At 35.7% G+C, this 72,089-nt stretch overlaps 3 protein-coding genes and 2 pseudogenes across 3 annotated transcripts; 3 read left to right on the plus strand and 2 right to left on the minus strand.

Annotated features, from left to right (window-relative positions):
• Window positions 1-2,235, plus strand: part of LOC130836367 (putative uncharacterized protein MSANTD5) — a 4,117-nt pseudogene extending 1,882 nt beyond the window's left edge.
• A 14,295-nt stretch (window positions 2,236-16,530) lies between these two features.
• On the minus strand, window positions 16,531-17,478 carry LOC130836368 (olfactory receptor 2AJ1-like; annotated as a pseudogene).
• A 9,915-nt stretch (window positions 17,479-27,393) lies between these two features.
• On the minus strand, window positions 27,394-28,365 carry LOC130837152 (olfactory receptor 2T8-like). Its single transcript, XM_057709956.1, has one exon. It carries the CDS (start codon window positions 28,330-28,332, stop codon window positions 27,394-27,396), a length of 939 nt encoding a protein of 312 aa, XP_057565939.1. The 5' UTR covers window positions 28,333-28,365.
• An 18,108-nt stretch (window positions 28,366-46,473) lies between these two features.
• On the plus strand, window positions 46,474-48,044 carry LOC130836369 (olfactory receptor 2T8-like). The gene is made up of 2 exons (XM_057708409.1): window positions 46,474-46,556; window positions 47,039-48,044. The coding sequence occupies exons 1-2, from the start codon at window positions 46,474-46,476 to the stop codon at window positions 48,042-48,044; spliced, it is 1,089 nt and encodes a 362-aa protein (XP_057564392.1).
• A 17,234-nt stretch (window positions 48,045-65,278) lies between these two features.
• Window positions 65,279-66,226, plus strand: LOC130836370 (olfactory receptor 2AJ1-like). The gene has a single exon (XM_057708410.1). The coding sequence runs from the start codon at window positions 65,279-65,281 to the stop codon at window positions 66,224-66,226; it is 948 nt and encodes a 315-aa protein (XP_057564393.1).
• Window positions 66,227-72,089: the final 5,863 nt, after the last annotated feature.

Raw genomic sequence — 72,089 nt, forward strand, 5'->3', positions numbered from 1 at the left:
GGGACCGGAACAGGCTTTGGTCTGGATAATTTGGCTCCACTAGTGAGGCAATACCCTTTCTGAGCAGTTTATTTATGAAAACCTTGAATTAGGGTTTCTGCTTTCACTCTGGCTACTGGGGACAAAGATTCCAATTGGCCTGAATGACCCCAGCAAACTCCCAGCCTGCTCATTTCCAGTGGCTCTTACCCAGTCCAGGCAATTCCAGCCCATTACAGGGCTCATGTGTCATTGGACAGGGGACCTCCCTGTAAATCTTCAGATTTCCTTTCATCTCTCTCTCTCTTCTCTGCCATTTCTTTGTCCTGTACCTATTGTGAGACCTGATATCCAGCAGTGTGCACTCCTCCAAGATCTCAACCTGGACACCCAGGCCCTGTTTGGATCCCTCTCCTTGCTCTAAGATCTGGACACCCTGTGGCACTCTGCATGGTCCTTGTAGATCCCCTTCACTTGTATTTTTCTTTCAAACCACTATTCTGTGTTCCTATTGTCCCTTGTCTGAAAACCTTTGGTTCAGTAGTTCCTCTGGCTTTCTCCTGGCTCAATGCAAGGGTGAATAAAGAGAGCACTCTGGTTTGTATTGAAATAACTCATTGGTTTAACAGTTTGCAGCTGATATTCTGTTATTGCAGCATATGTTTTCTAGATCTGTTCTGATGATTTAAGAGTTTGATTTTTATTTTCATTGCTGTGATTGGCTAATTTAAGCAGTCACAGGTAAGTTGTTAAGAGATTATGTACTGTGTCAATAGTCACCTTTTATTTTTCATTAGAAAGTGACAATTCAGGCTGAAATTACTACACACCTCCAGGAAGCAGAGAAGGTAAAAGAAACCCAGGAAGAAGAAATGCCCTCCGGTAAGATGTTCTCAGTCATGTTTAAGTAGAGAAAACTTTCTATCTCACCTCCTTCATCTTCCCGGTCTGAACTGCTGATCTCAGGCCCCAGGGATGACAGGGCTTCCTCAGAGTCCTGGGAGCTCTCTGTCCCTGCCCCCAGCCCTGGTGACTGGAGGCAGTGAAAGGCCCCATTAGGGGTTGGGAAGTGAGCCCCTCTTCAGGAGAGCCCTCCTAGGCAGTAAATGAACCACCAAAGCCCTGTCAATATTCTCTGACATTAACTTATGCAACTGGAATAACATCAGGCTCTCAAATGCTTCCTGACCTGTTCCAGTGACTGTATGGCTTGGGCATTAGGACTCATGTTGATAATAAATCCCTCAACATCTCAAGTTAGGTTTTGTTACCTCCCACTAACTGGATAAAGTCATGCTTGGACCTATCAGTGTAGAGGGAGGGTCTCTGAGAAACCCTCAGGTGCACATGTGAGCTATGCCAAAGCATATCTACATCCCTCTCTCCTTTCCAGACCAGTGTGTTAAACCTTGGAGCGACCGTGAGATTAGGAGTTTCCTACAAGAATGGGAACTCCTTGAAGGGGAAGAGTTAAAGAAGAATTTTCAGCTAGCATCGAGGATCATTGCCAGGCATCTTCAAGCAAAGGGGCATATATAAGTGCAGGAGAAAATGTCTCCAGATGCTAATAAACTTGCAGGACTTATACTGGACCATCCATAAAGCTAACCAGAGGACAAGGAGTGAACTCTTGCCATGTCCTTATGGAGAGGCCCTTCACAGGATCCTAGGACACAGAGGGGAGGACAAGGACTTCTCAGGTTTGTCTTGTATATTCATCTTTGTGGTTATTTAGTTAGTGGCATCAGCTGGCCCAGACATTGCACTGTCTCCTGAGAAGGGCAGCATGATGGGACTGGTCCCTACTCACAGCACAAAGGACATGATGCTGAGCCTCCTCCTGCCCCTCCTATTTCTCCTCTTTGTCCCCAAGACAATGAGGAACTTTGCTTATGACCTGGTTTAGAATATACATGCCCTCCTGGGCCAAAGTAATAGGCAAAGATTCAGGAAAAGCATGGGTGATGTTCTCATGATGTCTCCCATGTGCATCTCTCTCTTTCAGATCCTCCCTGTGCAGAAGTGGCTGACCTCCCACTACCCCAGTACCAGCCCCCCACCTGTGCAATACCTGATCACTTTGAGAAGATGCTGTGGACTTCCCCACATATGATCTACATAGAGGATCCTCAGTTACCCAGATGGGAGCCCTGGAACATGAACCTTCCACAGTCAAGTCCATGCCTGTTTCCTGTGTTTCTTCCCCCACACCCTGGCCTCCAGCAACAGTGGTCAACTTTCTCTGACACTGAGTGAGGTGGAGGAATTACAATTGGAACCTGGATCCAAATTTGATTCAAAAGACAAAAGTCTAGCACAATTCCATATGCTTATTGCTTTTTTCTTCCTAGACCAATGTAAGGAGAAAAAAAAAATTTGGCAATAAATGATCATGACCCTCATCCCTTTCTACTTTGTGCTGGATACTTGGATGGGACCCAGAAGAGTCCAAGGGGCAGGGAGGGTGTTCACTTTCCAGGTAACTTGGGACCTAGTAATTTCTCTCTCTACTCTCTCCATCATGCTTCCTACATGGAGGATCCTTTAACATCAGGGACAACTTAGACATTCAGAAATAACTGTGCTCAATCCTGCCTTCATCATTTCCTGTGATCACAGAACTTTATTGTTTCTAAGCCTAAAGTTCTTCCCATTAACATGGAACCTGGTGTTTCTTATGTGAAAAGATAATTTTAGGATATAAACACATGGCAAAATCACTTAATCTTTTTTTTTTTTTTAATAACAAACTTTATTTTGAGATCATTGTAGTTTCACATGTTGTCATGACAAATAATACAGAGGGGTCCCAGAGAGATCCCTTGTATCCTTTATTCAGGTTCCCCTCATGGTAACATCTCAGAAAACCAAAGTACAATAACATAACCAGTATATTGACTGGACACAGACAAAATAGTGAAATTCCACCACTGCACGATTCCTTATTTTGTCTTTTATGGCCACACACATGACCTTCCCACACTCACTCCTTCCTTAACTCCTGGCAGCACTAAGAAGTTCTCCATTTCTATCATCTATCTATCTATCATCTATCTATCATCTATCTACCATCTATCTATCATCTATCTATCAATCCATATATATAATTTCAAGAATTTGCATAAGTGAAATCATAGAGTATGTAACCTTTGGGGACTGGCTTTTTTCACTCATGATAATCTCAAGATTCATTGAGATTTTATTGCTGAATAGTGTTCCACGGATGGATGGATTGTACCACAGTTTAACCATTCACCCGTTGAAGGTCATCTAGATTGTTTCTCGTTTGGGACTATTGTAAGTAAAGCTGTTATATACATATAGGTAGACATTTTTGTAACCACAAGTCTGTGTGGGAAAATGGAGTGCAACATCCATGTGTATGATAATTGCATGCTTAATTGTTCAAGGAAACTGCCCATCCAGTTTTCAGATAGCTATATCGTTACATAGTCCTACTAGCAACATATGAATGATTCTGTTTCCTCACCCTCATTTGATGTTGTCACAGTTTATATTTTAGCACTTCTGACAGTCCTCTAGTGAGTGGCATCAGTAGACTCAGCCTATTGTAGTGTGCTCTAAGCAGAGCTTAGAATGATGGGTCTGGCCTCTGCTCATAGGTTTCTTTGCATGTCATCACAACGTGGTGATACTTCATTGTGATCTCAATTTGCAGTCCTTATTGACAAATGACATTGAACATCATTCCATGTGCTTATTTGCTATCAATATATCCTCTTCAGTGATAGGTCTCTTGATGTTTTTGGTCCATTTTCTAATTGGATTGTTTCTACTCTTCTGAATTGAGAATTATTTATTCTAGTCGACTATGAGATGTGCCTTGGGTAAATATTTTCTCCTCTGTGGATTGTTTATTTATTTCTCTGCAAAAACTCATATGAATAGGAGGAAAAGTTTTAAATTTTGATTAGGTCAAATTTCTCAATTTTTCTAATGAGCAATGCTTTTGGTGTCAAACATAGGAACACTTTTCCTAGCCCAAGGATTTTCTCCTATATTTTTCAAGAAGTTTTACAGTTTTACATTTAAGTCCATGATACATTTGGGTTAAGTTTTAATTAAAGTGTGAGGTTAGGTCAAGGTTCATTTTTGTGTATGTGGCTGTGGATGTCAGTTCCTCTAGCACCACTTTTGAAGAGATTGTCATTTTTCTTGCACTTTTGTCAAAAATTAGGTGGGCACATTCCTGTGAGTCAAAGAGTTCTCTACATTGTTCCATTGATCTACATGTCTGTCACTCTGTCAGTACCACACAGTCTTGATTACTTAGCTGTATAATGAGTAATGAAATCCTGTAAAGTGAGTTTTTCCACTTTAATCTTTGATTCTCAAATATTGAACCAGCCTTGCATCACTGAAATACACCACTTATCCTTCATCAAATCTTTTTACATATTGCTGATTTTAATTTAGCAATATTTTGTTAGTGATGTCTGCATTAATATTCAAGAGGGATGCTGTTTTAGAGCTTTTCATTATTGTTGTTGTACTGTCTTTGTCTGGTTTTGGGATCAAGGTATACTAGCTATATAAAATGAATTGGCAAGTGTTCCCACCAGTTTTATTTTCTAGGAGATATTGTGTAGAATTAATGTTAAAAGGCTTTAAATGCTTGATAGAACTCTTCAGTGAAACCACCTGAGCCTGCTTTCTTGCTTGCTTGCTTTCTTCCTTCTTTCCTTCCTACCTTCCTTCCTTCCTACCTTCCTTCCTTCCTTCCTCTTTCTTTCTTTCTTCCGTTCCTTTCTTTCTCTTTTTAAATTTTAAAATATTTTTTTCAGTTTCTTTAATAGTATGAGGGTATTCAAATTATCTATTTTATATGAGGTGATTTGTGATATTGTGTGTTTTTTTAGGAATTGGTTTATTTCCTCTAAATTGTCAAGTTTTATGTGTATACAATCATTCATAGTATTCCCTTGTTTACTTTTTGCTATTTACAGGAACTGTAGTGATGTCTCTTTGTTTCATTCCTGCTATTGATAATTTGTCTTGTCCTTTTTTTCTTAGTTAGTGTTGCTCAAGCTTTGTCTACTTGATCATTTAAAAGAATGTCATTTGTTTCACTGAATTTTCCCTATTCTGTTTGCAATTTTATTTCTGCCCATATCATTATTCTCTTCTTTCTGCTTTCTTTGTATTTAGTTTGCTATTCTTATTCTAGGTTCTTGATGTGCTAGATTAGATTATTGTTCAAAGACTTTTACTTTTTTCTAGTGAATGAACTTAGTACCATGAATTTTATTTTCACCATTGCTTTCACTGTGTCCCATGAATTTTAATATGCTGTATTTTTATTTTATTTTCTTTAAATTTATTTTTTAATTGCTCTTTAGACTTGCTTTTTGACCCATGTGTTATTTAGAACTGGGTTACTGAGTTTCTAAGGGTTGGAGATATTTATGTTGCCATTATGTTATTTTAGTAAATTAACTTTTTTATTTATTGGATTTATTTTTTTATTGGCTATGTTGGGTCTGTTGCTGCACACGGGCTTTCTCTATTTGCTGAGAGTGGGGGCTACTCTTCATTGTGGTGCATGGGCTCCTCATTGTGGTGGCTTCTCTTATGGCAGAGCATGGGCTCTAGGCATGAGGGCTTCAGTAGTTTTGGCACATGGGCTCCATAGTTGTGGCTCACAGGCTCTAGAGCACAGGATCAATAGTTGTGGTGCACAGGCTTAGTTGATCTATGTAATGTGGTATATTCCTGGGGCAGGGTTTGAACTGGTGTCCCCTGCATTGGCAGGCAGATTCTTAACCACCATGCCACCTAGGAAGTCCGACATTACTATTGATTTTCTGGTTTGATTACATTAAGGCCAGAGAACACACCCCATATGATTCAATTTTTAAAATTTGTTGAGACTTTTTTTATGGCTCAGGAGATGTTCTTGTTGCATATTCTGGGGGCACTTGAAAAAAAACTATATCCTAATGTTGAATGAAGTGCTTTATAAATGTTGATAAAGATTCTCTTGTTTGATAGGTTGTTGAGTTCTTCCATTTCCTTGCAGAATTTCTGCCCAGTTATTCTATGTTCTAATATTGAGAGGGGTGCCAAAGTGTTCATTTCCCTTTGTGCATTTGCCTATTTCTCCTTTCAGTTTCTATACGTGTTTTGCTTCCCATATTTTACAGTTGTGTTCCCTGGTAAATACACATTTAGGATTGCTATGCATTCTTGTTGGATTAAGTTTTTTGATTATGTTGATTTCCCTGGGTCTCAAAATATATATTTTTTTCTTAAGCCTACCTTATCTGATTAGTGTCTCCACTCTTGCTTTCTTGGATTAATGTTTGCATCTTTTTCCACCCATGTACTTTCAATCTACCTATATTATTACATTTGAAGTGAGTTTCTGGTAGACTGCATATGTGGATCACATTTTTAAATCCAGTCTGTCAACTGTCTTTAATTGGTTTGTTTAGACCATTTACATTACTAATAAGAAAAATAATATCAAAATGTGCACTTTAAATATATGCAGTTTATTGTATGTTAATTGTATATCAATAAAAGTTGTTAAAAAAACTCAAAATATCTCTACAAATACAGCATAAAGAAGGCTTAGTATTACTTTTTATTTGACAACTCTTCCCATGTAATTAACATATCCAATAAGCATAATTTAATACTGCTTTTTTTATAAGGTAAGAGACAAAATCTTTTGAGATTTTACAGGGGCTTTACAGAAAATTTAAAAATTATTTGAGGTCAAAAAACTTTATTAATATTTGACTTTAGGAATTTTGTTAAAAATAATAAAATGTTTATAACACGTGGTCAAATAGAATTATATAGCACTATGGGAAAATACTTAACTATTTAATCATAATGACATGGGCATTGCAGGCAAATACAGACAAACAGATAGTTGTAAAATAAATAAATTTAATAACTGAGCCCTTTTGATAGAGAAGATTCAGTTTTCTTCACTAATCAAAGACATGATAGAAACAACAAAGGAAGTTATTTTGGTAAGACACAAAATCTTTGCTTTATAGCCAGGTTACTTCAAAAGTAAAGAAAATAAATTATTTGCTTGCAATTTCTTATTAAGAACATGCCACTCATCTAATTAAAATGTCATTTTAACAGAGAGCATAGCAAATTTTAATTTTGTACCAACTTACTTCTGATAGTAAAACTAATTTAAAAAGTTAATTGTATTCATTCTAATCTTGGCCAGGTTAACAACACATAAAATTCCTTTCCAAAGATTCCTTTGTAGAGATCTGTGAGAATTGCCTCTGTTAAAAATTTTCACCCATAATTTGTTTCTTCCAGTTTTCTCAGGAACTTATCTATCAGCTCCAGGTGACCTTTAAGGTGTAGTTCTAATAGCTCTGGTAACTAACAGAAATTGATGAGTTTTTCTACTAATATTAATTTGTGTTTCTGTTGGCTATTTAGGAGAATAACAGGGCAGCTTACCCTAATATCCCTCATAGTCTTATCAACTCTGTGAGGGTCTCACATGGGGCCCTTTTTGAGGGTATACATGGGGTGTCTGTAAGATACTAACTTGGTAGACTTTTGTTGATGGTCTTATCCTAAACATCTTGAAAATTGCTCAGCTATGGTCATGAATTCGATCAATTTCCCTCCCTGTAATACTTATGAATAATTTAGTGTAAAATATTTCCATCTTGCTTTTTAGCAAACTAAGCCCAGGCATATGATGTGGTTCCCCTAAGCCATGGTGTATCAGGTCCAACAATCGATCCTCATCTTCTAATTACCACTGTCATTTACCACCTGAAATGTATAAGAGGTCTGAAATGGGCATCCCTGCTCAATTCGACATTTCTTAAACTATTTCCAACAACAACTGACAAAAACAGCAGATATTACCATCGTTTTCATGATGCCATATCTCTTATACTGATTCATGCTACCTTTCTCAGGGCTGTAGCATGTGAGCTTCATAGGCTCTCACACAGAAATAATCCTTGCTTGGTTTAATGCTCTGTGGTTGCCATGTGAAATTCTTGATTATTCTATATCTGAGTGTGCTTGTGAGCAGAGGAGATATACTGCAGTTTTATTCCAGCAGCAGGACCTGTTTATGTAAGCTCAGGCAGCAGCACATGGAGCAATGGCCTGGCCTCCCCATATGTACATTCCCATCTGTTTTCAGGACTCCACAAGACCCCAAGGGAGGGGCTAGGTTGGAACCTGGACCCAAACTAATGGTGGTGATGAGAAAGCAGCTGCAGATGCAACAACAATGGTTGAAGTAGCCACTGCCTAGGAGAGAGTAGTAGCTTTGCATGGCAGGAAAAAATGACCCATGGTGGATGTGGGAGCCAATTTAACCTTCTATCCCAGAGCCCATTACTGTGATGTGTACAAAATTATACACTATCTCACCTGGGTGCCAAGACAAGAAATGCTAAGGAGCACAGACAGTACTTTTTAAATAAATTATTACAAAATGAGACTGCACAAATTGTCATTGCAATAAAGCATGCCAGGGAATTGTTAGCTTTCCTCAGAGTACAGAATATAGGGTTTTAAAAAGCTGTTTCTACACTGCAAATCAAATATTGATAGGTTTGGAAGCAGAAATACTATTTAAAAATGTTAAACTTAATATGAAGGATCTCTGATGGAAAAGAATACTCCTTTAATGTAAAGTTCCAGAAAGCAATTATTAACAAATTTTATATCAACTTACCTTATAACTAAGTATATGGTAATAAAATGAATGAAAAGGGATTTGAAACATCAAGCTAGTTCTAGTTTCTTATATACTGTTCACAAATTACCAGAAATTTGAGAGAAATAATTGAAATGCCAATGATCAATTTTATATTTAAAATTAAATTCAGATTTACATGAAAATGGTCTGTATGAATTAATGAATTAAAATTGGTTAATAAGGAACTCTTTCTAGAAAAAAAATCTCATTGTGAATCATTAGCTCTACATTGATAAAAAGTTATATATATATATTTTTTAAAATTTATTTATTTATTATTTTTTGAGGGGTACACCAAGTTCAATCAACTGTTTTTATACACACATCCCCATATTCCCTCCCTTCCTTGACTCCCCCCGCCTCGAGTCCCCCCCCACCCTCCCCGCCCCAGTCCTCTAAGGCATCTTCCATCCTCGAGTTGGACTCCCTTTGTTATACAGCAACTTCCCACTGACTATTTTAAAGTTGGTAGTATATATATGTCTGTGCTACTCTCTCACTTTGTCTCAGCTTCCCCTTCACCCCCCGACCCCTCCCAAACCATGAGATCTCCAGTCCATTCTCTGTATCTGTGTCCTTGTTCTTGTCACTGAGTCCATCAGTACCATTTTTAGGTTCCGTATATGTGAGTTAGCACACAATATTTGTCTTTTTCTTTCTGACTTACTTCACTCTATATGACAGACTCTAGGTCTATCCACCTCATGACATATAGCTCCATCTCATCCCTTTTTATAGCTGAGTAATATTCCATTGTACATATATGCCACATCTTCGTTATCCATTCATTTGTCGATGGGCATTTCGGTTGCTTCCATGTCCTGGCTATTGTAAAGAGTGCTGCAATAAACATTATGGTACACATTTCTTTTGGGATTATGGTTTTCTTTGGGTATATGCCCAGTAGTGGGATTACTGGATCATATGGTAGTTCTATTTGCAGTTTTCTAAGGAACCTCCAAATTGTTTTCCACAGTGGCTATACCAACTCACAGTCCCACCAACAGTGCAGGAGAGTTCCCTTTTCTCCACACCCTCTCCAACATTTGTGGTTTCCAGATTTTGTGATGATGGCCATTCTGATCGGTGTGAGGTGATACCTCATTGTGGCTTTCACTTGCATTTCTCTGATGAGTAGTGATGTGGAGCATCTTTTCATGTGTTTGTTGGCCATCTGTATGTCTTCTTTGGAGAAATGTCTATTTAGGTCTTCTGCCCATTTGTGGATTGGGTTATTTGCTTTTTTGGTATTAAGCTTCATGAGCTGTTTGTATATTTTGGAGATTAATCCTTTGTCCGTTGTTTCATTGGCAATTATTTTTTCCCATTCTGAGGGTTGCCTTCTAGTCTTGTTTATGGTTTCTTTCACTGTGCAAAAGCTTTTAAGTTTCATGAGGTCCCATTTGTTTATTCTTGATTTTATTTCCATGATTCTAGGAGGTGGGTCAAAGAGGATCTTGCTTTGATGCATGTCATAGAGTGTTCTGCCTATGTTTTCCTCTAGGAGTTTGATAGTGTCTGGCCTTACATGTAGGTATTTAATCCATTTGGAGTTTATTTTTGTGGATGGTGTTAGGAAGTGTTCTAATTTCATTCTTTTATATGTTGCTGTCCAATTTTCCCAACACCACTTATTGAAGAGGCTGTCTTTTTTCCATTGTATACTCGCACCTCCTTTGTCAAAGATAAGGTGCCCATATGTGTTTGGGCTTACTTCTGAGTTCTCTATTCTATTCCATTGATCTTCCTTTCTATTTTTGTGCCAGTACCATACTGTCTTGATCACTATGGCCTTGTAGTATAGTTTGAAGTCAGGAAGCCTGATTCCTCCAACTCCATTTTTCCTTCTCAAGATTGCTTTGGCTATTTGGGGTCTTTTGCATTTCCATACAAATCATAAGATTTCTTGCTCTAGTTCTGTGAAAAATGCCATTGGTAATTTGTTTGGGATTGCATTGAATCTGTAAATTGCTTTGGGTAGTACAGTCATTTTCACAATGTTGGTTCTTCCAATCCAGGAACATGGTATATCCCTCCAGCTGTTTGTGTCGTCTTTGCTTTTTTTCATCAATGTCTTAAAGCTTTCTGCATACAGATCTTTTGCCTCCTTAGGCAGGTTTCTTCCTAGGTATTTTATTCTTTTGGTTGCAATGGTGAATGGGAGAGTTTCCTTCATTTCTCTTTCTGCTCTTCCGTTGTTAGTGTATAGGAATGCAAGAGATTTCTGTGCATTAATTTTGTATCCTGCTACTTTACTAAACTCATCAATTAGTGCTAGCAGTTTTCTGGTAGAGTCTTTAGGGTTTTCTATATATAATATCATGTCATCTGCAAAGAGTGACAATTTGACTTCTTCCTTTCCAATTTGGATTCCTTTGATTTCTTTTTCTTCTCTGATTGCTGTGGCTAAAACTTCCAAAACTATGTTGAATAATAGTGGTGAGAGTGGACACCCTTGTCTTGTTCCTGTTCTTAGAGGGAATTCTTCCAGTTTTTCCCCATTGAGAACGATGTTGGCTTTTGGTTTGTCATATATGGCTTTTATTATGTTGAGGTAATTTCCTTCTATGCCCATTTTCTGGAGAGCTTTTGTCATAAATGGATATTGAACTTTGTCAAAAGCTTTTTCTGCATCTATTGAGATGATCATATGGTTTTTATCCTTCAAGTTGTTGATATGATGTATCACGTTCATTGATTTGCATATATTGAAGAATCCTTGCATCCCAGGGATAAACCCCACTTGATCATGGTGTATGATTTTTTTAACGTGCTGTTGGAGTCTGTTAGCTAGTATTTTGTTGAGGATTTTTGCATCTATATTCATCAGTGATATTGGTCTGTAGTTTTCTTTTTTTGTGACATCTTTGCCTGGTTTTGGTATCAGGGTGATGGTGGCCTCGTAGAATGAGTTTGGGAGTGTTCCGCCTTCTGCAATATTTTGGAAGCGTTTGAGAAGGATAGGTGTTATCTCTTCTCGAAATGTTTGATAGAATTCACCCGTGAACCCATCTGGTCCTGGGCTTTTGTGTGTTGGGAGATTTTTAATCACTGCCTCAATTTCCATACTTGTGATTGGTCTGTTCATGGTTTCTATTTCTTCCTGGTTCAGTCTTGGAAGATTGTATTTTTCTAAGAATGTATCCATTTCTTCCAGGTTATCCAATTGATTGGCATAGAGTTGCTTGTAGTAGTCTCTCATGATGTTTTGTATTTCTGAGGTATCCGTTGTTACTTCTCCTTTTTCATTTCTAATTCTGTTGACTTTCATCTTCTCCCTTTTTTTCTTGATGAGTCTGGCTAGTGGTTTCTCAATTTTGTTAATCTTCTCAAAGAACCAGCTTTTAGTTTTATTTATTTTTCTTATGGTTTCTTTCCTTTCTTTTTCATTTAAATCTGCTTTGATCTTTATGATTTCTTTCCTTCTGCTCACTTTGGGGTTTCTTTGTTCTTCTTTCTCTAGTTGTTTGAGGTGTAAGGTTAGGTTGTTTATTCGATCATTGTCTTGTTTCTTAAGGTAGGATTGTATTGCTATAAACTTCCCTCTTAGAACTGCTTTTGCTGCGTCCCATAGGTTTTGGGTTGTTGTGTTTTCGTTGTCATTTGTTTCTAGATATTTTTTGATTTCCTCTTTGATTTCTTTAGTTATTCCTTGGTTGTTTAAGAGTGAATTGTTTAGCCTCCATGTGTTTGTATTTTTTGCAGTTTTTTTTCCTGTAATTGATATCTAGTCTCAGGGCATTGTGGTCTGAGAAGATGCTTGATATGATTTCAATTTTCTTGAATTTGCTGAGGTTTGATTTGTGACCCAAGATGTGATCTATCCTGGAAACTGTTCCATGTGCACTTGAGAAGAAAGTGTAGTCTGTCATTTTTGGATGGAATGTCCTATAAATATCCATTAAGTCGAGATGGTCTAATGTGTCATTTAAAGCTTGTGTGTCTTTATTTATTTTCTGTTTGGATGATCTGTCCATTGATGTAAGTGGGGTGTTCAAGTCTCCCACTATTATTGTGTTACTGTCGATGTCCCCTTTTATAGCTGTTAGCATTTGCCTTATGTATTGAGGTGCTCCTATATTGGGGGCATAGATATTTACAATTGTGATATGTTCTTCTTGAATGGATCCCTTGATCGTTATGTAGTGTCCTTCCTTGTCTCTTTTAATAGTCTTTACTTTCAAGTCTAATGTGTCTGATATGAGTATTGCTACTCCAGCTTTCTTTTGACTTCCATTTGCATGGAATATCTTTTTCCATCCCTTTCCTTTCAGTCTATATGTATCCCTTGGTCTGAAGTGTGTTTCTTGTAGGCAGCATATAGAAGGGTCTTGTTTTTGTATCCATTCAGCCAGTCTGTGTCTTTTGGTTGGAGCGTTTAATCCATTTACATTTGAAGTGATTAATGACGTGTGTTCCAATTACCATTTTCTGAATTGTTTTGGGTTTGTATTTGTAGGTGTTTTCCTTTTCTTGTGTTTCCTACTTAGAGAAGTTCCTTTAGCACTTGTTGTAAGGCTGGTTTGGTGGTGCTGAATTCTCTTAACTTTTGCTTGTCTGGAAAGCTTTGGATTTCTCCCTCAAATCTGAATGAGATTCTTGCTGGGTAGAGTATTCTTGGCTGTAGGTTTCTCTCTTTCAGGACTTTCACTATATCCTGCCATTCCCTTGTGGCCTGCAGAATTTCTCTAGAGAGGTCAGCTGTTATCCTTATGGGTTTTCCCTTATATGTTATTTGTTGATTTTCCCTTGCTGCTTTTAATATTTTTTCTTTGTGTTTAATTGTCATTAGTTTGATTAATATGTGTCTTGGTGGATTTCTCCTTGGGTTTATTCTGTATGGGACTCTCTGTGCTTCTTGGACTTGGTTAATTCTTTCCTTTCCCATGTTGGGGAAGTTTTCCACTATAAGTTCTTCAAATATTTTCTCAGACCCTTTCTTGTTTTCTTCTTCTTCTGGGATGCCTATAATTCGAATGTTGGTACATTTAAGGTTATCACTGAGGTCTCTGAGGCTGTCTTCTATTCTTTTTATTCTTTTTTCTTTTTCCTGCTCTGTAGCAGTTATTTCCCCCGTTCTATCTTCCCACTCACTTATTCCTTCTTCTGCCTCAGTCATTCTGCTGGTTATAGCATCTAGGGTATTTTTAATTTCAGTTATTTTGTTCCCCATTGCTGTTTGTTTTTCTGAGTTCTTATGAACTGTTTCTTGTACTTTCTCTATTTTGTTATCGAGATTTTGTATCATTTTGACTATCATTACTCTAAATTCTTTTTCAGGCATTTTTCCTATTTCCTCTTCATTTATTTGGTCTTGTGGGGTTTTTTTCCTACTCCTTTGCCTGCATGGTGTTTCTTTGTTTCCTCATGGTTGTCCAAACTTTTGGGGTTACTTGTCCTGGTGATAGAGGTGTTTATAGAAGACTGTCCAAGCCTCAGACTAATGTCCAAGTATTGGATTAAATGAATATTAAGTCTAGGAAACACATACATATATAAGACACACAATTACTGAATCCATTAGGACATAGGGCTCTAGAAAGACCTGACAGAACCCCAGTGTGCTATCAGATATTCAAAGAGAAACCCAACAGAAATTGAAAACTGAAACAGAACAAACCAGAGACAAAAGCAAAAGCAAACAAACAACAAATAACACCCTACACCTACAAACATCAATCCAGGGAGATTTTGTAAGCTAGGATCCAATATAGAAAAGACCTGGAGTACCACCAGAGAGAATGGAGATTCTCAGAATGTAATTAGACAACTGTACTAAGAACTAAGATAAAGACAAAAGCCTTATATTAAATACCAAGGCAGTGCGTCATCTGGAGAATAGAGCAAGGATTCTGAGCAGACCGATAGTGTTGCTTATAAGTATGTTAAGATAAAATAAACTTAAAAAGGCTGAAAGAAAGGGGAACAGAAGAGCGTAATGTGTTTGGAAATATGCAAATAAAAAGAAAGGAATAGAAATGTATAAAAAATAGAGATGAAAGGAAAGTATGAGAGATATTTTGTCCGTACTACCAAAAACTTAGCTAGGTATAGAATTATATAAAAAGGCAAAAAAATAATAATAATAATAATAAATATCATTAAAAATTTGTGTTATAAAACTTGTAGATCCCTTAGGGCTAAGATTGTATTTAATAAATCAAAAGCAATAAAAATTATCATTAAAAAATTATGTTATAAAACTTGTAGATCCCTTAGGGCGAAGATCATATTTAATAAATCAAAAAAAAAAAAAAAAAGAGAGAGAGAGAAAGAAAAAAAAAAAATCCAGAACTGATCCCAGAATGCACCAGTTCAATAGGAATTGATACTACTATTTCTGTTTCCTTAGCGTCTCAGCTGTAAGTGTCCTTCTCCTTGCCTTGGGTTTTTTTTTTTTTTTTTTTTTTTTGCGTTATTCTGTGACCAGCAGAGGTTCCTTTATTGTTCGTCTGTAAGCGTGGGTGTGTGGGGAGGGAGAGGGTACAATAGTGACTCCTTTTCCTGGGAGTGAGTGAGCAGTGGCGCACTGTTGTTTCAGTCAGGCTTGGAGGTGCCTGTTGCAGAGGGCGCTGGTGGCTCAGGCGTAAACAGAAAGTCTTAGAGTTGGGCCTCTCTCGGGATTTTTTTCTTATTGATGCTGGTTTTTTTTTTTTTTTTTTTCTCTTGGCAGCCTCCCTGCTGCTGGAGTTGCAAGGGGTTTTAATCTAGCCCTGCCCGAGTGCCTGAGGGTGCTTGTTATCCCTGAGCGCCTTAGGTGGCCCGCAGGACGTCTCTCCACTGCCTGTTGCAGAGGCCCGGAAAGAGAGGGAGAGACTATGTGTGCAGCTCCTCCCCCCTGCCCGTGAGCCTGCAGCCTCCAGCCGCCATCATGGCCGGGCAGCTCTCAGGGACGGGCACTCCTCTCCGCGGACCTCCTCCCTCCTGTGCTCTCGGTTGGTCACCCTACTGGCAACAATGTTTCTCACCCTGAACCAGCTCTCTGGTTCCCACGCTCCCGCTCCTGGACCCTCCGTTCAGCCGCAGATCAGTGTCTCAGTCCGGGAATGCTGAGCTGCGTTGCGGACCCTCCGTATGTTTCTCACTCTCTCCTGTCTGCCCAACATTGTAATACATTTAAGAGTAGAACATGATGTTTTGATATATGTATATATTGCAAAAAGATTACCATAATAAGTTTAGTTAAAATCCACCACCAAATTGCAATTGTTTCCTTGTGATGATGATTTTTAAAATCTACTTTTTTAGCAACTTTCAAATATACAATATGTCATTTTTGGTTATAATTACCATGTTGTTCATTACATACCTAGTACTTGTTTATCTCAAAATTGGAAATTTGTAGCGTTCACCAACTTCACTTTATTTTGCCTATGAATTTTTATAAATTTTTCATAACATTGCAATGTTTGAAATATAATTTTATAAAAACTATGTGGATCTCTCTCTCCCTATTTATACGCATATATATTACATATTATGTGACTGTATTATAAAAGATAATTTTTACAAATTCTTGAAGTTTTTACAAATACAATTTTAGTGGGAGAAAACTGGAAGCATTGAGTCATCTTTGTCTTTCTATCAGTGACTTTGGTGATTATAATTGGTACCATAGAGAGAATGGTATACTTTTAGATATAGGTATTTACAAAACAAATACCTGTGATTATTTATTGTTATCAGGGTTTTGGAAAGACACACTTCTTTCCACATTTGAAGAGATAAAGATGTTTAATTTATTTCCAGAGATATGAATAACATATATCCTCTAAATATTATTATGGAAATAGAGAATGCATATTTCAACAAAAGTGTTCCTAGTATTTTTTATGAGGAAAGTTACTTTTGAGCATATTTTTCAGTGCTTCTAGAACATCTTTATTTCTAAAGCTGTAGATAATTGGGTTGAAAGATGGTGTGAGGATGGTATAGAATATTGCCAGAAACTTATCCTGGCCTGGGGTGTGGTACTTTTTAGGTCTCACATATGTGAATATAAATGGCCCATAGTACATTATGACCACAATCATGTGGAAGAAACAGGTAGAAAAGGACTTTTTCCATGCCTCTGATGATTTCATGTGGAGGACAGTAAGGAGAATTTGGACTTAAGATGCAAAGATTAGAGAGAAAGGAATAAGCAGGAAAACGATGCCACTTACATAAACTCCTCGTTCATAGTGTGTTGTGTCCACACAGGACAACATCAACATGGCAGGGATTTCACAGAAAAAGTGGTCAATGGCTCTTGAGCCACAGAAGGGAAAGTGGAGAGTGTAAGCTGTGTGAACTATGGAGTTGACCATCCCAATAAGCCAGGATCCTCCAACCATGAGAATGCTGACATAGTGGTTCATAAGAATGGAATAGTGCAGTGGGTGGCAGATGGCTACATAGCGATCATAGGACATTGCTGCCAGGAGAAGGCACTCACCACCCAAGAGGGTGAGGGATAGAAATATCTGGAAGCCGCAACCTGCAAATGAAATACTTCTGCTACCTGACAGAAAGTCAGAGATCATTTTAGGAACAATGTTGCTAGTATGCAAGATATCCATAAAAGAGAGATGGCTGAGCAGGAAATACATTGGAGTACGGAGTCGTGATTCCCTGTGGATAAGGAGAATCATGACTGTATTTTCTGTTACAGTCATAACAAAAATGATGAATATAAAGGAGAAGAATATCAGACTTGTTTGGGAAGAAGAGAAGAGTCCCAAAAGAATGAAGTCACTGCTGAAAGTGTGATTCTCACTTCCCATCATGAATTTTACCTATAAATAAATAATCAAATAAGAGTTAAACAGAAAAAGAAGAAAAAGTAGTGTAAATCTCATATCCCTTTACACTTAGCTACAAACTAAAATGAGAGTTAGTGATGTATATCTTGCAATAAAGCCAAAGAATTGTCAACCAGCTTTTGAACTAGGTATGTTTTATAACATGGACATTAATCTCTTGAATCAACAATAATTTCCATTATGAAATAAACTCCTTAATTCTATATTTAATTCCCTGAAATGTTAACATCATTTTGCTATGATTTTTAGAATTTTAAAAGATCAGAGTACAAATGAGGTTTGCAGGACATATTCATGTGAATTTTGTCCTGACTGTTTTTACTGACAGGTCCGTAAAATTTGATGTAAACGTAGATTCAGATTTCAGGCAATGGTGCCTCCCATGAACTGGTTGATAATAAAGAAGTCTCTGACATCAATGATTACTGACAACTCAAATTTAATATATCTGTTTACAAATTTGTTGACACTATCTCACTTTCTGGAATAACTTTATCCTTCTGATTTTTCTTTTTCCAATAATGATTTACTTTGCCATAGTCATTCTGATTCAAATCTTAATTCATCATTTTAGTATTAATAAGTATGGACAAAGTCTGTTCACTCTGAGTCTCTGGACCACTGTAGGTTCTCAAATTCTTATTATATAAATTATTGATTTATGTTTTGCCTCTGATATCAAAGGTTTCCAAAAGTACATCAATTATAGTTATATTTTTAGAGAGTGTGTATTTTCTCCACAGGATTGTTTATTATTTTGTCTTCAGATATTAGAAGCACTCCATAATACATTCCCTAATGCCTTCATCACCTTACTTCTAACACATTCTCCCAACCTCCCTGAGGCACCTAAAGTTTTGATAAACCTGTTTTATAACTCTTTGTCTAACCAATCAATCAAGGATTTGGAATATCCTCCCATGATGCTGAAATGATGGACAAAATATCTTGTATGACATCCACAATCTTGAATGAAATCTATTCTTGAATCTAAAGAGGAATGTTCTAGTGGTGAGCTTCCTCACTCTAAGTTCAAAAGTGAAGAAACACACATCACATATCACTTAGCCTCTTCCACATTTATGCAAATCTTACCCAACATGAAATCTCTTTTTTCTACATTGAGCATCAAAATTTCCTTGTTTAATAATGCTAAATATCAGAAAAAAAAAAGATGTAACATGTAGTTTACATCCCTGTATCTTCTGGAGGGAACTTGGAGTCTAATCATAGAAAATGCTATCATTTTTAGGTGTTATTTTTAGTTACAAATTCAGCCCTATCTCAATCCTTCCTCACAGGAAATAAAAAGACCGTTGTATTCTTTACTCAGTGAACATACTACACTCTAATCATTGTCATTTTGCATTTATCAAGATTCTCAAAATGCACTCTATATCCATTAATATTGACTTATCTAGACTCAAAATATTTTTCACTTCTACCAGATCTGTCATTATAAAACTCAGCATGCAGAATATTGTTTTAAATTTAGATTTAACTAGAGGTCAGTTGTTCATTAATCTTGGTAAGACTGCACATTTATAGGTTAAATAAATATTTGTATGCTCCTACATTTTGTTTTTACATTAAAGTTTTCACTGTAAGGCAAGCAAAAGACAAAACACCATATCATTTCTTTCTGAAAAATATGTATGTTGAAAAGTGTTTGATTTGGAAGTCCTGGGCAATATTAAATCTGAGGTGCACATTTATATTTTAAACTATATAATACTGCCATTTTTATATTTTGAACTTTTCTATAACTATGATAAAATAATTATATGCTCTATCATAAAACTTCAAATATCAGACTTGGTTGGTGTGCAACTGACTTGAAATAACTGGTTGTTACTAATAATTCAATAAACTAAATAGCCTTCTACTGAAGAGACAGGAGTCACATATTGAATTGCCTTAAAAATGGATGGAATAAAATCATTACTCATTTTTAAGAAGTTGATGTGGATTACGGGTACAAAATTGTATGATATTACCTAGCCTGGGTGTGAGCATGCTACTGACTCAGATAATTATATTAACAAAGCAGAAATACAAGCTAAAAATGTCCTAATATTTTGAAGAGATGAACAAGAAAATACAAGGCAAATACACATCTTTAAAATATTTCATTTTATGTCTCATTGTTTCATAAAATACCAATAAGACATAAAGTTATAGCTGAAATGAATTTCTACTAAATCAGGATCATAATGCTATCTTTCTTATGGGGTTCTTTTGAAGATTAATTGAGATATGTTAAACAGCATGTTAAATGACACACACGCACACATATACATATACATACATGCACATGCACACAAATGGAAGAAAGGCTGGCACGTGGTAAGTAGTCAAACAAATGGTTATTCTTTTCTATTATTTTTTGTTTCTATAATTAGTCAATTGGTATTTCTATCATTAAGGTATTATTATGTGTTCATATTTAAATACACATTTAAGCTGCTATATACTAAATAGACAGACAGGGATAGAGAGAGAAAGAATCAAGATATGAGAGAATACAACCAAGTAAATAGAAGTAAATTTCAATGAGATGAACCAGAAGTCCAATTTTACTCACTATCTGTTAAGATCAATCCAGGAGGCTCCCTGGGGGAGAAACTAACTCAGCACGTTGAATGAGAATGTTCAGATCAGCTTCCTCACACGTATGCACACATACAGGCCACTGTGAGAGAGTAAAGCAACATTGCTTGTTGCTTCTTATTCTGAAATCAATCAGCTAGCTGCTCAGAAATTGATTTTATCATAGCCAATGATGTTGTCATTACACATTTCTCACTCTTCAGACTTGTCAGGGCCCTGCGTCAGGCCCCAAGGAATTATTGTGAATCTTGTGACTAGTGTCTCACAGTGACATCAAATTCATCATATGCAACACCGAAGCACCCAAGTAAGTCCCCTGAAACACCAGGTGGCATAACCATGTATAACTGCCCCAGCCAGAAATCAGAAAATCATCTGCACTTCTCTTTATGGCTACCCTTTTCCATGTGCAAATCAGCATCTCCTACCTATACTATCTGCATAAATGCCTCTCATGGGTTATTCCTTCTCATGGGCTGCATGCTGTATGTGGCCATGGTGGCTCTAAGGCATTCATTCTACTCTTCTCTTTTAACTAAATAGACCTGTACGGGCTCACCACCACCAACATAATATTGTATGCTTTTCAACTCTCTTTAAAGCTGGTGGAGTGTGGCCAGTCAAGTAAATTTGGACAACAGAAGAGTGTTTGCACTGGAGGCACACACCTTTCTTGTTCTTTCATCCTGCTAATTAGAATTAGATGCTTGGTGCTGCATTCTTCCTGGAAGAATTGTACATGAAACAAAGCCCAGGGATTCAGGAGCAGACAGCTGTGAGCCACCATGCAATTTACTATTGATCATGACAATGTGAGGGTATAGTATGAAATAATTCACCAGATTGTTCAAAAAACTTATTTGGGAAGGAAAGAAGCAGTAGGTTGTTCTGTGGTAACAATTTTTATCTTTTACATTCCTATTGAATCATAAATTTTTGGAGATAACAGATCTAGTATAATTCCAGTATGTTTTATTCAAAATGCTCAATACTTGTCTTGTGATATAGAAACTGAAAGTGTTATAATATTGCAATGATAATTCAAGTAATCTTTTGTCTCCAACTTCTCCCCACATAAATACACTTTTTGCCCTAGTTTAGGTTATTTTTCCTAGAACACGGTTTTAAGAATGTAAATAATCTGCTGGGTTATAGTGTATGTACATAACATTAAATAAATAAATAAATAAATAAATAAATAAATAAATAAATAAATAAATAAATTTCCCTATGTTTAGTTCCCATTTCCTATGAAACTGAAGTATTTACACTTATGTAACATTGTCTTTCTTGCTTTCTTACACCTTTGCTCACACCCTATTCTCTCTTCCACATAAACAATCTTCTCCATCATTTCTAGGAGCTTTGTGGTCTTCCACTTACTAAGATTTTATGTTCAGTCCTCCTTGTTCACAGACATCCTTGCTAACTTTGGCCTGTCTTCCTTCCTTCTCTTTCTTGCTCAGAACTAGACAGCTCTGTCAGGGTATCATATCTGTCCCAGAGCTTCACTGTTTGTGCCTAATTGTACTTTCTGCACATTGAATATGACCTATACATAACTTCTTAACCTGGTCCCTGAAGTTTCCCCAAGGCCCACATCTCACCTCATTCTTCTTTACCAGTTTCCCACTACCTAGGATAGGGCACTCTTGTTGAGTCTTTTCACATCTAGCACAAGAGCCTGACTGGTGCCTCATAGGCTACAAGCATCACTCTCCTCAATGGGCCTTTGCTTACACCATTGAGGTGTCTGCTTCAATATCACTTCTTCCAGAGTGACTGAGAGACATGGGGTGATGCCTCACTCCAGGCATTTGCTTAAATGTTGCTAAGGGTTTACAGGAAGATGGGGGACAAATGGGTTGAGAGGAGCAAGGAGAAACAGAAAGGATACCTACCTCTTGAAGTCCTGCTGTGTATGACTTCTGGGAGAGAAAACAGCCACACTTTGATAAGGTGATATGGGAAACTGTGCACCCATGGGACAGTCAAAGAAACATGGGGGAATAGTTTTTGTGGTGAAAAGTGTGGACACTGAGACAGAGCAGGTTTTCCTCTGGGTGTAGCAGAAGAGTTGGTATATAGGGATAATGGGATAGCCCATTTCAATGTTGCCTGTACAAAGTGGGATAACCATTTGATGAAGGATGGGGGAAACTGCCTTCTCTGACCCTTTTTGCATCACTCCCTCTTTTCTTAGAATATTTTATTTCTACTCTTAAAGCCTTTGGAGTGCACTGTCTGTTAAGGTTTATGTGTGTGGCCTGTCCCTTATACTAGATAGAAGCTCCAGGACAGGCTACTTGGTGGACCTCACTCATTGCTGCATTGAGTCTCTTGGGTGTTTGGGCATCAATAGATGAACCTGATTATTCCAAAGACTGCCTGTTACAGAGAGGCAGATTGAAAAGATAGACTGCTTCACCTAAGTGATTCTGCTCATCTGTCATTTGTTGATAGATTCGAGTCAATTAAATGATCACCAAGTAAACAGAACATATAAGTGAACATAGCAAAAGCATTCAGCTAATACTTCTTTTACATGTAATTATTTTGCCAGTCAAAACCTATTAAGCATTTAAAAATATCAGATGAAATTTTAAGCATCTTGTATTTATTGCATGTTACAATTACTATTTAATCATCAAAGAACTGCATGAATTCTACAAACATTAAGCAACATTTTGAAGGTTATACAGATTATCCAAAGTTTCAAGTCCTGAAGTTCTTGTCTGAGAACTCACATTCTGCAGTAGTGTACCCCCACTCACTTTATTTTACACAACACAGGGACTCCATTTGGCAATATCTTGTTTTTTATAAAGGGTGAGGATGGCTATTTCACACATATGTCTCTGGTCTTATTTGTAAAACTGACCCTTTCTTGACCATAAGTGTTTTTTTTTTTCTTTTTTCTTTTTGTTTGTTTTTGCTTTTAAATCAGACAACTGAGTTCAGATCTGTGTGAAGGTGGAACTTAATTTTTTCCCTAGTTTAAATTTTTCTCCAGTTTTCAAAAACAAGAATTAACATTGAACTTTCCTCATAAGGTTATGATAATAATTAAAATAAGAAAACTAAAGTGAAATGTTAAGCAAAATGCCATGACAAAGTTTTTCATGAATTAAATACACTTTATGTTTTTTTATGTTTATTGTTGTTATTATTGTTATTTTATGATGCTAAATCATGTTAACTCAATCTCAGTGAAGATTTAACTAATCTACTTAATGTACCTTAAGGAACTTAAGGGGACTATGGAAACAAAATATTTAATGAAATCATCCTTTGATCAAAATATAGGCATGTTTAGGGGAACAAACAAGGTTTTAAATACAATAAAATGGTTGAATTTCATTAGAGATTCTGAAATATGGAATTCAGCTTTAAGTTATATTCAGCAACTAGCCTTTCTTCTAAATCTCTAGTAGTCATTTCCAAAACACCCCAGGAACTTGAAAAACATGTTCTGTTCCATGTTCCTTGATATTGTTTTGTTTAGATCATACTTCTCTTTAATTAATGTGAGATAGAGAAAACAATTTGGACAAAAATACTGTTCAACAAAAGAAAAAGAAGTGAAAGTTGGGATTTAGATCAAACAAAAATGGCAAAATAAAAAATTTAAGTTTCTAAATATAATTTCTAAACAAATTATTTTAAAGTATTGTCTTACAGTTGACATTACATTTAATTGCTTTATCTTTGGAGAGTTATGTGTATATATTTGTTATGTAGATGCATAAATAAATATATAATTATAAGTATTTTTTGAAAGACTAATGGCTTCTTTAAATTTGCCAAATTACTTGGTTGAAAATAATTGTAGGTATGTACTGACTTAGTAGGAGAAAGTAAGGAATAAGCTGACAAAATAAGATTCCAATTTTAAGGCAAGATGAATAATTTGAACATAAAAATATTCTCTGCCCATTGATTCTCCTCCCACCACTCCAGTGTGTATTGTAGGTCTGCATTATGTATTTTTTTTAATATTATAATCTTCTGTTTCTTCTTTAAGAACCTTGAGATACAATTGACATACAATAAACTGCATATATTTAAAGTGTACAATTTAATTTTTTTTCTTATTAGTAATGTATATATGGCAATTCCAATCTCCCAGTTCATCCCACACCAACCAACCCTCACCCCCTACTTTTCCCCCTTGGTTTCCTTAAGTTTGTTCTCTACATCTGTGTCTCTATTTCTGCCTTGCAAACCAGTTGATCTATACCATTTTTCTAGATTCCGCATATATGTGTTAATATACGATATTTGTTTTTCTCTTTCTGACTTACTTCACATTGTATGATAGACTCTAGGTCCATCCATGTCTCTACAAATGTCCAATTTTGTTCCTTTTTATGGCTGAGTAAAAAGTTGGGATTTAAATCAAGCAAAATGGGAAAATAAAAAAAAAATTCTAAATGGAATTGCTAAACAGATTATTCTAAATTATGTCTTACAGTTAAATTTATATTTAATTGATTTGTCTTTGGAGAGTTATGTGTACATATGTGTAATTATGTAAATTTAGGCACAAAGATATATTTGTAACTATTTTTTGTGAAAGAACAATGGCCTCTTTAAATTTGCCAAACATCTTGGTTGAAAATAATTGTGGGTATGTACTCACTTAGCAGGAGAAAATAAGGAATATACTGACAAAATAAGATTCTTATTTTAAGGCAAGAGAAGAGCCATTTGAACCTAAAACTTTTCTCTGCCCATTGGATCTCCTCTCACAACTCCCGTGTGTACTGTATGTCTATATTATGTATTAATCAGACCTCCTCAAAGGCGGAAATACCTGCTCAAACATAAAGATCATTTCTTTCTTCTTCCAATGCCAACCATGTAACTCCTTAGAAGATAACATTCCCTTCCCCATCTTGTAAGGGGTCATGATGACCCACCATTTACCTTGCACATGCAGATATCTTTGTAAACTTTACATAGAATGCTAAGATATTATTCCCCACCAAATGTGTGACTGAGATTCTGATAAAAATAATGATGACTACATATCTTGAAACAATTGACCACATATATAGTTTTACAAGATCAATGATTGTAATAGTGCAACTCTACATATGGGAAGAAGCAACAAGACTGAATCACTTCCTGGATCATAACATGCTAGTAACATAGGCAATCCAGAACCTTTGGCCACTGTTAAAAGGGCCTCGTCCAGTAATAGCACTTTGAGTGGTCTATCAACAAAATCCTTGACTGATCTGGAAATGAGCATTGTGAGACAAATGTCATAAAATGCCTCCCAAAACTTAGTCAAAATTAACACAGAAAGGAAGGGGGTTGTAAAATAAAGAATGTTTCTCATTATTCAGTTATACAAGAATCAAGTCATTGACCACTGCAGTTGCTGACCTACAATACACCCTCAAAGAAGTTCTGGGTGAAGATCAGGACATGGAACTTTGTGCTTTGGGAAAATTGTTAAAGCTGGCCCTCAGATAGTTTTCTTCAGGAGAAAATTTTATGAACTCAGTCCCTTGCATTGTCTCATACTTAGAAATGCACTAAAACTGTTATCTAAAATATCTGTCCCTTGCAAATAGGAGCACGCTTCTACCAAGATGTGTGCTTAATTGTATTTATCTCTTCATCAAAATCACTATATACTGGCCTCCCCCTGACCTTATAGAAGCAGTTCTCAAGCTCTCTGAGAGGCTGTCTCATAGATTATAAACCTCAGGTTGGCTCAAATAAAATTTTCCATTTCTTTCTTAGATTGACTATTGATCAAATTTATGTCCACAATAACTTGAACAGCCAAACTTTAAATTCTATGACCTATTTCTTTTTAATCTGCCTTCTTCGGATGAAGAGTACATAAAATAAAAAAAAAAAAATCAGATTTCCAATGACATGATTCCACCAGTGTAACTGAAATAGTTTGTTACAATGCATGATTAAAACAAACAATCTGATAACTTCAAGCCCAATGGAGGTGGAAGAGATTAATTATACACATATCCAATTAATAAAAATAATCTTCATAAATTGAGTGGAACAGATATCAGAAAACATTTAATAATCAGTAACCCAATATAATTTTCTTTAAAAACTCCCAGTATCCCTATAAACAAGTGTCATCTATCAGTAAACAACCAAGTTGTGTTTGCTTCAGAAGCATCAACATGACTTTTTTTCAATTTTTAAAAATTTTTTTCAAAATTGAATAAATCATTCACAAAGGAAGATTTACAAATAGTCAATAAACTAAAGCAAATGAGTCCAGCATCATTACACATCAGGGAAATACAACTTAAAACCAAATGATTTACTACATTAAATAAGATAGAAAAAATGAAATCGGTTAGTAATACCCACAACTGTGTCCAGTTTGAGCAACTGCTACTCATGTGCTCTGCTGGTGGGAGTTTAAAAACAAATATTCACTTTGAAAACAGATTACTATGAAGTTATTCATGCATCTACCAAAAGAAGTAAAAACATATGATCATAGATAAAAAATGCTTAACAGCAGCTTTAGTCATAACAGGTCCAGATGAAAATAGCCCAGATGTCTAACAACAACATAGTTCATAAATAAATGGCGATACATACTGGCAAGAAAGTACTACTTAGCAATGAAAAAAAGAAACCACTGATAGAGTAAAGTTTTGTAGGAATCTTTAAAATTATATTAAGTTGAAAGAAAGACATAAGATAGAAGAAAAATACCTACTGTACAGTTTCATTTATATGAAATTCTAGCATAGGTTAAACTAACAAATAGAGATAACATCAGACAAATATTTATCTCTGGATTGAGTGATTTCACTAGAAAAGAACATGAGGGACATTTCCAGTCTGGTGAAAGTTTTGTCTCTTGGTACTGGGTGTAAATTACCAGTGCAAGTACCATTGAAACTTGTTGAAAGGCAGCCTTCCCATGTGAATATTCGAGTGTTTATAAGTTATACCTCAATTAAAAAAATAAATCATCAAACTTCAACATTATTTGACTACTTTGTTCATTCTTTGAACAAATATTTATTGTGAGATCAGGTGTAGTAAAATTTTAATAAGGATTTGTGATCAACAGATTTTTAATAATCAACAGTTTAATTTGTTGATGACAGCTTAGTAAATGACCCCAAAGTATGGAGGTCCATATGCATTCCCAAGTAAAATAGAAATAACAGATAGAGATATAATGAGTACGTAATCTGTCTCAAGGAAATCTTACACAATCACTTAGCACAGCCTTGAACTTTGGGACAAATCAGTGTAATCTTATTCATGACCTAAGGCAGCACACTGATCCATACACTTTCTCAGAGCTCCCTTGACCTCACTGTTCCTCAGACTATAGATGAGGGGGTTCAGCACAGGGGTGAAGATAGTATAAAATGCTGACACAATCTTGTCATGGTTAGCTGACCTGTAGGATTTGGGTCTCATGTAGGTAAAAATGGCAGCTCCAAAAAAGAGTCCCACCACAGACAGATGTGAGGAGCAAGTGGCAAAAGCCTTCTTGCGGGCTTCACTAGAACGCATCTGGAGAATGGCAGCAAGGATGAGACTATAGGAAATCAGGATGAGAGAAATGGGGACCAGGAGCATTAACACACAGCAGATGTACATGACATACTCGAAGACAGACGTGTCAGCACAAGCCAAACGCACCAGCGTGGGGGCCTCACAAAAGAAATGATCGATCTCATGTGTGCTGCAAAATGAGAAGTTCAGGGTAGCAGCAGCCTGCATGAGCCCGTCAGCTGCTCCCAGGAACCAGGACCCCAAAATCATTCTCAGGCATAATGTCCAGCTCATGAGGACTGGGTATCTCAGTGGATGGCAAATAGCGACATAGCGGTCATAGGACATGGCTGCTAAGAGGAAGCACTCGCCGCCTCCTAAAGTGAGGAAGAAGAAGATCTGGAACCCACAGCCAACCAGGGAGATGGACTTGCTTCCCGTCAGGTAGTCAACAGTCATTTTGGGCACAATGGTGTAAACCAGCATCATGTCCATGAGGGAGAGCTGGCTCAGTAGGAAGTACATGGGTCTGTGAAGCCGGGGGTCCAGGAGAATCAGGAGAAGCATGAGGGCATTGCCCACTAGGGAGGTGAAGGCAATTATCAGAAGCATCACAAAGAGAAACAGGTGGGCTTCTGTGTGCTTAAAGAGACCTAGGAGAATGAAATCTGAAGTGGTATTCCAGTTTTCCATGATTTCAAACAATAATGACACTGCAAATGGAGAATAGCTGAGGGTTACGTATATAAAACATACAAAACTTAATTGAAACACACCAAAATCCAATAATTTTTCTTGACTCTGATTAATCTTGAAAGGTATTTTTACTTTTCAAATAAGAGGACTTATATTCTTACACCTAGGAAGTAGAAGATTTGAATCTGCAGATTCATGACTTAATTTGGGATTGCTAGTTCATTGACTTTAAATTTGCCAAACTATACATTGAAAACAATAACGACCCTCTCAGAATATTTTCCCCCATTGTAACCCTGTAATACTAAATGTAAACTTTCATTCGCTCTAAAAAGCATTTTCTGTAGGGAGAAGTTTTGCCTGCAAAGTCATTGAAACACAACCTTTACTGGATAAAGAAGAAAAAATAAAGGTTCTTACTTCTTTGCCCAAACACAAAGATAAATTTATTTCTCCTTCAGTTTCAAGAGGATAGGCATTTTCATCTCTGATCTCCTGGTGCCAAAACTGTTGTAGTTAGTTGAATAAATACAACCATAACTACAGAAGTAAGGATGCTAATTCAGTCTCAAAGATATGGTGTGACTCATTGAAGTTACATGGGAGAAGGAGCCCACCTCTTCCACAATCATTCCCTTTACCCCCACTTTTTACATCCATCCCATACTAAACTGCCAATCAAAGAGAAAAGTATTGCAAAAGGCTCACTCAATCCTTAATTTCATTTCTTGTGCATTGTTATTTTATTGGCAGCATTCTACTAGAGTGTTTTAGCTGTTTGCTTTAAAATTAGATATCATGGAAATACACTTCCCCATTGTCAAATGTATTTCAGATTTGCCAAAAATTTGTGATCTGTACACCCTCATGTCTCTAATAATGATTCAGTTTGAATCACTAATAGCTACATAAAATTACAATTTTATAATTTTAGTCTTCGGTATCATTCTTTTGAAAGACCTCAAACCCAGCTAACTTATTTCTTTGACTTGAGGCCTTCTTATTTTCCATTATTTTCATTACCTTTATTGTTGAAGACTAATGAAACTTTAAACCATTTTGAAAATTAATAGGTAATGTAGCAACTGTAGGGTGTTTGGCAAGTTTCTTAAATTAATTTAAGTGTACTATCAATACAGTGGCAGTAAGTATTTTCATAAATGAAATCACACAGTATTTATTTTTATGCTTGTTTTTTGATTAGTTTATTTCACTTATCATGATGTCCTCAAAGTTTGTCCATACTGTAACATGGGTCAGAACTTCCTTCCATTTTAAGGGTGAGCAATATTCCTTTGTATGCATGTGTTACATTTTACTTATTAATTCTTTCAATTTATGGACATTTATGTTGTCTTCCAATCCAGTTGTGTATTTAAGTATCAATTTAATGGGATATTTTGTTAACGCATGGCAATTATTTTTAATCTTGTAAAGGTAAATGTAATAGCATAAAACATTAAAATTTGACTAAATTTTTGCTTATACCATGCAAGAGAGGTTTATATATTTTTAGATAGTAATTATAACTTACCTGAATTTTCATTTCACAAAATACATTTTCCTATTTTGATTTTTCCACTTGTGTTTAAGTATTTTTTCAAATATGAAATCATTAGCTCAACTTTTCAATGGATGTAAATGATCTAGCTATGCAATTTATATTTAGATTAAATAAATGTATAAAAACAAGCAGTCATCATGAGTATAAATGACTAGTTAGAACGATAATAATGTTTAGATTATTTAGTGGAAAGGTCAACTAAATGTGTCAATTAAAGAAAATGACTGGTAGGTAATTATATTTCCTAAGAGGTGATAGTTTTATTATTTGTTTAATTAAAATTCCTATCTATCATTTCAAATTATTTAAGTGAAACTACTTGTCACTATTTAGAATGTTTGTAAACCTGTGCTAAGAGGATTCTGAGGGATAATTTATAAAAAAATTGACTATGGATACAAAGTGTGGTGAAAATTTTAAATGAGAAATTAACTCATCTTGCAAATAAAATATTTGCAATGACATTTAGTAGAAGTAAAAAAGCTTACCTCTAACTAGTATAGGAATAGAAACACTTAACACTGTAAAAATAATTTTTTTTCTTTTGTCATTTTGATTTCAGAACACTGGAGATTTTCTATATTTTCTTCTGTCTATATAGTCTTTCATTTAGAATGGTACTAAAATTGTGATATTTTTCTTTAAATCACAAAATCATCATCTCCTTTGCAATGCTACCGGAAGACACAAATATAACCTCTCTTCTTTTCTCATGGAGTAATCACAGAATATTTAAAACTGCCTGTAATTTTTCTTTCTATATTTTTTAATCCTTGATGCCATCATTTAACTTTAAAAGTGTAAGTTTTCCCCCACAATACTGAGAGGATTAATCAATCTATTCTGCAAAAAAATAAAATATTAACAGCCAATTCATTTATTTGATGAAATTGTCATGTTATTACAAGTGTTTTAACCTGATGACTGTGTCAGCCAGCACATGTTTTATTTCAGATTGTAGGATAGGTAATCAAATATATTTTACTTGTAAAACTATATAGAAAAAAATGGTATAACTATTGGCTCTCTGGAGTTCAAATTATGTAAGTAAAACTAATAAATATTTAGAGATTAGTATCACTTACACAAGATAAAAATGATGAACTCCAATAGTCTGGATCTGCATCCCCTCTGAGCTGCATCCTCCCAATGTCCCTCTTTGAGTGGAGGAAGGCTTTTCTAGTCTTGCAGCATCAAATTTGCTCATCACAATGTCTGCAGTGACCTATTAAGGGGTGTGGCCTATTGCCCTCTTATTCTAAATTTAATATCCTATTAATATGTCAGAGTTGCATAAGTATGAATCTTTGGGTGCTAAAGATGTTTAATTTTCAAGGATTGTAGAGGTCCCCAGAACTTCAATATACTTCCCTACATTCTTTCAGAATGCTATGATTCATTAAAATAAGAAATAACTATTTACAAGAAAAATGAAATGTAAATAAACCTGGAAAGAGATGCTTATTTAAAAATACATTAAGGAGTGGATTCATCTGATTCTAGAATTACTTGTTTAAACTTTAATAAGGAGGGAAGTTTAAAGAGTGTGTTTAAAAGTTTACCAAGATTTGGTAAAACTCAATAATTAAATTTATAAAGCCCATGGAAGAATTCAGTTATATTTTTTTTTTTCTTTTTGAACTTAATTTGATAAAATTACCCACTGTGTTTTATGTTTCATTTAGTCTTTATCTACATAATACAATTGTATATAACTTTACACTCATATGCTTGGGTCTGTGTAATAAAATGCATTTTAATAGTAAGGATAGTTATAGCAGATTACATTTTTTGTGCTAAGCACTTTGAAATTTGATTCTATCTGGCATAATTTTCAAAATTTTATTATTGTTTTACTTTACATTTTCAGAGTCTAGGAAAAGCATGTTTTTTGGCTTCCCTTTTACCACTCCTGGGACTTTGTCTTGTTTAGTAGTACATATAAGGATCACCTTCCACAACTATAATATATATCTTTCTAATGGAATAGTTATTGGGAAAAGTTGCCTCTGTTAAAACATAAGATATTGATTGTAGCTGCTTAATCCAGGTGAGCTGTAATAATGTTATTTTATTTGTTTTAGGAAGGGACAACATCCTACATTTTATTTATACTTCTGCCTTTGGATGTTGAATCTTGTCAAAGTGTCCAATCTTACTCTGATTTAGAATGTAATTGACCACCTGAATGAAATCCACATTTAAAGTCAAGCTATATCACTTCTTGTGCAAACCTCAGGCTCATAGCTAAGTACAAGTAGTACAACATGGACACGTAGTATATCAGGTTTCAAGTAAGACCTTCGGCAAGAGTGTAACAGTCATCTTCAATAAATTTTGTTTTTTCTTAATTAATTAATTAATTTATTTATTTATTTATTGGCTGCATTGAGTCTTCGTTGCTGTGTGCAGGCTTTGTATAGTTGCGGTGAGCAGGGGCTATTGTTTGCTGCGGTGTGAGGGCTTCTCATTGAGGTGCCCTCTCTTGTTGTGGAGCACAGGTTGTAGGCATGCGGGCTTCAGAGGTTGTGGCACATGGGCTCAATAGTTGTGGCTCATGGGCTCTAGAGGGCAGGCTCAGTAATTGTGGTGCATGGGCTTAGTTGCTCTGCAGCATGTGGAATCTTCCTGGCCCAGGGATCAAACTCATGTCCCCTCCATTGGCAGGCAGGTCCTTAACCACTGTGTCACCACAGAAATCCCTCAATAAATTTTCATACTTTCTGTTCTGAATATTGCTTTGCCTTGATCGCAGATTTGTCAAAACAATGCTCTAGCAGCACAGTCGGACGGGGGAAATAGACACTGAGCAGTGTAGATCAAATATTCTGTGGGTTCCCAGGGGCATGAGTATGAAGATCAGACAAGCTCTATGTCAGAGGCAAAAAATGGACATACCACCCAGAATTCCATCAGGAAACAAATTACAGTGAACTTGGGTGTCAAAATTTAGAGTAATTTAAGACTACTTATAAATAATTTGACACAACTTAGGGATACCAAAGAAAGTTTGTACCGGACCCTCATCTTAGGGAGAACAGGATGTTTTGCCCAACTCTTTCCAGGAGACATATAGAAATGGAATACTTTCGAGACTTCACAAAGATGAACTATTTTGAAAAAGCCATCTAACAGGTGCTCACACCTGGCTAGAGTGCAGAGTCAAGACATCATACATGAGCATGCAGGAAGAAAAGAAAATAAATGTTACTCAGCTGTTGCCCTCTCCACTCCTGGGATTAGGGGTGTCACACGTGATAATTCGTGGGACATAGACTCTGAGACAGGGATAGGCATATGGGAATTTATTGTGGAGTTTCCTTAGGATTAAGTCACTTGGACTAAAGGAATCAGAAATAGGCACAGTGAGATGTTGAACCTTGATACAGTTTCAGCTGACCCAGGAGGAATTCAGACATGCCCCTATCAAGTTTCCTATAGTAGGGCAAGGAGTCACCTTTGTGCCCACAGAGGAGCATTGATTGAATGTGGCCTACCCCCAGGAAGGAAACTTGGATAAAGTAGTTTTTCTCAAGTAAGAACAATGCCATGAGAGGGACTAGCTGATAATATGTGATGCTAGCACTCCTAGTAGATGGGGGAACAAATACTTCAGTCCTGAAAGGGGAAGAGGTATATGGGGGCAAAGAATAAGGTATGGAATGCTCCATAAGCCATGCTCAATAAGAAGTCTAAGTGAAGGGTGCCCTTGATTGCCATTCACAGAGGTTGGTTTTCTGTAACATAGACCAGGTGAAACAAGTGATGGGGCACACACAACATACCAAGCAAGTATGATTATTTCAATAAAAATATGGTTTCCTTCCAGTATAAAGTTACAGGGTAGTTTGGAATTTACCCACAAGGGGAGTGCTTGAATAAGGAGTTCACATCACCTTCCAACTGGCTTAGCCTTTGGTTTGGAGGTACTCTTAACATGCCTCTGATAAAAGCATCAGTCCTGATCTAGGAACCTGGAACTCTACCCAACAGACCTTAAAGTAAATGTAATAGAAAGCACCAACTTCCCATATGGGTGAGTAAGAGGGCACCCCATTTTAGCAGAGCACCCTTTAGTGTCAATTCAGACTCTGTAACTAACATCTCTCAAAAGATCTAAGGATTTTGCTGACCCTAGTGTGCCTATGCTCTGTGATATTGCCTGAATTTCATTACCCAAATTCTTATGTTTAGTACCCTAGCCCCAAATACAAAGGTATTTGGAAAAAGGCTTTTAAAGATCTCATTTAAGCTAAATTAGACCATGCAGATAAGTCCTTGATCTATAGGATTACTGTACTTATAAGAAGAGGAAGACAGACCTCACCCTCTCTCTCTCTCTTCACAGACACTGAGGAAAGGCCATGTGAGGACACAGAGATAAGGGAGTCTTCTGTAAACAAGGACAAGAGGTCTCACTGGGAACCAAGTTAGCCAGCACCTGGATCTTAGACATCCCAACATCCAGAACTCTGAGAAAATAAGTATCTGTTTTTGGATCCACCCTGTCTATGGTATTTTGTTATATAAGCCCAAGCTAAAAGATCTGCTATGGTATATGGTGACAGTTTCCTTGAGAAGAACTGGTTTATAGTTGAGCACATGAAATTATTGTTGAATTGTGAGCCCTTTCTCCAGGTGACCTGGTCTCTTTTTCATTGGATGGACTCTGGGACTGTAAATTAACTCAAAACAGAAGACAAAGACATAGGTTGTATTTTTCCCTTTCATTTTTTAAAATTAATTAATTAATTAATTATTTTATTGTCTGTGTTGGGTCTTTCTTTGCTGTGAGCAGGCTTTCTTTTCAGTTGTGGTGAGTGGGGGCTACTCTTCGCTGCAGTGCACAGGCTCCTCGTTGCCGTGGCTTCTCTTGCTGTGGAGCTCGGGCTCTAGGCATGTGGGCTTTAGTAGTTGCAGCATGTAGGCTCAATAGTTGTGGCTCATGGGCTCTAAAGCGCAGGCTCAATTGTTGTGGCACACCGGCTTAGTTGCTCCGCAGCATGTGGGATCTTCCTGGAGCAGGGATCAAACCCATGTCCCCTGCACTGGCAGGCGGATTCTTAACCACTGCACCACCTAGGAAGCCCCTGTATTTTTTCCTTTCTCATGGTGCCTGACATCAGTTTTTCACTCCCCAAGTCTTTATCATTGTTGGTTCTATAAATTAACCAATATGTCTGGTGGGTGCACGTGTGTCTCAACTTCAGAGTGTCATGGTTCATAGACATTCTGTAAATTATTCACCTTGCCTCTGAAGTGGTTGTGGCATAGTCTGTACAATTCCTGGATGATTTTCTTCCCAATTATGTATATAGTTCTGGTTAAACAGCAGTATCTTTGACTGTTGATCTTGGACAAAATGGGTAGCCATCTATGAAGTTTTCTATAATGTTTTTGTCCTTCTCCAGAGTGCATTCCATAACACCCTGGCCTCTCCGTGGTCAGCTGGTCATACATAATGAACTGCTACCAATGTATTCTCTGCTCTCTGACATTTGATCTCTTATGCAACAGTCAGCCATGGTGGACTAAGCATTGTTATCTTACCTATTGTTGGTCTTTGTGATGGTCAGTTTTATGGACCAACTATGGTAACAAGTTATTTTTTTATTCACATGTAATGTTAATTTTTACCACTTTTATTAACAAGTTATTTTTTATTCACATATAATGTTAATTTTTGCCACTTTTATTGAGATATAACATTGTATAAGTTTATGGTGTAAAATGTGATTAGCTGATATACATATGTATTCCAAAATATTTACTATAATACCATTAGTTAACTCCTCCTTCTCCTCATATAAATATCATTTTGTTTCTGTTGTTATAGCAAGAACATTTAAATGCTACTCTTAAAGCAACTTTCAAGTACACAATACAGTAATTTTAACTATAGTCATCATGCTTTATATCAGATTGAGGAAATATATTTTAATCAGCTAATCTTCAGGGCTTTGGTTATTTGACAATAATAACTGTGACAAACAGAAGGGCAAAATTTGGAAAAACAGAAATTAACACTGTCAACTACTGTGATTGTTAATGTGATTGTTAATATTGTTTATGTATGTTTCCTAAGTTTCCTTGAGGATTTAGGAGTTTACTACAAGGTAACTTGTTCACTTACTTTTTTTTTTTTTTTTCCTTTTCAAGGAGTCCATTCATAAATGTTATTGTAAATTTCCCCCATTTTATGATAAATAGAATTCTTACGTGGAAAGATAGAATGAAGAATTGTGTCTCCAATTATGAAAACCAAACAAAAGATAACAATAAGCATGATTTTCAAATATCCTAGTAATAGGGCCATAACTATTTGAGGTTTAAAAATTGATTGAAAACATTGCCTCAAGTTTTTCTTCACACTTAATTTACATTAATAGAGATAAAGACTAGGTAGTGATTTAATTATATAAGAATCTTTTTGCCACTTCAGGATATGAAATATTTTATCCTAGAATTGTTAGCAAAATGTACAATTTAAAACTCAACAACAAAATGAATATTATTTTCCTCCCAAAAAGTCTTTATTTCATTCAATTGTTTTAATTTAACAGAAAATTTGAGAGAACATTATAGCAATTTTCCATATAACTTTCACACAATTTCCTCTAATATTATCATCTTATAATTGTTGGTAAGTTTGTTACAGTTGATAAACCAATGTTAATATATGATTTTTATCTAAGGTCTATACTTTATTCATATTTTGTTAGGTTTTAATAGATGTCCTTCTTTTACTCCAGAGCCCATCCGTGATACTTTAGTTTTAGTTGTAGTGTCTCCTGAGGTTCCACTTGGCTGTGGCTATTTTTAAGGCTTCTAATTTTTAATTACCTTGACATTGCTGAAGAGTACTGGTAAGGTATTTTGTAGTATGTCCTTTTATTAGAATCTTTTTGAGGTTTCTTTCACTATGAAACTGTGCTTTGTGTTTCTTGGGGAATATACCACATGGAAAATATCACTCTCATTTTATTTATTTATTTATTTACTTACTTACTTTGTCTGTTTTATATTGGAGTATAGTTGATTTACAATGTTGTGTTAGTTTCTGCTGTACAGCAAAGTGAGTCAACTATACATAGATATAGCCACTGTTTTTTATATCCTGCTCCCATAGATCATTACAGAGTATTGAATAGAGTTCCCTGTGCTATTCAGTAGGTTTCTCATTAGTTATCTATTCTATATATGATAGTGTGTATGTGTCAATCCCAATTTCCCTATTTATCCTTCCCCACATTTCCTCCCTGGTAACCACAAGTTTGTCTGCTACATCTGTGACCAAACTTCTGTTTTGTAAATAGATTCACTTATACCATTTCTTTAGATTCCACACATAAGCAATATCATATGATATTTATATTTCTTTGTCTGACTTACTTCATTCAGTATGACAGTCTCTTAAGTCCATCCACGTTGCTGCAAATGTCATTATTTAATTCTTTTTTTATGGCTGAGTAATCTTCCTTTGTATATATGTACCAAATCTTCTATATAAATTCCTCTGTTGATGGACATTTAGGTTGCCTCCATGTCTTAGCTACTGTAAATAGTGCTGCAATGCACATTGGGGGTGCATGTGTCTTTTCAAATTGTGGTTTTCTCCTGATATATTGCCCAGGAGTGGGATTGCTGGATCGTATGGTAGGGCTATTTTTAGTTTCTTAAGAAATCTCCAAACTGTACTCCATAGCGGCTATGTATCAACTTACATTCCTGCCAACAGTGTAGGAGGGTTCCCTTTTTTCTAAACCCTCTCCAGCATTTATGATTTGTAGATTTTTTTGGTGATGGCTATTCTACCTGCTGTGAGGTGTTACCTCATTGTAGTTTTGATTTGCATGTCTCTAATAATTAATCCCATTTACAATCACATCCAAAAGAGTAAAAAACCTAGGAATAAACCTATCTAAAGAAACAAAAGACCTATACTCAGAAAACTATAACATACTGATGAAAGATATCAAAGATGACACAAATAGATAGAGAGATATATCACATTCTTGGATTGGAAGAATCAATATTGTCAAAATGACTATAGTAACCAAAGTGATCTAAAGATTCAATGCAATTTCCCTATCAAATTATCAGTAGCATTTTTCATATAATAAGAACAAAAAATTTACAATTTGTATGGAAACACAAAAGACCCAGAATAGCCAGGACAATCTTGAGAAGAAAACAAACAAACAAATAAACAAAAAATCCACAACACAGCTGGAGGAATTAAGCTCCCTGACTTCAGACTATACTGCAAAGCTACAGTAACCAAACAGTATGGTAGTAGCACAAAAACAGAAATATATATAATTGGAACAGAATAGAAAATCCAGAGATAAACCCACACACCTATGGTCACCTAATCTATGACAAAGGAAGCAAAAACATACAATGGGGAAAAAAGTCTTTTCAATAAGTAGTGCTAGGAAAAGGGGACAGCTACATGTAAAAAAATGAAATTAGCACATTCTCTAACACCACACAGAAAACTAAACTCAGAAAAGAAATTGATTGAAGGTCTAAATGTAAGATCACTCTCATTTTGAAGCATCAATGGTATCAATACAATTTCTCATTGTTTATGTTGACCTGGAGAATAGGATGAAAAGGTATTCTCTCAGTTTCCCCAATGTGAAGTTTCTCTTTCTTCCACTCTTTTCCATTGTATTCTTTGGAATTAAATCACAGGCCAATTTTTAGGAATGAGGAGTCACACATATTTTCATTGATGGTGAATTATTCATACATTATTTGGAATTCTTTAGCACAAAAATATTTTCCTTCTTCCATCCCATTTATTTGCTTACCTAATCATATGCATATTAAATATGAACTCATGGATATTTATTTTATCCTTTGGGTTATATTACAATGCTATATTTTTTTAAATTTTTTATTCAGATGGATCTAGCCTTGGCCATTGGGAGCTCTTTTAGTGGACTCCTGTGTCCTTTTGACATATCCCAAATCAAGTAGATTATTAAAACACATACTAAATTTCTGGAATTATAAGATACTCTCAGTTTAGCTGTATAATTCAAGCCACAATCATAAAACCAGCCATTTCTCCAATGAAAACTCATTCCTTTTACTGGAGAATGCTATTAAAAACCAAGCTCAATTCACTAGGTGTGCTTGCCATCACTGTGAGTGTCATGGCTTTCAGGCCCTCACAAAGGACAGATCCAGGGAATAAATGTGTGTATTAACAGGTGTATATAAACTTAGGTTCCCATATGTAGCAACATGGGCAGAAGTATGCAGATGTGCAGTCATGCAAGATCACAGGGCCCTTGGATAGCAGTCCTCTGCATTTAATCCAAAGTTTAGGCTTCAGCTCTGACCACACTGTTGACACGCTGCAAAAACTTCCTTTTGAGGTGTTAAGGCATCCTCCCTATAGTCTTGATCTTGTTCCATTGGACTTTTAACCTCTTTGTTTCCCTGAAAACAGCCCTATGAGGATGAAGATTCACTTCTGATGAAGAAGTGAAGAGAGTAGTGCATTTGTGGCTCACAGCTCAGCCTAAAACAATTTTAATGAAGGAATGTGAAAGCTTGATGACAGATGGATGGACAAAGTGTATGGAAAAGCAAGGATATTGTGTCCAAAAAATGATATATTTGTATTTTCCAGAAATTAATTAAAATAAATTCCACAGCCAGTGTGCGGATAAACAATATTAACAATCACAGTAACAATCAGAGTAGTTGACAGTGTTAATTTCTGTTTGCCAAACTTTGCTCTTCTGTTTGTCACAGTTATTATCCTCAAATAACCACAAGCCCTGAAGATCAGCTGATTAAAATATATTTCCTCAATCTAATATACAGCATGGTGACTATAGTTAAAATTACTGTACTGTATACTTGAAAGTCCCTTTAAGAGTAGTGCTTAAATGTTCTTGCTATAACAACAGAAAGAAAATGATATTTATGTAAGGTGAAGGAGGAGTTAACTAACCATATTATAGTAAATATTTTGGAATATATATGTGTATCAGCTAATCAGATTTTACACCATAAACTTACACAGTGTTATATCTCAATAAAAGTCACAAAAATTAACATTACATGTGAATAAAAAATAACTTGTTAACATAGTTGATCCATAGAACTAACCATCACAAAGACCAACAATAGGTAAGATAACAACACTTGGTCCACCATGGCTGACTGTTGAACAAGAGATCAAAAGTCAGAGAGCAGAGAATACATTGGTAGCAGTTCATTATGCATGACCAACTGACAATGGAGAAGCCAGAGTGTTATGGAATGCACTCTGGAGAAGGGCAAAAACATCATAGCAGACTTCATAGATGGCTGCCTATTTTGCCCAAGATCAATGGTCAAAGATTCTGCTGTTTAACCAGAGCTACATACCTAAGTGGGAAGAAAATCATCCAAGAATTATATGGACTATGCCACAACCACTTAAGAGGCAAGGTGAATAATTTACAGAATGTCCGTGAACCATGACACTCTGAAGGTGAGACACATGTGCAGCCACCAGAGATATTGGTTAATTTATAGAACCAACAATGATAAAGACTTGGGGAGTGGAAAGCTGATGTCAGGCACCATGACAAAGGAAAAATACAATCTATATCCTTGTCTCCTGTTTTGAGTTAATTTACATCCCAGAGTCCATCCAATGAAAAAGAGACCAGGTCACCTGGAGAAAGGGCTCACAATTCAACAATAATTTCATGTGCTCAACTATAAACCAGTTCTTCTCAAGGAAACTGTCACCATATACCATAGCAGATCTTTTAGCTTGGGCTTATATAACAAAATACCATAGACAGGGTGGATCCAAAAACAGATACTTATTTTCTCAGAGTTCTGGATGTTGGGATGTCTAAGATCCAGGTGCTGGCTAACTTGGTTCCCAGTGAGACCTCTTGTCCTTGTTTACAGAAGACTCCCTTATCTCTGTGTCCTCACATGGCCTTTCCTCAGTGTCTGTGAAGAGAGAGAGAGAGGGTGAGGTCTGTCTTCCTCTTCTTATAAGTACAGTAATCCTATAGATCAAGGACTTATCTGCATGGTCTAATTTAGCTTAAATGAGATCTTTAAAAGCCTTTTTCCAAATACCTTTGTATTTGGGGCTAGGGTACTAAACATAAGAATTTGGGTAATGAAATTCAGGCAATATCACAGAGCATAGGCACACTAGGGTCAGCAAAATCCTTAGATCTTTTGAGAGATGTTAGTTACAGAGTCTGAATTGACACTAAAGGGTGCTCTGCTAAAATGGGGTGCCCTCTTACTCACCCATATGGGAAGTTGGTGCTTTCTATTACATTTACTTTAAGGTCTGTTGGGTAGAGTTCCAGGTTCCTAGATCAGGACTGATGCTTTTATCAGAGGCATGTTAAGAGTACCTCCAAACCAAAGGCTAAGCCAGTTGGAAGGTGATGTGAACTCCTTATTCAAGCACTCTCCTTGTGGGTAAATTCCAAACTACCCTGTAACTTTATACTGGAAGGAAACCATATTTTTATTGAAATAATCATACTTGCTTGGTATGTTGTGTGTGCCCCATCACTTGTTTCACCTGGTCTATGTTACAGAAAACCAACCTCTGTGAATGGCAATCAAGGGCACCCTTCACTTAGACTTCTTATTGAGCATGGCTTATGGAGCATTCCATACCTTATTCTTTGCCCCCATATACCTCTTCCCCTTTCAGGACTGAAGTATTTGTTCCCCCATCTACTAGGAGTGCTAGCATCACATATTATCAGCTAGTCCCTCTCATGGCATTGTTCTTACTTGAGAAAAACTACTTTATGTTTCCTTCCTGGGGGTAGGCCACATTCAATCAATGCTCCTCTGTGGGCACAAAGGTGACTCCTTGCCCTACTATAGGAAACTTGATAGGGGCATGTCTGAATTCCTCCTGGGTCAGCTGAAACTGTATCAAGGTTCAACATCTCACTGTGCCTATTTCTGATTCCTTTAGTCCAAGTGACTTAATCCTAAGGAAACTCCACAATAAATTCCCATATGCCTATCTCTGTCTCAGAGTCTATGTCCCACGAATTATCACGTGTGACACCCCTAATCCCAGGAGTGGAGAGGGCAACAGCTGAGTAACATTTATTTTCTTTTCTTCCTGCATGCTCATGTATGATGTCTTGACTCTGCACTCTAGCCAGGTGTGAGCACCTGTTAGATGGCTTTTTCAAAATAGTTCATCTTTGTGAAGTCTCGAAAGTATTCCATTTCTATATGTCTTCTGGGAAGATTTGGGCAAAACATCCTGTTCTCCTGAAGATGAGGGTCTGACACAAACTTTCTTTGGTAGCCCTAAGTTATGTCCAATTATGTATAAGTAGTCTTAAATTACTCTCAATTTTGACACCCAGGTTCACTGTAATTTCAGTTTCCTGAAGGAATTCTGGGTGGTATGTCCATTTTTTGCCTCTGACATAGAGCTTGTCTTATCTTCATACTGATGCCCTTGGGAACCCACAGAACATTTGATCTACACTGCTCAGTGCCTATTTCCCCCATCCGACTGTGGCAACAGTGTGCTACTAGAGCATTGTTTTCACAAATCTGTGACCAAGGCAAGGCAATATTCAGAACAGAAAGTATGAAAATTTATTGAGGGATTTCCATGGTGACACAGTGGTTAAGAACCTGCCTGCCAATGCAGGGGACACAAGTTTGATCCCTGGGCCAGGAAGATTCCACATGCTGCAAAGCAACTAAGCCCGTGTACCACAATTACTGAGCCTGCCCTCTAGAGCCCATGCATCACAACTATTGCGTCCACGTGCCACAACTACTGAAGCCCACATGCCTACAGCCTGTACTCCACAACAAGAGAGGCCACCATGATGAGAAGCCCTTGCACCACAAAAAAGAGTAGCCCCTGCTCGCTGCAACCAGAGAAAGCCCATGCACAGCAACAAAGATTCAACACAGCCAATAAATAAATAAAGTTAGGAACAAAAAGTATTGAAGATGACTGTTACACTCTGGCTGAAGATTTTACTAATATACTATGTATCCATGTTATATTACATGTACTTAGCTATGAGTCTGAGGTTTTGCATAGCTTGACTTTAAATGTGGATTTCACTCAGGTGGTCAATTACATTCAAAATCAGAGTAAAATTGAACACTTTGACAAGATTCAACATCCAAAGGCAGAAGTATAAATAAAATGTAGGATGTTCTTCCTTCCTAAAACAAATAAAATAACATTATTACAGCTCACCTGGATTAAGCAGCTACAATCAATATCTTATGTTTTTACAGAGGCAACTTTTCCCAATAACTATTCCATTAGAAAGATATATATTATAGTTGTGGAAGGTGATCATTATATTTACTATTAAACAAGACAAAGTCACGGGAGTGGTAAAAGGGAAGCCAAAAAACATGCTTTTCCTAGACTCTGAAAATGTAAAGTAAAACAATAATAAAATTTTGAAAATTATGCCAGATAGAATCAAATTTCAAAGTGCTTAGCACAAAAAATGTAATCTGCTATAACTATCCTTGCTATTAAAATGCATTTTATTACACAGACCCAAACATATGAATGTAAAGTTATATGCAATTATATTATGTAGGTAAAGACTAAATGAAACATAAAAGACAGTGAGTGATTTTATCAAATTAAGTTCAAAAAGGAAAAAAAAAACTGAATTCTACCATGGACTTTATAAATTTAATTATTGAGTTTTACCAAATCTTGGTAAACTTTTAAACACAATCTTTAAACTCCCCTCCTTTTTTTAACTATTTTTTAATAAACTTATTTATTTATTTATTTATTTATTTATTTATTTAATTGCCTGTGTTTGGTCTTTGCTGCTGCACATGGGCTTTCTCTAGTTGCTGCGAGTGGGGGCTACTCTTCATCATGGTGTGCAGGCTCCTCATTGTAGTGGCTTCTCTTGCTGTGGAGCACGGGCTAGGGCTTCAATAGTTGTGGTACATGGGCTCAATAGTTGTGGCTCATGGGCCTAGTTGCTCTGTGGCATGTGGAATCCTCCCAGAGCAGGGCTAGAACCCGTGTTCCCTGCATTGGCAGGCAGATTCTTATCCACTGTGCCACCTAGGAAGTCCTAAATTCCCTCCTTATTAAAGTTTAAACAAGTAATTCTAGAATCAGATTAATCTACTCCTTAATGTATTTTTAAATAAGCATCTCTTTCCAGGCTTATTTACATTTTCCTTTTCCATGTAAATAATTATTTCTTATTTTAATAAATCATAGCATTCTGAAAGAATGTAGGGAAGTATATTGAAGTTCTGGGGACCTCTACAATCCTTGAAAATTAAACATCTTTAGCACCCAAAGAGTCATGCTTATGCAACTCTGACATATTAATAGGATATTAATTTTAGAATAACAGGGCAATAGGCCACACCTCTTAATAGGCCACTGCAGACACTGTGATGAGCACATTTGGTGCTACAAGACTAGAAAAGCCTTCCTCCACTCAAAGAGGGACATTGGGAGGATGCAGCTCAGAGGCGATGCAGATCCAGACTACTGGAGTTTATCATTTTTATCTTGTGTAAGTGATACTAATCTCTAAATATTTATTTTTTACTTACATAATTTGAACTCCAGAAAGCCCATAGTTATACCATTTTTTCTATATAATTTTACAAATAAAATACATTTGATTACCTATCCTACAATCTGAAATAAAACATATGTTAGCTGACACAGTCATCAGGTTAAAACACTTGTAATAATGTGAAAATTCCATCAAATAAATGATTTGGCTGTTAATATTTTATTTTTTGCAGAATAGATTGATTAATCCTCTCAGTATTGTGGGGAAAATATACTTTTAAAGTTAAATGAAGGCATCAAGGATTAAAAAATATAGAAAGAAAAATTACAGGCAGTTTTAAATATTCTAAGATTACTCTATGAGAAAAGAAGAGAAGTTATATTTGTGTCTTCTGGTAGTATTGCAAAAGAGATGAGCATTTTGTGATTTAAAGAAAAATATCACAATTTTAGTACCATTCTAAATGAAAGGCTATACAGACAGAAGAAAAGACAGAAAATCTCTAGTGTTCTGAAACCAAAATGACAAAAGAAAAATTTTTATTTTTAGTGTTAAGTATTCCTATTCCTACACTAATTAGAGGTAAGCTTTTATACTTCTATTAAATGTCATTGTAAATATTTTATTTGCAATATGAGTTAATTCCTTATTTAAAATTTTCACCACACTTTGTATCCATAGTCAATTTTTTTAGAAATTATCCCTCAGAATCCTCTTAGCATAGGTTTGCAAACATTCTAAATAGTGACAAGTAGTTTCACTTAAATAATATGAAACAATAGATAGGAATTTTAATTAAACAAATAATAAAACACTATTGCATCTTAGGGAATATAATTACCTACCACTCATTTTATTTCATTGACACATTTAGTTGACCTTTCCACTAAACAATCTAAACACTATTATCATGCTAACTAGTCATTTATACTCATCATGACTGCTTGTTTGTATACATTTATTTAATCTAAAAACAAATTGCATAGCTAGATCATTTACATCCATTGAAAAGTTAAGAGCTAATGATTTTATACTTAAAAAAATACTTAAACACAAGTGGAAAAATCATAATAAGAAAATGTATTTTGTGAAATGAAAATTCAGGTAAGTTCTAATCACTATCTAAAAATATATAAACCTCTCTTGGATAGTGTAAGGAAAAATTTAGTCAAATTTTAATACTTTATGCTATATATATTTACCTTTACAAAATTAAAAATAATTACCATGTGTTAACAAAATACCCCATTAAACTGATACTTAAATACACAACTGGAGTGGAAGGCAACACAAATGTCCATAAATCAAATGAATTAATAAATAAAATGTAACACATGCATACAAAGGAATATTGCTCACCCTCAAAATGGAAGGAAATTCTGACCCACATTACAGCATGGACAAACTTTGAGGACATGATGATAAGTGAATTAAACTCATCAAAAAACAAGCATAAAAATAAATACTGTATGATTTCATTTATGAAAATACTTACTGCCACTGTATTGATAGTACACTTAAATTAATTTAAGAATCTTGCCAAACACCCTACAGTTGCTAAGTTACCTGTTACATTTTAAACAGATTTAAAGACTAAATTTTAGTCTTCAACAATAAAGGTAATGAAAATAATGGAAAATAAGAAGGCCTCAAGTCAAAGAAATAAGTTGGCTGGGTTTGAGGTCCTTCAAAAGAATGATACTGAAAACTAAAATTATAAAATTATAATTTTATGTAGTTATTAGAGATTCGGACTGAATCATTATTAGAAATATAAGGGTGTACAGATCACAAGTTTTTGGCAAATCTGAAATACATTTGACAAGGGGAAAATGTATTTCCATGATATCTAATTTTAAAGCAAACAGCTAAAACACTCTAGTAGAATGCTGCCAGTAAAATGATGATGCACAAGCAGTGAAATTAAGGACTGAGTTAGCCTTTTGCAATGCCTTTCTCTTTGATTGGCAGTTTAGTATGGGATGGATGTAAAAAGTGGGGGTAAAGGCAATGATCGTGGAAGAGATGAACTCCTTCATTGAATCACACTGTATCTTTGAGGCTGAATTAGCATCCTTACTTCTGCAGTTATGGTTGGATTTATTCAATTAACTCGAACAGTTTGGGCTGCAGGAGATCAGAGATGAAAATGCCTATAAAGACTTAGATCCTCTTGAAACTGAAGGAGAAATAAATTTATCTTTGTGTTTGGGCAAAGAAGTAAGAACCTTTATTTTTTCTTCTTTATCCAGTAAAGGTTGTGTTTCCATGACTTTGCAGGCAAAACTTCTCCCTACAGAAAATGCCTTTTAGAGTGAATGAAAGTTTGCATTTAGTATTACAGGGTTACAATGGGGGAAATATTCTGAGAAGGTCATTATTGTTTTTAATATATAGCTTGGCAAAGTTAGAGTAAATGCACTAGCAATCCCAAATTAAGTCATGAATCTGTAGATTCAATTCTTCTACTTCCTAGGTGTAAGAATATAAATCCTCTTATTTGAAAAGTAAAAATACCTTTCAAGATTCACCAAAGTCAAGAAAAATTATTGGATTTTGGTGTGTTTCAATTAAGTTTTGTATGTTTTATATACGTAACCCTCACCTATTCTCCATTTGCAGTGTCATTATTGTTTGAAATCATAGAAAACTGGAATACCACTTCAGATTTCATTCTCCTAGGCCTCTTTAAGCACACAGAAGCCCACCTGTTTCTCTTTGTGATGCTTCTGATAATTGCATTCACCTCCCTAGTGGGCAATGCCCTCATGCTTCTCCTGATTCTCCTGGACCCCCGGCTCCACAGGCCCATGTACTTCCTACTAAGCCAACTCTCCCTCATGGACATGATGCTGGTTTACACCATTGTGCCCAGAATGGCTCTTGACTACCTGACTGGCAGCAAGTTCATCTCAACAGTTGGCTGCGGGTTCCAGATCTTCTTCTTCCTCACTTTAGGAGGCGGCGAGTGCTTCCTCTTAGCAGCCATGTCCTATGACCGCTATGTCGCTATTTGCCATCCACTGAGATACCCAGTCCTCATGAGCTGGACATTATGCCTAAGAATGATTTTGGGGTCCTGGTTCCTGGGCGCTGCTGATGGACTCATGCAGGCGGCTGCTACCCTGAACTTCTCATTTTGCAGCACACATGAGATCGATCATTTCTTTTGTGAGGCCCCCACGCTGGTGCGTTTGGCTTGTGCTGACACGTCTGTCTTCGAGTATGTCATGTACATCTGCTGTGTGTTAATGCTCCTGGTCCCCATTTCCCTCATCCTGATTTCCTATAGTCTCATCCTTGCCACTGTTCTCCAGATGCATTCTAGTGAAGCCCGCAAGAAGGCTTTTGCCACCTGCTCATCACATCTGTCCGTGGTGGGACTCTTTTTTGGAGCTACCATTTGTACTTACATGAGACCCAAATCCTACAGGTCTGCTAACCATGACAAGGTTGTGTCAGCACTTTATACTATCTTCACCCCTGTGCTGAACCCCCTCATCTATAGTCTGAGGAACAGTGAGGTCAAAGGAGCTCTGAGAAAGTGTATGGATCAGTGTGCTGCCTTAGGTCATGAATAAGATTACACTGATTTGTCCCAAAGTTCAAGGCTGTGCTAAGTGATTGTGTAAGATTTCCTTGAGACAGATTACATGCTTATTATATCTCTATCTGTTATTTCTATTTTACTTTGAAATGTATATGGACCTCCATACTTTGGGATCATTTACTAAGCTGTCATCAACAAATTAAACTGTTGATTATTAAAAATCTGTTGATCACAAATCCTTATTAAAATGTTTCTACACCCAATCTCACAAAAAAAACTTGTTCAGTGAATGAACAAAGTAGTCAAACAATGTTGAAGTTTGATGATTTATTTTTTAATTGAAGTATAACTTATAAACACTTGAATACTCACATGGGAAGGCTGCCTTTCAACAAGTTTCAATGGTACTTGCACTGGTAATTTACACCCAGTACCAAGAGAGAAAACTTTCACCAGACCAGAAATGTCCTTCATGTTCTTTTGTAGTGAAATCACTCAATCCAAAGACAAACACTCATCTGTTTTGTATCTCTATTTGTTAGTTTAAACTATACTAGAATTTCATAAAAATGAAACTGTATAGTAGGTATTTTTCTTCTATCTTATGTCTTCCTCTCAACTTAATATGTTTTTAAAGATTTCTACAAAACTTTACACTATCAGTGGTTTGTTTTTTTTCATTGCTAAGTAGTACTTTCTTGTCAGTATGTATCATGATTTACTTATGAACTATGTTGTTGTTAGACATCTGGGCTTTATTCAGCCTGGAACGATTATGACTAAAGCTGCTATTAAGCATTTTTTTTAATCTGTGATCATATGTTTTTACTTCTTTCAGTAGATGCATAAATAACTGTTTAGTAATCTGTTTTCAAAGTGAATATTTGTTTTTAAACTCCCACCAGCAGAGCACATGAGTAGCAGTTGCTCAAAATGGCCACAGTTGTGGGTATTACTAATCATTTTCATTTTTTCTATCTTATTTAATGCAGTAAATCATTTGGTTTTAATTTGCATTTCCCTGATGTGTAATGATGCTGGACTCTTTTGCTTTAGCTTATTGACTACTTGTAAATCTTCCTTTGTGAATAATTTATTCAATCTTTGAAAAAAATTAAAAAATAGAAAAAAAAGTGTTGATGCTTCTAAAGCAAACACAACATAGTTGTTTACTGATAGATGACACAAGTTTATAGGGATACTTGGAGTTTTTAAATAAAATTATATTGGGTTACTGATTGTTAAATATTTTCTGATATCTCTGTTTCCATTCAATTCATGAAGATTAACTTTTCTTATTAACTGGGTATGTATATAATTAATCTCTTCCACCTCCGTTGGGCTTGAAGTTGTCAGTTTGTTTGTTTTAATTATGCATTGTAACAAACTATTTCAATTACACTGGTGGAATCATGTCATTGGAAATCTGAATTTTTTTTTTTTTTTTATTGTATGTACTCTTCATCCGAAGAAGGTAGAGTAAAAAATTAGGTCACAAAATTTAAAGTTTGGCTGTTCAAGTTATCGTGGACATAAATTTAATCAATAATCTAAGAAAGAAATGGAAAATTTTATTTGTGCCAATCTGAGGTTTATAACCTATGAGACAGCCTCTCAGAGAGTTTGAGAACTGCTTCTATGAGGTCAGGGGGAGGCCAGGATATAGTAATTTTGATGAAGAGATAAATACAATTAAGCACACATCTTGGTAGAAGCGTGCTCCTATTTGCAAGGGACAGATATTTTAGACAATGGTTTTAGTGCATTTCTAAGTATGAGAAAATGCAAGGGACTGAGTTCATAAAATTTTCTCCTGAAGAAAACTATCTGGGGGCCAGCTTTAACAACTTTCCCAAAGCACAAAGTTCCATGTCCTGATCTTCACCCAGAACTTCTTTGAGGGTGTATTGTAGGTCAGCAACTGCAGTGGTCAATGACTTGATTCTCAAATAACTGGATAATGAGAAACATTCTTTATTTTACAACCCCCTTCCTTTCTGTGTTAATTTTGACTAAGTTTTGGGAGGCATTTTATGACGTTTGTCTCACAATGCTCATTTCCAGATCAGTCAAGGATTTTGTTGATAGACCACTCAAAGTGCTATTACTGGACGAGGCCCTTTTAACAGTGGCCAAAGGTTCTGGATTGCCTATGTTACTAGCATGTTATGATCCAGGAAGTGATTCAGTCTTGTTGCTTCTTCCCATATCTAGAGTTGCACTATTACAATCATTGATCTTATAAAACTATATATGTGGTCAATTGTTTCAAGATATGTAGTCATCATTATTTTTATCAGAATCTCAGTCACACATTTGGTGGGGAATAATATCTTAGCATTCTATGTAAAGTTTACAAAGATATCTGCATGTGCAAGGTAAATGGTGGGTCATCATGACCCCTTACAAGATGGGGAAGGGAATGTTATCTTCTAAGGAGTTACATGGTTGGCATCGGAAGAAGAAAGAAATGATCTTTATGTCTGAGCAGGTATTTCTGCCTTTGAGGAGGTCTGATTAATGCATAATGTAGACATACAGTACACATGGGAGTTGTGAGAGGAGATCCAATGGGCAGAGAAAAGTTTTAGGTTCAAATGGCTCTTCTCTTGCCTTAAAATAAGAATCTTATTTTGTCAGTATATTCCTTATTTTCTCCTGCTAAGTGAGTACATACCCACAATTATTTTCAACCAAGATGTTTGGCAAATTTAAAGAGGCCATTGTTCTTTCACAAAAAATAGTTACAAATATATCTTTGTGCCTAAATTTACATAATTACACATATGTACACATAACTCTCCAAAGACAAATCAATTAAATATAAATTTAACTGTAAGACATAATTTAGAATAATCTGTTTAGCAATTCCATTTAGAATTTTTTTTTTTATTTTCCCATTTTGCTTGATTTAAATCCCAACTTTTTACTCAGCCATAAAAAGGAACAAAATTGGACATTTGTAGAGACATGGATGGACCTAGAGTCTATCATACAATGTGAAGTAAGTCAGAAAGAGAAAAACAAATATCGTATATTAACACATATATGCGGAATCTAGAAAAATGGTATAGATCAACTGGTTTGCAAGGCAGAAATAGAGACACAGATGTAGAGAACAAACTTAAGGATACCAAGGGGGAAAAGTAGGGGGTGAGGGTTGGTTGGTGTGGGATGAACTGGGAGATTGGAATTGCCATATATACATTACTAATAAGAAAAAAATATCAAATTGTACACTTTAAATATATGCAGTTTATTGTATGTCAATTGAATCTCAAGGTTCTTAAAGAAAAAAAAGTTTAGAATATTAAAAAATACATAATGCAGACCTACAATACACACTGGAGTGGTGGGAGGAGAATCAATGGGCAGAGAATATTTTTATGTTCAAATTATTCATCTTGCCTTAAAATTGGAATCTTATTTTGTAAGCATATTCCTTACTTTCTCCTACTAAGTTAGTATATACCCACAATTATTTTCTTTTTTTTTTTTTTTTTTTTTTTTTTTTGTTTCTTTTTTAGGCGCACAGGCTTAAGTTGCTCCGTGGCATGTGGAATCTTCCCAGGGCAGGGCTCGAACCCGTGTCCCCTGCATTGGCAGGCAGATTCTTTACCACTGCGCCACCTAGGAAGTCCGAGTGTTGGTTCTTTTTTTTTTTTTTTTTTTTGGCACACGGGCTTAGTTGCTCCGTGGCATGTGGGATCTTCCTGGAGCTGGGATCGAACCCATGACCTCCGCATTGGCAGGCGGATTCTTAACCACTGCGCCACCTAGGAAGCCTCTCACAATTATTTTCAAAAAGGTAATTTGGCAAATTTAAAGAAGCCATTAGTCTTTCAAAAAATACTTATACTTAGATATTTGTTTATGCATCTACATAACAAATATGTACACATAACTCTCCAAAGATAAAGGATTTAAATGTAATGTCAACTGTAAGACAATAATTTAAAATAATTAGTTTAGAAATTATATTTAGAAATTTAAATTTTTTATTTTACCATTTTTGCTTGATCTAAATCCCAACTTTCATTACTTTTTCTTTTGTTGAACAGTATTTTTGTCCAAATTGTTTTCTCTATCTCACATTAATTAAAGAGAGGTATGATCTAAACAAAACAATGTCAAGGAACATGGAACAGAATCTGTTTTTCAAGTTCCTGGGGTGTTTTGGAAATGACAACTAGAGATTTAGAAGAAAGGCTTGTTGCTGAATATAACTTAAACCTGAATTCCATATTTCAGAATCTCTAATGAAATTCAACCATTTTATTGTAGTTTAAACTTTGTTCCCCTAAACATTTCCATATTTTCATCAAAGGATGATTTCATTAAATATTTTGTTTCCATAGTCCCCTTAAGTTCCTTAAGATACATTAAGTAGATTAGTTAAATCTTCACTGAGACTGAGTTAACATGATTTAGCATCATAAAATAACAATAATAACAACAATAAACATAAAAAAACATAAAGTGTATTTAATTCATGAAAAACTTTGTGATGGCATTTTGCTTAACATTTCACTTTAGTTTTCTTATTTTTTTTTAAATTATTTTTTGGGGGTACACCAAGTTCAATCATCTGTTTTCATACACATATCCCCATATTCCTTCCCTTCCTTGACTCCCCTCCTCGAGTCCCCCCCACCCTCCCTGCCCCAGTCCTCTAAGGCATCTTCCATCCTCGAGTTGGACTCCCTTTGTTATACAACTTCCCACTGACTATCTATTTTACAGTTGGTAGTATGTATATATATCTGTGCTACTCTCTCGCTTCATCTCAGTTTCCTCTTCACCCCCCATCCCCTCGAGTTCTCCAGTCCATTCTCTGTATCCGCATCCTTGTTCTTGTCACTGAGTCACCATTTTTAGATTCCGTATATGTGAGTTAGCATACAATATTTGTCTTTCTCTTTCTGACTTACTTCACTCTGTATGACAGATTGTAGGTCTATCCACCTCATTACATATAGCTCCATCTCATCCCTTTTTATAGCAGAGTAATATTCCATTGTGTATATATGCCACATCTTCTGTATCCATTCATTTGTTGATGGGCATTTAGGTTGCTTCCATGTCCTGGCTATTTTAAATAGTGCTGCAATAAACATTATGGTACAAGTTTCTTTTGGGATTATGGTTTTCTTTGGGTATATGCCCAGGAGTGGGATTACTGGATCATATGGTAGTTCTATTTGCAGTTTTTTAAGAAACCTCCAAATTGTTTTCCATAGTGGCTGTACCAACCTACAGTCCCACCAACAGTGCAGGAGAGTTCCCTTTTCTCCACACCCTCTCCAACATTTGTTGTTTCCAGATTTTGTGATGATGGCCATTCTGAATGGTGTGAGATGATACCTCATTGTGGCTTTGACTTGCATTTCTCTGATGCTTAGTGATGTTGAGTAACTTTTCATGTGTTTGTTGGCCATCTATATGTCTTCTTTGGAGAAATGTCTATTTAGGTCTTCTGCCCATTTGTGGATTGGGTTATTTGCTTTTTTTGGTATTAAGCTTCATGAGCTGCTTGTATATTTTGGAGGTTAATCCTTTGTCCATTGTTTCATAGGCAATTATTTTTTCCCATTCTGAGGGTTGCCTTTTAGTCTTGTTTATGGTTTCTTTCGCTGTGCAAAAGCTTTTAAGTTTCATGAGGTCCCATTTGTTTATTCTTGATTTTATTTCCATGATTCTAGGAGGTGGGTCCAAAAGGAACGTGCTTTGATGGATGTCATAGAGTGTTCTTCCTATGTTTTCCTCTAGGAGTTTGATAGTGTCTGGCCTTACATGTAGATCTTTAATCCATTTGGAGTTTCTTTTTGTGTATGGTGTTAGGAAGTGTTCTAATTTCATTCTTTTACATGTTGCTGTCCAATTTTCCCAGCACCACTTATTGAAGAGGCTGTCTTTTTTCCATTGTATATCCGTGCCTCCTTTGTCAAAGATAAGGTGCCCATATGTGCTTGGGCTTATTTCTGAGTTCTCTACTCTATTCCATTAATCTTCCTCTCTATTTTTGTGCCAGTACCATACTGTCTTGATCACTATGGCCTTGTAGTATAGTTTGAAGTCAGGAAGGCTGATTCCACCAACTCCATTTTTCCTTCTCATGATGGCTTTGGCTATTCAGGGTCTTTTCTGTTTCCATACAAATCGGAAGATTTCTTGCTCTAGTTCTGTGAAAAATGCCATTGGTAATGTGATCGGGATTGCATTGAATCTGTAAATTGCTTTGGATAGGACCGTCATTTTCATGATGTTGATTCTTCCAATCCAGGAACATGGTATGTCCCTCCATCTGTTTGTGTCGTCTTTGATTTCTTTCATCAATGTCTTAAAGTTTTCTGCATAGAGATCTTTTGCCTCCTTAGACAGGTTTATTCCTAGGTATTTTATTCTTTTGGTTGCAATGGTGAATGGGAGAGTTTCCTTCATTTCTCTTTCTGCTCTTCCATTGTTAGTGTATAGGAATGAAAGAGATTTCTGTGCATTAATTTTGTATCATGCTACTTTACTAAACTCATCAATTAGTGCTAGCAGTTTTCTGGTAGAGTCTTTAGGGTTTTCTATGTGTAATATCATGTCATCTGCAAAGAGTGACAATTTTACTTCTTTTCCAATTTGTATTCCTTTTATTTATTTTTCTTCTCTGATTGTTGTGGCTAAAACTTCCAAAACTATGTTCAATAATAGTGGTGAGAGTGGACACCCTTGTCTTGTTCCTGTTCTTAGAGGGAATTCTTCCAGTCTTTCCCCATTGAGAATGGTGTTGACTTTTGGTTTTTCATATATGGCTTTTATTATGTGGAGGTAATTTCCTTCTATGCCCATTTTCTGGAGAGCTTTTATAATAAATGGATGTTGAACTTTGTCAAAAGCTTTTTCTGCATCTATTGAAATGATCATATGGTTTTTATCCTTCAAGTTGTTGATATGATGTATCACGTTGATTGATTTGCATATGTTGAAGAATCCTTGCATCCCAAGCATAAACCCCACTTGATCATGGTGTATGATTTTTTTAATGTGCTGTTGGAGTCTGTTAGCTAGTATTTTGTTGAGGATTTTTGCATCTATATTCATCAGTGATATTGGTCTGTAGTTTTCTTTTTTTGTGACATCTTTGCCTGGTTTTGGTATCAGGGTGATGGTAGCCTTGTAGAATGAGTTTGAGAGTGTTCCTCCTTCTGCAATAGTTTGGAAGAGCTTGAGAAGGATAGGTGTTAGCTCTTCTCGAAATGTTTGATTGAATTCGCCCGTGACTCCATCTGGTCCTGGGCTTTTGTGTGTTGGGAGATTTTGAATCACTGCCTCAATTTCCATACTTGTGATTGGTCTGTTCATGGTTTCTATTTCTTCCTGGTTCAGTCTTGGGGATTGTATTTTTCTAAGAATGTATCCATTTCTTCCAGGTTATCCAATTGATTGGCATATAGTTGCTTGTAGTAGTCTCTCATGATGTTTTGTATTTCTAAGGTGTCCGTTGTTACTTCTCCTTTTTCATTTCTAATTCTGTTGATTTGCATCTTCTCCCTTTTTTTCTTGTCGAGTCTGGCTAATGGTTTATCAATTTTGTTAATCTTCTCAAAGAACCAGCTTTTAGTTTTATTTATTTTTGCTATGGTTTCCTTCCTTTCTTTTTCATTTATTTCTGCTCTGATCTTTATGGTTTCTTTCCTTCTGCTCACTTTGGGGTTCCTTTGTTCTTCTTTCTCTAGTTGTCTTAGGTGTAAGGTTAGGTTGTTTATTCGATACTATTCTTGTTTCTTAAGGTAGGACTGTATTGCTATAAACTTCCCTCTTAGAACTGCTTTTGCTGCATCCTACAGGTTTTGGGTTGTTGTGTTTTTGTTTCATTTGTTTCTAAATATTTTTTGATTTCCTCTTTGATTTCTTTAGTGATTCCTTGGTTGTTTAAGAGTGAATTGTTTAGCCTCCATATGTTTGTATTTTTTGCAGTTTTTTTTCTGGTATCTTATATCTAGTCTCTTGGTGTTGTGGTCTGAGAAGATGCTTGATATGATTTCAGTTTTCTTGAATTTGCCGAGGTTTGATTTGTGACCCAAGATGTGATCTATCCTGGAAAATGTTCCATGTGCACTTGAGAAGAAAGTGTAGTCTGTCGTTTTTGGATGGAATGTCCTATAAATATCCATTAAGTTGAGATGGTCTAATGTGTCATTTAAAGCTTCTGTGTCTTTGTTTATTTTCTGTTTGGATGATCTGTCCATTGATGTAAGTGGGGTGTTCAAGTCTCCCACTATTATTGTGTTACTGTCGATGTCCCCTTTTAGAGCTGTTAGCATTTGCCTTATGTATTGAGGTGCTCCTATATTGGGGGCATAGATATTTACCATTGTGATATGCTCTTCTTGGATGGATCTCTTGATCATTATTTAGTGTCCTTCCTTGTCTCCTTTAATAGTCTTTACTTTAAGGTCTAATTTGTCTGAAATGAGTATTGCAACTCCAGCTTTCTTTTGACTTCCATTTGCATGGAATATCTTTTTCCATCCCTTCCTTTCAGTCTATATGTATCCCTTGGTCTGAAGTGGGTTTCTTGTAGGCAGCATATGGAAGGGTCTTGGTTTTGTATCCATTCAGCCAGTCTGTGTCTTTTGGTTGGAGCATTTAATCCATTTACATTTAAAGTGATTATTGACATGTGTGTTCCAACTACCATTTTCTTAATTGTTTTGGGTTTGTATTTTTAGGTGTTTTCCTTTTCTTGTGTTTCCTACTTAGAGAAGTTCCTTTAGCACTTGTTGTAAGGCTGGTTTGGTGGTGCTGAATTCTCTTCACTTTTGCTTGTCTGGAAAGCTTTGGATTTCTCCCTCAAATCTGAATGAGATTCTTGCTGGGTAGAGTATTCTTGGCTGTAGGTTTCTCTCTTTCAGGACTTTCAGTATATCCTGCCATTCCCTTCGGGCCTGCAGAGTTTCTATAGAAAGGTCTGCTGTTATCCTTATGGGTTTTCCCTTATATGTTGTTTGTTGCTTTTCTCTTACTGCTTTTAATATTTTTTCTTTGTGTTTAATTGTCGTTAGTTTGATTAATATGTATCTTGGTGTATTTCTCCTTGGGTTTATTCTGTATGGGACCCTCTGTGCTTCTTGGACTTGGTTCATTATTTCCTTTCCCATGTTGGGGAAGTTTTCCACTATAACCTCTTCAAATATTTTCTCAGACCCTTTCTTGTTTTCTTTTTCTTCTGGGATGCCTATAATTCAAATGTTGGTATGCTTCATGTTATCACTGAGGTCTCTGAGACTGTCTTCTATTCTTTTTATTCTTTTTTCTTTTTCCTGCTCTGTGGCAGTTATTTCCCCCATTCTATCTTCCAACTCACTTATTCGTCCTTCTGCCTCAGTCATTCTGCTGGTTATAGCATCTAGAGTATTTTTAATTTCAGTTATTTTGTTATCCATTGCTGTTTGTTCTTCTGAGTTCTTATGAACTGTTTCTTGTACTTTCTCTATTTTGTTATCGAGATTTTGTGTCATTTTGACTATCATTACTCTAAATTCTTTTTCAGGCATTTTTCCTATTTCCTCCTCATTTATTTGGTCTTGTGGGTTTTTTTCCTACTCCTTTGCCTGCATGGTGTTTCTTTGTTTCCTCATGGTTGTCCAAACTATTGGGGTTGCTTGTCCTGATGATACAGGTGTTTATAGAAGACTGTCCAAGCCTCAGACTAATGTCCAAGTATTGGATTAAACAAATATTAAGTCTAGGAAACACATGCATGTATAAGACACACAATTACTGAATCCATTAGGACATAAGGCTCTGGAAAGACCTGACAGAACCCCAGTGTGCTATCAGATATTCAAAGAGAAACCCAACAGAAATTGACAACTGAAACAGAACAAATCAGAGACAAAAGCAAAAGCAAACAAACAAGCAAATAACATCTTACACATACAAACATTAATCCAAAGATATTTTGTTAGCTAGGATCCAATATAGAAAAGAGACAGAGTAGCACCAGAGAGAATGGAGATTCTCAGAATGTAATTAGACAACTGTACTAAGAACTAAGATAAAGACAAAAGCCTAATATTAAATACCAAGGCAATGCGTCATCTGGAGAATAGAGCAAGGATTCTGAGCAGACCGATAGTGTTGCTTATAAGTATGTTAAGATAAAATAAACTTAAAAAGGCTGAAAGAAAGGGGAACAGAAGAGCGTAATGTGGTTGGAAATATGCAAATAAAAAGAAAGGAATAGAAATGTATAAAAGATAGGGATGAAAGGAAAGTATGAGAGATATATTGTCCATACTACCAAAAACTTAGCTAGATATAGAAGTATATAAAAAGGAAAAAAAAAAGAATAAAAAATATCATTAAAAAATTATGTTATAAAATTTGTAGATCCCTTAAGGCTAAGATTCTATTTAATAATGGGAAAAAAAAAAAAAGAGAGAGAGAGAGAAAAAGAAAAAAAAAATCCAGAACTGATCCCAGAATAGACCAGTTCAATAGGAATTGATACTATTATTTCTGTTTCCTTAGAGTCTCAGCTTTAAGTGTCCTTCTCCTTGCCTTGGGTTTTTTTGCATTATTCTGTGACCAGAAGAATTCCCTTTATTGTTCGTCTGTAAGCGTTGGTGTGTGGGGAGGGAGAGGGTACAATAGTTGCTCCTTCCCCTGGGAGTGAGTGAGCAGTGGTGCACTGTTGTTTCAGTCAGGTTTGGAGGTGCCTGTTGCAGAGGGACGCTGGTGGCTCAGGCGTAAACAGAAAGTCTTAGAGTTGGGCCTCTCTCGGGTTTTTTTGTTGTTGTTGTTGCTGTTTTTTTTTTTTTTTTTTCTCTTGGCAGCCTCCCTGCTGCCGGTGTTCCAAGGGGTTTTAATCTAGCCCCGCCCAAGTGCCTGAGGGTGCTTGTTATCCCTGAGCACCTTAGATGGCCCATGGGCGTCTCTCCACTGCCTGTTGCAGAGGCACCGAAAGAGAGAGAGAGGCTATGTGCGCAGCTCCTCCCCGCAGCCCGTGAGCCTGCAGCCTCCAGCTGCCATCCTGGCCAGGCAGCTCTCAGGGGCAGGCAGCTCTCAGGGACGGGCACTCCTCTCTGCGGAACTCCTCCCTCCTGTCCTCTCGGTCCATCACCCTACCAGCAACGTTTCTCACCCTGAACCAGCACTCTGGTTCCCACCCTCCTGATCCCAGAACCTCCATTCAGCTGTGGATCGATGTCTCGTTCCGGGAATGCTGAGCTGCACTGCGGACCCTCCGTATGTTTCTCACTCACTCCCGTCTGCCACAGCTCCGCCGCTTCACCCTCTTTGAGCCCTCATAGATGCCTCCCTACTGGCTATGTCAGTCTCCCCATGGTCCTTTGTGGTGTCCGAGGCCGTCTGCTGGTGTTCAGCTCGTTCTCTGTGGGAATTACTGCATCTTTCCGTGCATTCCCAGTGCATCTGTGGAGAGGGATGCACTCCAGGTCCCTCTGCTTTGCCGCCATCTTTTCTCCTTAGTTTTCTTATTTTAATTATCATCATAACCTTATGAGGAAAGTTCAATGTTAGTTCTTATTTTTGAAAACGAGACAAATTTAAACTAGGGAAAACTTTAATCTCCACCTTCACAGAGATCTGAACTCAGTTGTCTGATTTAAAAGCAAAAACAAAACAAAACAAAACAAAACAAACAAAAAAAAAACAAATAAAAAAAAAAACATTTATGGTCAAGAAAGGGTCAGTTTTACAAATAAGACCAGAGACATGTGTGTGAAATAGCCATCCTCACCCTTTATAAAAAACAAGATATTGCCAAATGCAGTCCCTGTGTTGTGTAAAATAAAGTGAGTGGGGATACACTACTGCAGAATGTGAGTTCTGAGACAAGAACTTCAGGACTTGAAACTTTGGATAATCTGTATAACCTTCAAAATGTTGCTTAATGTCTGTAGAATTCATGCAGTTCTTTGATGATTAAATAGTAATTGTAACATGCAATAAATACAAGATGTTTAAAATTTCATCTGATATTTTTAAATGCTCAATAAGTTTTGGCTGGCAAAATAATTACATGTAAAAGAAGTATTAGCTGAATGTTTTTGCTATGTTCACTTACATGTTCTGTTTACTTGGTGATCATTTAATTGACTCAAATCTATCAACAAATGAAAGATGAACAGAATCACTTAGGTGAAGCGAGTCTATCTTTTCAATCTGCCTCTCTGTAACAGGCAGTCATTGGAATAATCAGGTTCATCTATTGATACCCAAACACCCAAGAGACTCAATGCAGCAATGAGTGAGGTCCACCAAGTAGCCTGTCCTGGAGCTTCTATCTAGTATAAGGGACAGGTCATACACATAAACCTTAATAGACAGTGCACTCCAAAGGCTTTAAGAGTAGAAATAAAATATGCTAAGAAAAGAGGGAGTGATGCAAAAAGGGTCAGAGAAGGCAGTTTCCCCCATCCTTCATCAAATGGTTATCCCACTTTGTACAGGCAACATTGAAATGGGCTATCCCATTATCCCTATATACCAACTCTTCTGCTGCACCCAGAGGAAAACCTGCTCTGTCTCAGTGTCCACACCTTTCTCCACAAAAACTATTTCCCCATGTTTCTTTGACTGTCTCAAGGGTGCACAGTTTCCCATATCACCTTATCAAAGTGTGGCTGTTTTCTCTCCCAGAAGTCATACATAGCAGGACTTCAAGAGGTAGGTATCCTTTCTGTTTCTCCTTGCTCCTCTCAACCCATTTGTCCCCCATCTCCCTGTAAACCCTCAGCTACATTGAAGTAAATGCCTGGAGTGAGGCATCACCCCATGTCTCTCAATCACTCTGGAAGAAGTGATATTGAAGCAGACACCTCAATGGTGTAAGCAAAGGCCCATTGAGGAGAGTGATGCTTGTAGCCTATGAGGCACTGGTCATGCTATTGTGTTAGATGTGAAAAGACTCAGCAAGAGTGCCCTATCCTAGGTAGTGGGAAAGTGGAAAAAGAAGAATGAGGTGAGATGTGGGCCTTGGGGAGACTTCAGGGACCAGGTTAAGAAGGTATGCATAGGTCATATTCAATGTATAGAGAGTACAATTAGGCACAAACAGTGAAGCTCTAGAACAGATATGATACCCTGACAGAGCTGTCTATTCTGAGCAAGAAAGAGAAGGAAGGAAGACAGGCCAAAGATAGCAAGGATGTCTGTGAACAAGGAGGATTGAACATAAATTCTTAGTGAGTGGAAGACCACAAAACCCCTAGAAATGATGGAGAAGATTGTTTATGTGGAAGGGAGAATAGGGTGTGGGCAAAGGTGTAAAAAAGCAAGAAAGACAATGTTACATAAGTGTAAATACTTCAGTTTCATAGGAAATGGGAACTAAACATAGGGCAATTATTTATTTATTTATTTATTTATTTATTTATTTATTTATTTATTTATTTAATGTTATGTACATACAATATAACCCAGTGGATTATTTGCATTCTTAAAACCGTGTTCTAGGAAAAATAACCTAAACTAGGGCAAAAAGTGTATTTATGTGGGGAGAAGTTGGAGACAAAAGATTGCTTGAATTATCATTGCAATATTATAACACTTTCAGTTTCTATATCACAAGACAAGTATTGAGAATTTTGAATAAAACATACTGGAATTATACTAGATCTGTTATCTCCAAAAATTTATGATTCAATAGGAATGCAAAAGATAAAAATTGTTACCACAGAACAACTTACTGCTTTTTTCCTTCCCAAATAAATTTTTTGAACAATCTGGTGAATTATTTCATACTATACCCTCACATTGTCATGATCAATAGTAAATTGCATGGTGGCTCACAGCTGTCTGCTCCTGAATCCCTGGGCTTTGTTTAATGTACAACTCTTCCAGGAAGAATGCAGCACCAAGCATCATTATGTGAATATTCTAACTAGCAGGATAAAGGAACAAGGAAGGTGTGTGCCTCCAGTCCAAACACTCTTCTGTTGTCCAAATTTATTTGACTGGCCACACTCCACTAGCTTTAAGGGGAGTGGAAAAGCATACAATATTGTGCTGGTGGTGGTGAGCTTGTACAGGTCTATTTAACTACAAGAGAAGAGTAGAATGAATGCCTTAGAGCCACCATGGCCACATACAGCATGCAGCCCATGAGAAGGAATAACCCATGAGAGGCATCTATGTAGATAGTATCGGTAGGAGACGGTGATTTGCACATGGAAAAGGGTAGCCATAAAGAGAAGTGCAGATGATTTTCTGATTTCTGGCTGGGGCAGTTATATATGGTTATACCACCAGGGGACTTATGGTCTTTCAGGGGGTGTTTCAGGGGACTTACTTGGGTGCTTCGGTGTTGCATATGATGAATTTGATGTCACTGTGAGACACTAGTCACAAGATTCACAATAATTCCTTGGGGCCTGATGTAGGACCCTGACAAGTCTGAAGAGTGAGAAATGTGTAATGACAACATCATTGGCTATGATAAAATCAATTTCTGAGCAGCTAGCTGATTGATTTCAGAATAAGAAGCAACAAGCAATGTTGCTTTACTCTCTCACAGTGGCCTGTATGTGTGCATATGTGTGAGGAAGCTGATCTGAACATTCTCATTCAACGTGCTGAGTTGGTTTCTCCCCCAGGGAGCCTCCTGGATTGATCTTAACAGATAGTGAGTAAAATTGGACTTCTGGTTCATCTCATTGAAATTTACTTCTATTTACTTGGTTGTATTCTCTCATATCTTGATTCTTTCTCTCTCTATCCCTGTCTGTCTGTATAGTATATAGCAGCTTAAATGTGTATTTAAATATGAACACATAATAATACCTTAATGATAGAAATACCAATTGACTAATTATAGAAACAAAAAATAATAGAAAAGAATAATCATTTGTTTGACTACTTACCACGTGCCAGCCTTTCTTCCGTTTGTGTGCATGTGCGTGTATGTATATGTATATGTGTGCGTGTGTGTCATTTAACATGCTGTTTAACATATCTCAATTAATCTTCAAAAGAACCCCATAAGAAAGATAGCATTATGATCCTGATTTAGTAGAAATTCATTTCAGCTATAACTTCATGTCTGATTGGTATTTTATGAAACAATGAGACATAAAATGAAATATTTTAAAGATGTGTATTTGCCTTGTATTTTCTTGTTCATCTCTTCAAAATATTAGGACATTTTTAGCTTGTATTTCTGCTTTGTTAATATAATTATCTGAGTCAGTAGCATGCTCACACCCAGGCTAGGTAATATCATACAATTTTGTACCCGTAATCCACATCAACTTCTTAAAAATGAGTAATGATTTTATTCCATCCATTTTTAAGGCAATTCAATATGTGACTCCTGTCTCTTCAGTAGAAGGCTATTTAGTTTATTGAATTATTAGTAACAACCAGTTATTTCAAGTCAGTTGCACACCAACCAAGTCTGATATTTGAAGTTTTATGATAGAGCATATAATTATTTTATCATAGTTATAGAAAAGTTCAAAATATAAAAATGGCAGTATTATATAGTTTAAAATATAAATGTGCACCTCAGATTTAATATTGCCCAGGACTTCCAAATCAAACACTTTTCAACATACATATTTTTCAGAAAGAAATGATATGGTGTTTTGTCTTTTGCTTGCCTTACAGTGAAAACTTTAATGTAAAAACAAAATGTAGGAGCATACAAATATTTATTTAACCTATAAATGTGCAGTCTTACCAAGATTAATGAACAACTGACCTCTAGTTAAATCTAAATTTAAAACAATATTCTGCATGCTGAGTTTTATAATGACAGATCTGGTAGAAGTGAAAAATATTTTGAGTCTAGATAAGTCAATATTAATGGATATAGAGTGCATTTTGAGAATCTTGATAAATGCAAAATGACAATGATTAGAGTGTAGTATGTTCACTGAGTAAAGAATACAATGGTCTTTCTATTTCCTGTGAGGAAGGATTGAGATAGGGCTGAATTTGTAACTAAAAATAACACCTAAAAATGATAGCATTTTCTATGATTAGACTCCAAGTTCCCTCCAGAAGATACAGGGATGTAAACTACATGTTACATCTTTTTTTTTTCTTCTGACATTTAGCATTATTAAACAAGGAAATTTTGATGCTAGATGGAGAAAAAAGAGATGTCATGTTGGGTAAGATTTGCACAAATGTGGAAGAGGCTAAGTGATATGTGATGTGTGTTTCTTCACTTTTGAACTTAGAGTGAGGAAGCTCACCACTAGAACATTCCTCTTTAGATTCAAGAATAGATTTCATTCAAGATCATGGATGTCATAGAAGATATTTTGTCCATCATTTCAGCATCATGGGAGGATATTCCAGGTCCTTGATTGATTGATTACACAAAAAGTTATAAAACAGGGTTGTCAAAACTTTAGGTGCCTCAGGGAGGTTGGGAGAATGTGTTAGAAGTAAGATGATGAAGGCATTAGGGAATGTATTATGGAGTGCTTCTAATATCTGAAGACAAAATAATAAACAATCCTGTGGAGAAAATACACACTCTCTAAAAATATAACTATAATTAATGTATCTTTGGAAACCTTTGATATCAGAGGCAAAACATAAATCAATAATTTATGTAATAAGAATTTGAGAACCTACAGTGGTTCAGAGACTCAGAGTGAACAGACTTTGTCCATACTTATTAATACTAAAATGATGAATTAAAATTTGAATCAGAATGACTATAGCAAAGTAAATCATTATTGGAAAAAGAAAAATCAGAAGGATAAAATTATTCCAGAAATTGAGATAGTGTCAACAAATTTGTATACAGTTATATTGAATTTGAGTTGTCAGTAATCATTGATGTCAGAGACTTCTTTATTATCAACCAGTTCATGGGAGACGCCATTGCCTGAAATCTGAATCTATGTTTACATCAAATTTTACGGACCTGTCAGTAAAAACAGTCAGGACAAAATTCACATGAATATGTCCTGCAAACCTCATTTGTACTCTGATCTTTTAAAATTCTAAAAATCATAGCAAAATGATGTTAACATTTCAGGGAATTAAATATAGAATTAAGGAGTTTATTTCATGATGGAAATTATTGTTGATTCAACAGATTAATGTCCATGTTATAAAACAAACCCAGTTCAAAAGCTGGCTGACAGTTCTTTGGCTTTAGTTGCAAGATATACATCACTAACTCTCATTTTAGTTTGTAGCTAAGTGTAAAGGGATATGAGATTTACACTACTATTTCTTCTTTTTCTGTTTAGCTCTTATTTGATTATTTATTTATAGGTAACATTCATGATGGGACATGAGAATCACACTTTCAGCAGTGACTTCATTCTTTTGGGACTCTTCTCTTTTTCCCAAACAAGTCTGATATTCTTCTGTTTTATATTCATCATTTTTGTTATGACTGTAACAGAAAATACAGTCATGATTCTCATTATCAGCAGGGAATCACGACTCCATACTCCGATGTATTTACTGTTCAGCCATCTCTCTTTTGTGGATATCTTGCATACTAGCAACATTGTTCCTAAAATGATCTCTGACTTTCTGTCAGGTAGCAGAAGTATTTCATTTGCAAGTTGCGGCTTCCAGATATTTCTATCCCTCACCCTCTTGGGTGGCGAGTGCCTTCTCCTGGCAGCAATGTCCTATGATCGCTATGTAGCCATCTGCCACCCACTGCGCTATCCCATTCTTATGAACGACTATGTCAGCATTTTCATGGCTGGAGGATCCTGGCTTATTGGGACGGTGAACTCCATAGTTCACACAGCTTACACACTCCACTTTCCCTTCTGTAGTTCAAGAGCCATTGACCACTTTTTCTGCGAAATCCCCGCCATGTTGATGTTGTCCTGTGTGGACACAACACACTATGAACGAGGAATTTATGGAAGTGGCATCATTTTCTTGCTTATTCCTTTCTCTCTAATCTTTGCATCTTATGTCCAAATTCTCCTTACTGTCCTCCACATGAAATCATCAGAGGCATGGAAAAAGTCCTTTTCTACCTGTTTCTTCCACATGATTGTGGTCATAATGTACTATGGGCCATTTATATTCACATATATGAGACCTAAAAAGTACCACACTGCAGGCCAGGATAAGTTTCTGGCAATATTCTATACCATCCTCACACCATCTTTCAACCCAATTATCTACAGCTTTAGAAATAAAGATGTTCTAGAAGCACTGAAAAATATGCTCAAAAGTAACTTTCCTCATAAAAAATACTAGGAACACTTTTGTTGAAATATGCGTTCTCTATTTCCATAATAATATTTAGAGGATATATGTTATTCATATCTCTGGAAATAAATTAAACATCTTTATCTCTTCAAGTGTGGAAAGAAGTAGATGTTTCCAAAACCCTGATAATAATAAATAATCACAGGTATTTGTTTTATAAATACCTATATCTAAAAATATACCGTTCCCTCTATGGTACCAATTATAATCACTAAAGTCACTGATAGAAAGACAAAGATGACTCAATGCTTCCAGTTTTCTCCCACTATAATTGTATTTGTAAAAACTGTAAGAATTTGTAAAAATTGTCTTTTATAATACAGTCGCATAATATGGAATATATATGTATATGAATAGGGAGAGAGAAAAACCACATAGTTTTTGTAAAATTATATTTCAAACATTGCAATGTTATGAAAAATTTATAAAAATTCATAGGCAAAATAAAGTGAAGTTGGTGAAAGGTACAAATTTCCAATTTTGAGATAAACAACTACTAAGTATGTTGTTCATTAACAACATGGTAATTATAACCAAAAATGACATATTGTATATTTGAAAGTTGCTAAAAAAGTAGATTTTAAAAATCCTCATCACAAGAAAACAATTGCAATTGGTGGTGGATTTCAACTAAACTTATTATGGTAATCTTTTTGAAATATATACATATATGAAAATATCATGTTCTACTCTTCAATGTATTACAATGTTATATGTCAATTATAACTCAATATAACAGAAAGAAAATAAAATGTATTAGTAGCATTAAAAATAAAATTTATTAAGTGCATATTACTTGCATTATATTATTAAAATTATTTTTAATGTGATAGTCATGTAATATTTGGTTAATATAATAATATCTATTAAAAGTTATTTAATAAATAGCATTCAATTTCTATTAATATGGGTTCTATATACAGAAACTACTTAATTTTGAAATGCACAACCCATTTTTTTTTACGCAGTGAAATAAGCAAAACTGCATGTAACAATGCTCACACATTGATCCCATCTTTGTCACATCCAGTGTTGCTGGATCTTTCTTTACTATGGTGTCAAAGCAGTGGGCTGCACCTCTGCATGGAAGAAATAATGTTGAGAGGGTCCAGAAACAATCCAGTGACACAAGTGATTTCTGTTCCTGCCCTCTCCTCAGCTCAGTTGAGGAAGAGTTTGCGGAAATAAAATGTTAGAATTACATAGAATCACAAACAAGTGCAACCATATCCATCACTCTGCACTTGGCTGGAAATTTCCATAACAAGAAAAAAATTCAGAAACTCTATTTGAAAAATGCTTGACAAAGAATTCAGAATGTTTATCTCAAAGTAGCTTAGTGAGCTAATCGAGAACACAGATAACTAAACAGAATCAGGAAATCAATATTTGAACAAAGTGAGTTCAACAAAATTTGAAACCATAAAAGAGAACCAAACAAAAATTTTAGTTCTAGAACTGAAGAACACAGTGACTGAAATGAAAAAACCAATAGAGACAAACAGCAGACTAGATCAAGAAACAGAATCTATGAGATCAAAGACAGATTATTTGAGATTACCCAGTCAGAGGAACAATAAAAACAAAGAATAAAAAGGAGTGAAAAAAAAAACTTACAGCACTTATGGGATTATTATAAGTCACCCATACATGTATTATGGGAATCCCAGAAAGAGTAGAGAAAGGAGGCAGAAAGCTTCTTTAAAGAAATAATGACAGGGCTTCCTAGGTGGTTCAGTGGTTAAGAATCTGTCTGCCAATGCAGGGAACATGGGTTCTATCCCTGGGCTGGGAAGATCCCACATGCTGCGGAGCAACTAAGCCCATGTGCTGCAACTACTGAGCCTGTGCTCTAGAGCCTGTGAACCACAATGACTGAAGCCCACACGACTAGAGCCTGTGCTCCCCAATGAGAGAAGCCACCACAATGAGAAGCCCACACATCACAACTAGAGAAAGCCTGTGCAAAACAATGAAGACCCAACACAATAAGTAAATAAATAAATATTTTTTTTTAAAAAAAAGAAAGAATGACAACAATAAAAAATTATAAATCTGGGGAGGGAAATGAACATCCAGATTCATGAAGCCCAAAGAACTCATACAACTTAATGTAAAGAAGTCTTCCCTGAGACACATGGTAATTCAAACATCAAATCTTTTTAAAACTTAAAACTGAATCAAAATTATCCCTTGTCAAGTGAAAGGTGTAATTAATTAACTTGATGAAAACTATTAGAAATATAAGAATACTTAAGTTATAATCTACAATAAAATTACATTGTTGAATATTTTCTAAATAGCATTGCATCAAAGTAAGTAATATCATTCTTTTCATTATATAGTTTACTACATGAAAATTGTTTTATAGTTTTATGGTTTTTTCCAAAGGAATGGAAACTATTTGAAATTATGTAAGGCTGAAATAAATTAAAAATAATTCTCATAATTGTGGTATTTTAAGAACTTTTGCTTACATTTTCCTATTAAATCAAACACATTCCACTTGATTTATTAAATTTTTGGCCAATATAATCAAAATTAGGAAATAAATTATTATGAGGGTGAGTCAAAAGTTATTGCCACTCTGATTATATTAAAACTTCTATAAATTCTACAGCCAGAGTGCAGATAATTTCTGACTCACCCTCATGTATACAGACATATGATTACAGTGCATTTACTTAACAATACATAAAATATAGGATCCAAAAGTTTAGAGACATGATAATATTGGAAGAATCAGAATAAAGAATTGCTTTCTTTCCCCACTGAACTGACCCTAAACACACCAGAGGGAACATCTATAGAAGTTATCAGAACTCCTTCACCAACCTTGGCTTGTGGCCATCCTGGGCTATTAGTGACTTAACCTACATTATCTAAGTCTCAGTGGACACTCCTAAGTGGATGGAGAAAAAAAAAAGGATTACATTGAACCTCAGGTAAAGAAGGCCTAGAATCAAATCATTGTTGCCCCTGAGTTTCAATGGGTCATTTAAAATGTCAACTGTAGAGATAAAAAGATTAATATTTACATTTGTTTAGAAATTTTTCAAAGAAGTTTATTCAGAAAATGACTTTGTTCATATGAAGAAGTTTGGACTGCTTTCAGCTAATCAAACCAGTAAGTTTGTGAAAGTGTGGATGTAATAAAAGATAATATCCTAATTATATTTTTATTTCTATTCACCACAGAAGAGAAGGGACTCTTCACCAACTGTTTAAGAGAAATTTATTCAGAATTAAGTACTTCTATTTATGTTAAGCAGTGAATACATTCAGGCATGCCACTAGACAGGGAACTCCAAAAAGAAAACTTTATTTAACTAAAATTAGTTTAACAAGATATATAAATAATTTATACTAAAATGCATATCTTAAAAAGAAAAATAAAATACATGGGCTACTCAAACACTTATTCACTTCTTTTTGAAAGACATGAAGCAGTTTTCAAATCTAACACTTCTTATCATGCAGTTCTGACAATTGATCTGAATGTGAGTGATTGACTGTGAAATGATAGTAAAATATAGTAAAATTGATAAAGGCAGCTGTTGATATTATTTGGGAAATACTCTTCTGGATTTACAGTGAATAATACATGGGTTGACTATCATTATACCATATTCTGAAATATGATTGAAAACAATTATGATATTCTATGATAAAGTATACAATAAAATTTTATATGAATTAAAATGGTATTTCCAATATGAGAACATTTATTTGCCCATAATTCAAATAAGATATGCATAGAAAAAAAGAAGAAAGTTAAATGATAAACAATATTCATTGAAGAAAGTGAGGATTCATAGTATCCTCTGGAAATGGGAAATATTGCAGCCAAGAAGAGAATGCTTTAAAACAGCATAGGTAACACAAATTATATTCTCTAGGAGTGGATATGTTTTCATGAAAGCACAGTGTCAGTTAACATAAAAGCTGATTCTATTGTATTAATCCTTTTGGCAGTGTAGATTACTGTTTGGATGGAAATCACTCAGAATTTAAGGTAATCAGTTTAGGAAAGGAGTGATGTAATATATGTAAGAATTGGTTAAGCTAAGACATGGAAGGTTTTAAATGAAGTTTGGTGTCTAGTGTGTAGCTGCACTTTTGAGAATACTAGTTAACAAAAATTGTAGAGTATGAAGTGAACAATAGAAAGTAGTTTTGAACCTGGTTCATAAAAGTGCTTTCTTAAAGGAAACTGAGATGAGGGTCTTGGAAGAGCTGGAGCCAAATCATATTGTAGTATGCTTTGGATGTGCTCAAGTGATATCTGAAGAATAAACCCAATACTTAGGGATCCCAATCCTCATTAACATTTGCAGAGGACAGCCTTTCTTATTTCCTGCTTATTATAATTTTTTAATTATTTTTTTACAAATGAAGGGTGGATACAAGACATTTGTTGTAATCTTAATACTGCTTCTTATTTATTCTTTTACATTAAGTGAATTCACAACTTCTAATTAAAACCTAGAAATTACTTCTCTAGATTTCATCTGAAAATATAAAATGGAATATGCTGAGCATAAAAAAAATAATTGCTAACATTATCTGTCTATGGATATATTTGGATCATTTATATCCATAAATTATATATATATATATATACACATATATATATTTGAAAGCTTCTAGAAATAATCCAGGTAATTAACCATAGGTTTAGTTATAGTTATCCATTTTTTTCACTTTTAAACATAAACTATGTATAATTGGAGTCTTATGCTTTGAAAGTTTGCATTTTATTTGTTTTTATTTCTCATGCATATGAATAAATTTTGAGTGAAAAAATTATATCTGATAAAGAAAACTTGCATGGTTTTATGAGAATCAAATGTTTTGTAGCATGCAGAAACAATTTGAAAACTATCATCATGCAATTGTAGTGAAAAACAGGTGAGATGAATATAAATGATGGTTATGAAAATAACATTGCTAACATTGCTAAAATTTAGAGCTACTCTCAGTGATATTTTATACCTTGGCATGCACTGATTTTTGTGTTTTATCTGTTAGATAGCTTGTAATATCCCATATTTCTTTGTATCTGTTCTACTTAAAAAATACAGGTTCAGATACTTACATTCTTTAAACTTACATTTCTTATAAGTAGATAAGCTGGAATTATATCTAGTTTTAAACTTAAAGTCTCTTTGGTGTACTGGTGTATTAAACCAGAATAAATATATTCCTATTGCAAAACAAAATTTGAAGAACATATAATCAGCTTCTGTCCTTGAAATTATCTGTTAATCACCTATTTACCTAACAATGCTGATTCACCATTATAAAATTTCACTGAAAAATATGAATTAGAAGCACACAAACTTATATGCACACAGGTATTCTCTGTGTATTCTAGATCTCTTTATACATACAAAATTATTGTTCTCATACTATATACCTTCAAAATTTGGAAATACACATTACTTGAATATTAAATACTATCAGTGCATTCCTAAGTCAGTTAATTAGTATAAGTCCTTATGTACCCTTGGCCTTTCTTTAGCAAAACTTGTTATGGAAACACTTGAAGGAATGTAAAATCTCATGTAGGTCTCCATGGAAGGATACTGTTTAGAACTGTGCTTGTCTAGAATCCAGAGGACACTCTTTTGGGTGATGTGGTTCTGATCCTATGAAAGCCATTTCACACTGCTATAAATTCTATATAATTGATGGCAATACAAAATAATCTTATTATAGACATTTACGATCAGTCAATTTTTGGGAACTTCAATTGACTTCTTGTAGCTAATGCATTCAAAAACCTTCCAGTATCATTGATTTGGTAACCTAGTTTACTAGCTTCCCAGATCCACATGATGAGTAAGGA

Source organism: Hippopotamus amphibius, chromosome 15 (assembly GCF_030028045.1).
Source record: "Hippopotamus amphibius kiboko isolate mHipAmp2 chromosome 15, mHipAmp2.hap2, whole genome shotgun sequence".
Taxonomy (NCBI): domain Eukaryota; kingdom Metazoa; phylum Chordata; class Mammalia; order Artiodactyla; family Hippopotamidae; genus Hippopotamus; species Hippopotamus amphibius.

Bases quoted from the DNA above. Each gene is read 5' to 3' on its own strand.
- LOC130837152 (XM_057709956.1), bottom strand. From the start codon at position 28,332: ATGGAAAACTGGAATACCACTTCAGATTTCATTCTCCTAGGTCTCTTT.
- LOC130836369 (XM_057708409.1), top strand. From the start codon at position 46,474: ATGATCGTGGAAGAGATGAACTCCTTCATTGAATCACACTGTATCTTT. The intron at 46,557-47,038 runs GTTGGATTTATT...GTTTCAATTAAG, and splicing joins TCCTTACTTCTGCAGTTATG to TTTTGTATGTTTTATATACG.
- LOC130836370 (XM_057708410.1), top strand. From the start codon at position 65,279: ATGATGGGACATGAGAATCACACTTTCAGCAGTGACTTCATTCTTTTG.